This window comes from Gallinula chloropus (genome assembly GCF_964237585.1).
Source record: "Gallinula chloropus genome assembly, chromosome: 11".
Lineage (NCBI taxonomy): Eukaryota > Metazoa > Chordata > Aves > Gruiformes > Rallidae > Gallinula > Gallinula chloropus.
Genome location: NC_140096.1, coordinates 16,087,087 through 16,159,175, shown reverse-complemented (window position 1 = coordinate 16,159,175; position 72,089 = coordinate 16,087,087).

Genomic DNA, 72,089 nt, shown 5'->3' with positions numbered 1-72,089 from the left:
CACCACACCCCTCCAGCTGAGCAGGCTCATTCTGGTTCATTTGGAAGAGTAAGGACTCCTAAAAACAAGCTGTGAGGAGCTCAAAATGTTTAGCCTGGGAAGGGAGATGAGCCACAGAGGACACAGAGGACAGACACTATGAATTTAAAAAAAAAGTTAAATTTTAAAAAATACAAAAAAAAGCCAAAATGAAAGTGTCTCAACTTCAAACATCTGCTCCAGTCCTTACACCTATCATGAGTGTAACAAGGTGGGGATATTTTTAATCAAATAATTTCATTGGTCCTTTTATAGCTAGAATATGCCCTACCTTATTATGTATGTCAAAACACATTCCAAAATTTAGGAGCATCGTAAGATACAGATGTTGTGCGAAGATAGACAAAGGCTGGAGGAAAAATGAAGAGGTAAAATTACTTGTCCCTAGTAACTTAGCGACAGAGCTGACATGGGAAGTCCAATTTTCTCAGTCCACCTCTAGTGCCCCATCACTAGACTCAATATAGCAGCGCCCATTATTTCAGGTAGCTCAGGATACAATTTGATGTACCAGCCACAGTCAAAAATGGTAAAAATACGTTACATTGTACAGCACACTAGAAAGGACAGACATGTTTATTTACCAGGTGTTCAATTATTAATAAAAAGCATAAAAAGTGGCTCAAAACAAAATGATAGTTGCCAAATCATGGTGCATCTCCCTCTTTATCAGTGGGAATAATGTTGGCAAGCTTCCAGGTTAAGTACAGCATCTCTCCTTCAGAAAAATATCTCTGATACAAAAAACTGTATACCTGGGGTAGAACAAAATCTCTCAGACACCGCTGCCTCTCTACAATCTATTTATAATGTAATTACCACTTCTGACAATACCATTATTAAATCATGAACAAGTCAGTAAACTTTTGGAGCCTGTTTCTTAAATAGTTGCATGTTATATGTAAGAAATATGTCCCAGTCTACATGCTGTTATAGCAAACTATTCTTAACCATTGTTTTTCATGACTCCAACATAATCCTCTATACCTGAAAATATTTTCCATTTTGACAATACACGTGATGACACTAATCTGAATTCAAGTTAAAACACTTGGTTGTATGTAGTGCAGAACATAACAGTAATTTGGAAACCAGGTTTTGAATCCTGTTCAAACAAAACAAGCAACCTTTTAATGCCATAAACACAAACTTTCTAAGCAACAACTTTTTCTGTGGTTAGGAGAAATCATTGGAGTAAACATACATATAAAACATTGAGAAGCCACCATCCTCAGCAAAGGTAATCCAAGAAGTGCAGCCTGACAATGATAAAACACCTCACAACACATAAACAGTAAGCCAAAGATTATTTTCTTTAACTGAAAGCTTTGCATTTCAATCTTTTACACTGATTTTTACTGAGCTGCACATCTAGGATAGGAAATTGCTTTCTGCCTTTCAGAAATTTTACTCTTGCTCAAAAATTAATTCCTTCAGTTCGAGTAAAACAGAAATGTTACAAGAAATGCTAAGCCTTTGGAGGGAAGTCAAAGAATATATAAACTTGTAAATAAGAATTCTTGTTCAGACAGGCTTTACTATTCCCAGCACTTTCTGATAAAAATCCAGCAACACAGAACTCAAAGTTAAAGACTGTTTAATCATCAGCTCTCAAGGCTCTAAAGACTGTCATTCATGATATTGAAATATTTCCCTGGATATTTTCCTAAAGTTCACACTTTTGACAACTTTACACATTATGATATCTTCATAGTACAACAGGGACCACAGGAATCTACCGTATCTTCAGTTAATAATGATTTCAAACTTTTATTATAAGGAAAGCTCTTATCAAGCCGTGTTACACACCCATCATATTCCTGTTCCTGCTAAACCATATGACACTGTATAATAGCAGAGTTAAGTACTATGACTGATCTTCATCAAGTAGTGCCTGGATCTGGCAGCAGTTCAGCACTCAGACCGCAGTTCAATTTACAGTTTTGGCAACTATTTCCAGGACATTCTCCAAATTCGTGTTACTATCTTTAAGACAAAGTGCCTCTTAGCAAAGAGTCAGTGGATGGACGCTGGATGCTTCACTCCCTGAACAAAAACAAATCACAAACCACTTTCAGTCTACCAGTAATAATCACTGAAAAACAGCTTCTTCAAGGTAATGTTTTCACAAACTTCATCGACTGCACTAAAGATGTCACTCCCCTGCATAATCTATTTTGATGAACAACATAGTGAACCATTGCGGTCAGTTAGCAGCCACTTTACTGCTCCGTACGGAACAAAGCAGCCTTTTGGAAACCTGCAGGCAGTTACTTGCTGACACCTTCAGAAATATGTGGGATACCGTCCTTGACACTAAATCATCTAAGGCTTATTTTTGCTATGGTGTACAGTTTTCTCACTGTCAGGCATGTCTTCAAACGAGCTGTTAAAACTATTCAGCAATAACCTTGTTGATAAACTCGCCATCCTAGAGAAAGTTACTGAGTTCCATAGTTCAGTGTAGAAACTGGATTTGTCTTCTATCACTTGGCTTCAGCCTCTGGAGAAGCCGTAGTCAAACAAAAGAGCACAAACTGCACAAGTGCCTTTAGAGGGTTTCCTTCCCAGTATAAACATAAACCAATACCATTTTTCATTTGGATTAATTCATATGAAAATTCTTCAAATGATAAATTTATGGTCACACATTCTGATCTGGATTATAAAGTTACAAGCCCAGCCCATTCTTCAGCCACCCATAAACATATCCCATTTTCCTCCGTGAGGAGTTAATGCTCTCTCACTCTGTTCACATAGCCAAGAATGATCTCTAAACCAATTCTTTCAATTAGATCTGAATTAAAAACAGAGCAATCAAACAACAATTGCATTTAAAATAACCTGGATCACTTCTGGAGAATCAGATTTAAGGTTTCAATTACAACTATATTTCTACCTTCAGAGCTAATAGGCAGCATGGCAATAAGCGTTCTGGGTCCCTGTCATGACCAACCTAGATAGCTCAGGGAGCCATAGCAATTCCTGATTCTCTTGGTCTAAAATTAAGGGTAAATGACACCAAATGATCAGTTAAACTTTTATTTATGTATGAAGCAACCAGAATTTGAAAAGTATAATGGTAGGTGGTGTGACCTCTTGAAACTTTTATAGGAAGAAAAGGAAAGGTAGGAAAGAGGGAAAAGAGATTGCCACTCCAAGATCCTGCAGTGATGATAATGGGCTTGGCCTTTGCAATTCTCTGGTGATGAGTGCACATGTGGCTCCTTGAGTCTGTGTCTTTTATAGTCTAGTCTTCATCTCTTCATCATGCCAGTCATGTCTGTTGAGGATTTAGATGGTTCTCGTTCCAGAATATTCTTGGTCTTCTACACAGGTGTTATGTAGGATGGGTGGTCTCAAGGGCTCTTATGGGTAGTGAGGAGCACCTTACTCAAATGAACTCTGTATAACCTGTAGCTATGTGGTTTTAGTGGGCATGGTAGCGTTGGGTTGACAGTTGGACTTGATAATCATAGAAGTCTTTTCCAACCTTAAGAATTCTATGATTCTAAGTGATTTTAATATAACAAAGAATCCACTTACACCTTTAGTTTTCATGTATCTTACACTTTGCTGTGAGCTACCATGTACAGACTTTCCATTAACACATAGGCATAATACTATTAGTTTACAAGACCATAGGACTGAATTGTCTGATGTTAACTTTGAGACTGACTCCTCACTCTTTGCATGCCTATCCCTGCAGAAAACTATGAAGAAACTACCTACAAGGCTTTGATTTTCCCTTATAACTCTGGTTTTAGGTATTTCACTGCATGGTAATGTCAAGTGGTCAAGCAGATTCCATTTTCTTCACCTTTCATATTATTTTTAGCCAGGCAGACAGCTCTAGAGGTCATTCTGCTAGCTTGTAATTACTGATCTTGTATCTACTTTACCAATGGCACTGGGAGACTGTTCTTATTTGAATCCCTAATAATCCCAAATAATAATTTGAAATATCATCCTCATGATTGTTTTCCATAATATTTAGGTCCAAGAAGAGATAAATAAAAAACATTGTGTCAAAACTTGAACTATCTTTTTTTTAAAAGCATCAATTTATTTTTAAATGTTTCTTATTCAAGACATGTCTCTTGAGAAACCAGAAGATGATGTAAAATGCAGACCAGAGACAAGAAAACCTATGAATAGATGAGTGAGAAAGTAAACCAGGTAAAGGGAATCTTAGAGACATAAAATTCAGGTGATTATAGGGCTCATTACAATAATAAGAGAAAGAAATTGTAACTGCTAGATTTGAAATGAAAATATGATTAATATAACAAATTGAAAACACAAATAAAACAGTAATTCCATAACTGCAAGATACAGAAGTATAACCTTCAAAAGAGTAAGATACTGCATTTGCAGTGATTTGCAGACTTATAAAGAAGAATAGATGTAGTTATCAACTTCACCTTAAATGACTGTCAGAAAAGTAAAAATATGGGTAGGTTGACTTACAGATTAAGTTGCATAGTGCTGCTGTGCATTTTCTTTATTTATACTAGAAAGCAAACAGGAAAATCTTACCGCTTTTCCAAGTCTCTTGTGTGGTCTGATGGGTTTCTCTCCCTTAAAGTTGCTATAATTGGATACATTTTGAATGACGGTGTCTACTTGTCTTAATGCTTTTCTTGACAATTGTAGGTTTGACATATGCATTTCTTTGTCCAGCAGTTTGGTGGAGAAGATTGTGTCATAAGGATACAAGTTGAACTAAAGTTTCTACACCTACCAAAAGTGTGTTTTACTGAAAAAAACCCTCATGATATTTGGTATATGAATGTGTGTTTTGCAGGATTCACAGTCAGCATTGAGAATCTCTTTTTCTCATTTGCAGGTATCAGGAGACTATCAGGAGGTATTTGAAAGCATACAAATGCGTACATATAAATTACTAAGAAAAATGAATTGAAGTGAAACTATCTCTGACAGTATTAATGACTGTGGTACACAAAGTTTTTTAGAAGCAATAAAGATCCTGTGAAAAACTGAAGTCTTCCCCATACGAGAAACAAGTTGTATGCAAAACCACAATAGAACAACCCAACAGTTTGGACAAGGCATGAAAACCAAACATAAAACTTGCTAAAAATACATTGTTAGAAAACCTGCCAAGGGCTGCGTAGAGTGATCCAGTGATCACAATATTAAGACAAATGCCCATGAAAGACACGATTATGTTCACCATGGAGCTCTGGGAAGGTACTCGTACTGTGAATGGTAACACACTAAATGATACAGAAATATTAATGTGAAGAACTTACAGAACAAATGAGCAGTAACAAATTGCCAGAACCAGATGGTATTTACCCAGTAATCCAAAGTAACTTAACAGAAAATAAATAAACTCTAAATATAGTGTGTAGTTCAATCCCACTTAAAACTGCCACATTACCAGAGGACTGACTAGAAGATAGCTAATGTGATGGTGAATTTAAGAAATGCCACAGAGGGCCTGGCAACTATAAAAGAACAAAAGAAAAAAGAAATCCCAGAATTAAAATTAAAAAAACACCTCACCAAAAATATTACAATCACATATGTTAAACCTTGAAATGCTCTGCTGCAGAATGCTGAACAAGTTGAATTTTCACTCAACATCAAGAACAAATTGAGAAAATCGACAAAAGAAAAATCCACAGTTTCTAATGACACCTTTTTCAGGTCAGTAAGATCCAAGGCACATACAAGGGCTGAAAAAGTAGTGTGGGAGAGCATCCTTACACTTGTGCTTTTGCCTATGTATCACAAGATAATCCCAGATAATATGAGCATTCTGTACAAACTGTTAAATTAATCCTTATCTATTTATATAAGGATTTATTTTTTTAAGTAGAGACAAAACGGGTGCTGGAAAATCTACAGCAAAGCTTTTTAAACATTTTTTTCTCAAATTCCCCAATGAGACCACTAAGGCACTTCACACAAGTATGGAAAAGAGATGGATGGATGGATGGATTCAGAGGACACTGAATTAATGTAAATGTATGCTGTGTGTAACAGGCAAAGACTTTGCTGCTTACATCAACTGCAGTGGATCTATGACAGCTTAAGATCATTTTGTCTTTGCCTGCCTTCTAAACCTCTTGCTGAACCTGGAAAAAGGGACTAGGTACTTATTCATCTGATACTCCAACCTAGAATCTCCTCTTATGCTTGTCTTTAAACTATAACCCACAACCACAGGCTAACATAACTAAACATCCCAGCTGTTAGCTCAGCAGGACCTGACTGGGTCATGATGATGTATACTAGAGGATGAAAGTATATTTAACGTCATTGTGGGGATTCCTCAGAAGCTGTCTGGCAGAGGATTAGAAACCAATATTGTGCGATTTCACTCTTGTTACTGGTTGGCAACTTTGGTGTATTTCATTTTCCTTTGATGAAAGCTTTGTGCAGTAAAGATGTTTTCCTGCTGAATCATTTTTTTGTTCTTTAATAAAACATATCAACAACATGTACTTACATGTTAGAGCACATTTTAGTTTGGGGGGAGGGTAGTGTTTTACAAAAATTCCCATTTCGTTTAGTAGGTTTGCAACTGTTGGAGCCAATTATTGTCTTCCACTACTCTGTTCCATTAGATATTTCTTTCTCATATTTTTCATAGATACAAAAACAGTATGTCCTGTCCTGCTTTCCTTTCTGACAGGGGAGAAGGAAATGTACTGAACCATAGTTGCAGGAAAAAGTGGTAGTCCAGTTATGACAATACAGATTGTTCTCTTTTGACTTGTTTGGAACATGAAGAAGAAACAATGTGTGCCTGATGCAGAAAAACTCTGTGGCTTCTTCTATCATCAGATGCAGTTTCTGTTAATTTCAGTAAAACTGTGCACACTCTCTTGGCAGCAGAGCAAGTTTCAGTATCTCTGTAAAGCTCATATAACAAGGATGATAGGAATTGTATTATACTGCATATGTAATGCATGGGTGTTTTATGTATATGCATACACACATTTGCTATTATTTATCACTGCAGTTGGCAATTTTGCTTAGCCACAAATTGCTGAAGATTTCTGTAATAAGAACAAAAATGTGGAGTCTCAAAAGTTCCCCAGCATGATTTCATATGTTGTACAAAACACATGGCAAACTGTATGTATATTTTTCTGCAAGTTCTTGACTACTGCCTCAGATCCTGCATTCTCAATACAAAACTTTCCCATATCCTGAAACATCACTTTAAGGAACAGCAATTTTTTAACAACTGTCTGGCCTAACGCAAAAGCACCCTGTTTTTTTATTATGTCCCTGCTACTGGTGCCATAGATGGAAGGAGAGCAGAAGATAGTTCTGTATTGGCGTAACACCATCTTTATATTTCATAGTTATAACTTGTGCTTTGTTAAAAAATAGCTGACAGGAGAAAAAAATAAAAATCTCATTGTCATACAAGCCTCCCAAGTACATATGTCACAAGTTTGCCACAGCATTCTTAAAATGACTTATTTCTATTTCCTTTAAATGAAATTACCTTCCTATTCTTGTGATTATTCTATATACATCCCCAGGGAAATTTCCTATGTAGCAATTGATCTGTTGTTAAAGGTAAGTTGAAGTCAAGTTAATCAGAAGTAGATTCCTGAAGACCATTTAAGCCTTTGTTTGAACTCGTAACCTCTGGGAAAAAAAAAAAAAAAAAAAACCACTCATAGCCCAGAGGATGATAAAGATGAGTAAAGTGAACAACTTAAGAAAAAAGAGACAAATGTACAGCTGAAAACCTCTAGTAAAAACTCCTTCAATTAAATCAATAAATCTTCCAACAGCATGGAAGAGAACAGGAGTGCTTTAATGGTCAGGAGTTAATCTAGAAAATCTACCATCTAATCAATGTGAAGTTGCAGACTGAGAAGCAAATGCTGGTTTAAGCTGCTAAAAAAGGTCTATGTGTACTTTGGCATTTCCCAAGCCTTTGAAAAGATCCTGTTTTCCATGGAAAAGACAAGAATTAGAGTCCTCATTTCCATACCAAAACTTCTAGGAAATCAGGGAGAGAGTACAGATAAAAATGATACTACAGAGAGGGAAATAGGCTTATGTTTTTGATGGCAAAAAAGGAGTAACACACATTTTAGAATTTCAGAGACCCAACTATTTGATGGTATCTGTAAAGAGAGGACTGGAATGCAGATAAAAGAAAATTCAGTAGCAGGGTGCATACATTTTTCCTTTGGAACCAGCAAAGTGAGTTTGCATACATAGATAAATGCAAACAGATGCCAAAGTAGGCTGGTAATGACCAGTTGCATCGATATGTTAACATCAGCAGTTTGGACAAGCTGAGAAACCTTGCTGGAAGCTCTAAAGGGTAAGAACCAGAATAACTTACAAGTGGGAAACATTTTCAGAAAAATAAAGTAAGAGGAAATAAAGATTTGGACATATAAAGTACTGCAGTAAGGCAAACATCCTTGGCAGTCTTTGTATTTGGCTTTACCCAATTTTGCTTTGCTAGGCAATTATAACTTACCTTCTGGATGCAATCCTGGCAAAAAAAAAAAAAAAAAAAAAGAGAGACAATTGGACAGGTACAGATGGAGCAATACTGTGATTTTCCATGTGATATCTTCTTTCTTCTTTGACAGGAATTCTGGAGTTGGAAATACATCCACATGGTTTAGCAGATGCATGACATACCACAAACTACCTGTTGTTGAAATTGTTTTTCTCCCTACCACCAAATTTAGATTCCCTCAGGCTCTTTTTTACAATATAAATTCCCTGGCTGATGTTTTCAGATGTAGCCAGAAATGTCAAATCAAACTTACCTCTTGTGGATTTCCACTTAAGCTGCAGAATACACACTGATCAGACAGCATTACCACTCCGGAGACTAGAAATGTACCTGTGTTGCTTAGAATCTCTTTGTCAAACAGGAGAAGCAGGTACTACAACCAAGGCTGGTTGTCCATGACACATGTGCAGGAATATAGACCAAAAGAGTAAAATTGCAAGTCATAACGTGGACTCTACTCAAGCAAGGGTAGTATTCCCACATGTTTCAGTGAAAAGAAGTGTCTTCTTATCACTGCATAAAAATTAAACTACTATCCTGAACTAGACTAGAAAACTATTGCCATTTAAATAATTGACTGACTTTATTGGAGCAGAGTAAATCAACAAAGAGTATTTTAATTTATTCTTACATGAGATCCATGCAACAAATAAAACATGTATTTGGGGAAAGGGGAAGGCAAATTTGATTATTTTTCTTCCCCCGTTTTCCTACTAATTGTATTGTGTATGTATGTTAAAATTGTAAGTCTCAGAAGCACTGTGTTCTACTCTTAGACACTGTCTGGTAGTGTTACAGATTTTGGGGAAGGTTTCATTCACCTTAATGAATGGATTAGATTTATCAGTTATGATATGAAAAACATAGGGGTTATCATCCTTGATTAAGTGAATTTTTAATTGAAGGCAACAATTGGCAATCTTTATTAATATGAAACATAACTTTAGAACATATAAGAAAATATTTGTAACATATTTGCATTTCAAAAAGAGTTATAAAATATACATTTCTGTGCTATTTAGTTTTTATCTGATACTCTTTGTTCTTTTTAATTTAGATAAACAGTGGATCAAACCAAAATCAATTACAGTCATTGTTATCAAGGAAACACAAGTCTTAACAAGGTTTGCACCCTATTTAATCAGCGTGTCAGAATAACAGGAGAACTATTTACCAATATTAAAAATATTACCTTATTTTAATTACAAGAGTAGCTGTGGCATTACTTCTTTAAGCCAGTTATGCCACATAAGACTAAAAATAGAGAATTCAGACAGTTTCACTTCAAAGAAAGCTATTAGGGGCTTGTTTCAGAATATTTTGATCCTGTATATTTTATACTTGGCAAAATTGATCTGTACAGCAACTTTATCTTCAGACTGCAGTAAATAAGTGTGAACAGCTGCATCCCTACCAGCCTGCACACAATCTCGCTCTATCGTTTAACTTAAGCACTGGCAGACTTGGTATCTGGGCAACGGGCATCCTGCAGAAAGACTGATTGCAAGAGACACCAACATGCTAGTGGAAAACTATGTGAAGCCATGAGCAGCAAGAGATATATTGAGAGCAACAAAATTCTAAACATTTTTTTTTCTCAAGATTAATAAATCCAGTGAGAAAAAGGTTGACCAATAGGTTGAGCAAAAATTTGACCAAATCTCCATAAATCGTTGCTCATACCAGTTCAAGCATGTAATTCCACACTGCAAATGCAATGACTTTTTCTCTGACCATCACAGTTCTGACAAAGGTAACTGTCACACTTCTTAAACGAAAACTGGTTCATTCCTAGAGGAAAGAAGTAATCAATAAAATCTATTTTTTTAACAATTCTGTATTAAAAAATTAAAGTATCTGCAACAAAAAGGTTAATCGAGGTAGAAATCCTTCCTAAATTAATTTGTTAGAAAAAGGATCACAGAATCAGAATCATAGGGGTTGGAAGGAACCTCAAGATATCATCAGGTCCAACCACCCTACCAAAGCAGCTCCCTAGCTCATATTTCACAGATAGGCATCCAGACAAGTCTTGAATATCTCCAGAGATGGATAGAATCTCTTTCCATTTCCTTTATCCTACAGCATTAAAGGACTACAACAGCAGTCGCTTTAGGATAATAATTCTGGACTAACATAGGTCTCCATTATGATTTAATTTTATAATTGTTTGTTTATATGAGCTTTGAAATAAACTGTCATGATATTTTATGGCATGATTATGGCAGCTAATATCCTGCCTCACTACAATAACATCTGGATACTTGTTTACTTGATCATTATTCAAAGGTCTGGCTTGGGAGTTTTTTAACTTCCTTTTGGAGGTGACTTTTTCCTTTTTCTGTGAAAAAAGCTATTCTGTTAAAATGTATATTTTAGTGTGAAATTTTAATTACAGGTTTAGTAGAAGGAAAATCATGTGATAATCTCAGCTATTGACAATATGTGATTTATGAAGTAGATTAACGTAAAGAAAATCCATTCATTTCATTACTTTCTTGGAAGTGCTCTGCGAAGGTAATTCCTACTAACAAAATTATTCCAAACTTCATTTCTTGCAATAGGAAGTCATATTCTAGCATATTATAAGCAACACACATGAGGAAGAGGGGAATAAAAAGAATGGTCATCTCCATACCAAATAAGGCCATTGATCAGAACATCTTTGAAAGATGGAGGAAAATCACTGTAAGTAACAGCAATGCAGAAAAATGCTTTCGAATGAACTTTCCCTGTAGTCCTATTCAAGGATGTTTTGGCTTTGGGTCTCAGAAATAAGTAAGTTTTATCAAAGAAAAGACAAAAACTTTTACTAAATTATGTCTCTCTGTATGTGCATTTGTGTATTCACATGAATGCATAAATGTACTAAAAATAGGATGGCTCTAAAACAAACAGGTATCTCTATAAGCATCACTACCATATTTTTAGTTAATATTCATGAACATCTGTTCACAGAAGTCCAAATAATATTAAGAATATCTCAGATTGTGACCTATGATGTTTATCTATAGGTTTTAAAACTTCTCTCTCCAGAACTCTCTAACAGGGACAGAATCTTTTCTTAACTGACTTCAGAAACAATAATATTCTACATGTTATTTACTAGTTTTCATAAATTCTATACAAATGGCTGAATAAAAAGGGAAACTTCTGCCAAATACTGAGCTTTCTCTAAGGATTTAACAACTCAACACCGAAATAACAACTTCAAGATAGGGACTAAATTACCAAATAGAACAAGAATACAATCATCTACTAACGTCCATCCTTAATATCACACTTCAGCATGTGCTGCATTTTATTTTAGTACAACAGCTATTACATTATAAAGAAGATATCACATCTCACCCCCTCAGAATACTCAAGTTTTAGTCTTGCTTTTGTATTGCAATACATACTATTTTGTGCAGTCAGGATACTCTAGTGAAAAAAAGCCACTGAAAATACAGAAGTTGTACATTCTGAATCTTTCTCTATGAAAATAAAAATAGATATCTGCTGATCTAATGGGCTAGCAGATTACTATGATGATGATTAGGTTGAAATTAGATTTCTGAATATTGCATATAGAAGCCTAATAACTATGATTCAGTTAGTTAGGAAAAGAAAAAACGACAAATGCGAAAGCTGACCTTAGGCAACAGAATACTGGTTTATAATAAAATAAACCTCTAAAATTGCTCACTTGTTATAGAGATATACCATAAGCAGGCTTGTTTGACCATAATAAGCAATGACAGCTACAGCTGTTTGATGGAATTTCACAAGCATGACTGAATTAACCACTGGATCTTCCTATCAGGAGCAATACATGAAGGATTCTTTTCACACAGATATGTAATCTGGTCCTCTGTTATTATCTTAAGGTGACACATCACAGGGAAAAGCACATAGGTAAATTAACTTTGTTACTCATAAGTTTCATTAAGCATTGTAAAAAAACTGAAGGAAAATTAATACAAACTAATTTGGTTATCTGGTATAAAGAAACTGAAGTTCTCAGAGAAAGAGATTATAGCAAGCCAAAGACTTTTTTCATTATCACAGGTTTTAATAAGCTTTTCAGATCCTGAACTAAGAAGTCTTCACTTGCATTTTTTGTTGCAGGAGCATCAAAAATATTTTCAATTAAAAGTAACCATTGGTAGCAGAGTCATAGAACCAGAGTAATTTACTGGACCGTTTATTATGAGAATACAGTATTATTAGCCCAGTTGTCATGGTTTAACCCATCTGGCAGCTAACACAACCACACAGCAGTTTGCTCACTCCCGCTCCCATGGGACTGAGGAGAGGGTCAAAAGGGTAAAAAAAACCCATAAAAACAGTTTAATAGGACAGAAAAGGAAAATAATAATAATAATAACAACAATAATGATAGCCTCCTTCAACCATCCAGCTGCTCCAGCTTGAGGTCCTGAACCATTAACCTCCATGGGCTGTGGGGGGAACAGTCTGCCTCACTGTGGTCTTCTCTACAACTGCTATTACTGGTGCACTGTAACTTTTTTACCCTTTTTAAATAGAATACCCAAGAGACACTATCACCACCACTGTGGAGCTCAGCCTTGGCCACCAGCAGAGCACTGGCTCTATCAAACATATAGCTATAAAAACTCAAAACAAGTTTTTCATGTTGAATTACAGGAGACACACTATTGTAATTAGTGCCCAAGAAAAGTATGACTACATTACTAACGGCTAGTAAGTACGTATTTTGTTCAGAACCCCACCAAGTTCTACTTGGCCATTGCATATCACAAACAGGCCTCCGAAAAAATACTTTGCTGAGTACAATCTATTGCTGAGTACTTAAGAAACTAGGACAGGCTTCTGCTGTTAAACTCGCAGAGAACTGCAGTGAAAAAGACAGGAACACATAAGGCTTCATCTCCTCCATACACACACAGATTACCAGAGCTTTTTTTGGATCATCTCTACCCAACAGTCCACCCCAGAATGGTTTTTCCTAAGCACCTGGTAAATGGGATTATTTACTCATATTATTATTCCATTCCCATTTATCCTTTTATTTCTTGATTTCACTAGGTGTGTTTGGGATTTCAAAACTGTTTTTCAGGCAGCTCCTACAGTTGTCTCCTTATTTCTTCCTCTCCAACTGTATCACACACAATGACTTTCTTGCTTGGTTTCGTTTCTTTCTTTAAATCCCCAGAGAAGTTTTAGAAGAAAAGAAGAGAGACCTGTATCACCATGCTCCTCTACTTCTGGATAGTAAGTGAACCCCCTCTAAAAATGCATCAAGTTATCAAAATACTTCTTGAAAAGAAATAGCAAGCAAGAAACATCATAAAATAGCTGCTTCCAGGATTGCTTAGGGAAAGCTAAAGCTATGTTTCTTTCAGACATAATAAACAGAGTCCGTGCAAGAGATGCAGTATGAGGATTAATAACACCTTTTGCTACCGTAATAATGTGTCTGTATTACTTGTTTTTCAGAAGAGCAATTTTCTTCACACTAATAAATCTAAGTGGACAAATATGGCTTATGACACAAAAATGTATTGCAGCAGTACAGTCTTTATCACTGAGGTGAAGAAGACCTTTTATGTTTATTGCTACACTGTTTTATAAATGTATTTTAAAAACATAAGCAGTGCCATTACAGATACTCAGTCAACCCAAGTACATTATTCATGATATCTGTGATAAACCACTCATCCTATAATGCTTTATCCATGTTATGACTTGTCAGTATTGACTTTCAAACTCAAAGAAGCATAGAGTCATTAATACCGCAAAGCATGGCTTTGATTTCCTGCAAGTGGGGTGCTAAACAGGCTTATGCAGCATCTTTTCTGAGGGCTCCCCACCCATGACACTAACTGTTCTTTCCTGTAAGGGTTAATGGATCCTCTGTGTGTGGAAGAGGGTCTGAGTACAAGTAAAGACATAACTCTGCACAGACATCACATGCTGCCTTCTCAAACTCTTGCGCGACGGGTACCAAATCTACTGCAGTGTAGTTCATATGTCTGAGAGTGATGCCTGTTATTTGTAGTGACGTAAGTCAGTCATTTCTATGAGTGTTTTTAGGGCTTATGGGGAATGCAAAATAGCAAAGATGCTTTACCTTTTAGGATAATTTGTTGCCTCAGTAATTTCCATCCACTTTTCCTACTTGGAGGTCAATCCTGCTAAGTATGATAGACACTTGTTTCCAGGCCAGCAATGAATATAAATGAAAACTCTGTGAGTAAGACTATTCGATCTCACAGGAATGAAATGATTACACAGGTGCTATGATGCATATCAGTAACTTCACTATGGCTACCCAAATTCATTGTGGGAAAGATCTGAGAGCACTCACAGGCAGCATTCAACACCTACTGACTTTAGAAATGAGATCTTAATTTGAGAAGGTTTTGACTTAATTCATGTCTGTAAACAGAAATTTTATTCGTCCCATTCAAGTACCTTTTGGCACTGGCCTTGGTTCTGTGAAAGTTTCTGTTAAGTCAAATACAGAAAAATTCTGCTAGCTCAGTGGCAATCTGCTGGCACAAGATCCAGAATGCACTTGGTATGTGAGTTGCCCTTCCTGGAGGCTGGCAGTGCACTGAATATTGATATGGCAATTCATATGCCACCAGGAACTACATGACTTGTCATAGGCAGTTCCAGTTCACACTTCAGCAATCACCACTGAGAGGTCTCCAAACATCTCTGTTTACTTCTCATTCTTCCTTAACACAGTACCAATCTATTAGTAGTTTATTTGTCTTTAATGATAAAAATAATTTTGGTTTTGTGAATATTTTTAGTGAAAGGGTAGGATGACATGATACTAGAACAACAGTATTAATTATTAGTCCAACAAAACTGTAATACTTCATAAAATATAAATAAATAAACATATTCTGAAGAGACAACTGTCTGTAGCTATGGATTCAACTAGGAGACATACTCTAGCAACAGTATCAGTTGGAAGAAAAATATTAAGTGTGGAGCTCTTTAATGATTTGCAGAACAAGTCTAAATACTCTTGCAGATGTTGAATACAGTCCAGAATAACAACACGCAACGTAACAAAGAAGCTTTTTAATAATAATTTTAAATCCCTACTGTCATTAAGTGACAAAAGCTAAAAGTTATAAAGATAAATGGACATGTGCCACACAAAAGCCAGTAGACAACACTAAAGTAGCAAAGCCAAATTAAAAACAGGTGAAAATCCCAGCCCTTAAAACTGTACTAATGCCAACATGAACTGACCCTCTTTAAATATTAACACACATGCATACAAATTATGGAATTAGGCATACAAAAAGTACCTAGAATGACTTCTGGCAAGACAGAATGCTTTGCTAGGTTATTGTTATCCAAACAGCTGACAAGATATTCCATTACATATTTGAAACATCCCTGTAAATTCCCTCAATTTGTTTTGTATTTTTACTATAAAAATATGAGGAATGCATAGAAAATGTTTAAAAGGGTTCTGGCTTTTTGATTTAGGGCACTTTTTTGGTGGTGGTTAGTTGGGGTTTGCTTTCATTTTTTTACAATACCGCATTCATAAAGGACTATCAGTGAAGTTTCTTTGATTTCCTCAATAACACTTTTTAAACAATGTTTTAGCAACACAAAAATGTGTTGCCAGCACACAGTTTTATCAACTTTTAGCTCAGACCATCTAGAGAGCACTTTGCCCTTAATTACTTCATGACCATGCAGAATTCAGCCAAAGGGTAAACTCCAAGGAAAAGTGCAGATGTTATCAGAAAAATAGAAAGAATGAAATAAAGTGAAGGAAAAATTTAAAAGCAAAGCAAAAATGCTGAAAGGTATAAAAATTAAAGAAGAGAGAGATGGAAAACTGCCCATATTCACAGTTTAGCCAAGCCATCACAAAAAAGACTTCACCCAGATTCTTAAGATACTACTATATCAGCACCATAATTTCCTCTGTTCCTGCACAGGAATCTACTTCTATGTTCAAGAATCACTAGCAAGGACAACACTACTGCACCTGGAAAGAGGGACATTGGCCTAGAAGCCAGTAAGCAAAATGTAGGAAACCAGATGCTTTTTAGGACATCCCAATGTCATTTTGTTTCAAATAGAACAAGCTCCATCTAGAAATGGGGTGACCACTGAAGGGTTCTCAGAGGGTAAATTCACAGAAACCCCTTCCTGCTACTGCTGGAAAAAAGCCCCATGTTTTTTCCCTGTCCTTTCTGGCTGATACATTCTGCACCAGCATGTGTAAAAGTAAAAAAACTTTCACTTTAATTTTCCTCCAGCAAGGCAGGAAATGAGCAGTGCAACTTCATCATATACTGATCACATAAGGCCTGGCTGGATGAGCAGTAGAGTAGAAACTTCACCGTTCATTTTTCTACATAGCAACACGGGAACTGCACTGCCTGCCATCACTGAGCTGTCATATCTCAAAGTGCTGGTCCCCAAAGATGCACTCTTGCAGGATTACAAGGTAGTCATCCAGAGGAAAGAATTTCTTATTCTGGAAGTGACATTACAGATAAACTGCTCTGAAACTCATGGGAAAGCAGGTATTCTAAATGTGTATATACCAGCTGGCTTATATGCATGCAAGACTTGGACCATATTGGGTTTGCTTCCTCTGTTTATCATCAAATGAAAAGTAATTATGTATAAGAATATTTGTCTGTGAACCACTCCATAAATTACCAAGAAAGATTCTTAAAGTAATTGAGGTTGGAACCCATAATTGAATTGAAAATGTTTCTTCCAATCTGTGATTCTTTGCAAGACAAGTGTTATTATCTTTTCAACATGCTTACTGGATTCAGCACTGTGCCTCGATAGTACATTACTACATTTGGAAAAGCAGCTGGTGATGAACATGAGCACTTCTTCAGTCTAATAATATGTGTGTAGAACCTAATGATTTTGGCAAGCTTTTAACATTTGATTACTGGCAATGTATTCTGCAATACTCGTGTAACATCACTATAATAAAGAAAACAAAAATGTCTGTTGCTCGAAATGTTTACAAAAGTGAAGATGCAAAAGTTCTTTACATATCTGACAGACCTCTACCATTTACAATCTACAAGGTGTATCACATCATTAGTAACACAACTGAATATCCTGTATGGAAAAAGTCTTTTTCCACTAGGAAAAAGCCAAACCACTACAGTTTCTTTCCCACACCAGACTCTCATTTGAAGAGGCCTATGAGTTCTCCATCCTAATGGCAAAAAATAAGGGGATTCTGGAAAAGTGATGCCAACTGTCCTTTCAGATTTTATTGTTTCTTCTAAGAGACCCTTGAAGCCACGCTATAGCTAGAAGACTGATGTGAGTAGCTACTGCTGTTCTACAAATGCACTGTAAGACTTAGATCTCAATACTTCAACATCCTTCTAATGCAAGACAGTACTTCAGTTCCTTTCCTCACAATTTATGGTGATCTCAGAGAGACAGAGTTCAGGTGCTGAAGAAAGCACAGTAGCAGTAGGGACAGTGGATTAAAATATGACTTATTGTTTGGTCCTCCTTTGCTAACACTTTGTAACTCCTCCACTACCACCATTATTTCCCATGTATAAAACATATTTCCCAGGTATACAAAGCCACTGATGGACATGAATAGCATCACCATATAAAGACATAAAATTAGCAGAATTTCAAAGTTTTCTAATATGGGCTTTAATTGTTGGGGGCACATTGTGTTCTTACATTAGCAAGTGTTATATTTGTAGAAGATTTCTACATATCAAAAAGTTTTATATAAGACTCAAAATTGAGACGCTTACAATGTCTAAGCAAAACATCGCTGTGTCTGGCTCACCAACCTCCTCCACTAGACAATGCCCCATAGGCTACTGAATGTAGACACTGGAGGAGCTAAATGGCATAAGATGCATAACCAGCTATACGTATGTGTAACAGCTATATGTATGTCCTGATGCTCATAGGATATCTTTTTGATCAGTTAAGTTATTCTTTTTTCTTACCTACCTTTTCCACACATTTCTTCAACCCTTGATCAGGGAGAAGTACAGACATTGCAACATCTGCCTTAAACTCGGGCAATAATTTTTCTGTAAAATATCCTGATTAATGACTCTATATTCAAAAGAAGATAACAAGACCAGTAATAGTGGAGGGAATAGCAGTAGTTTAAAATAATTCTAAGACATGAAATTAAAGAACCATTCAAAGATTCAATACAGTATTCATCGCAAATGAACGGAGAAACAAACTAGTGATTCACTTTCTACAGAAATTCTCTCAAATTTAAATGCATGACATTCTGCTAAAGAAAAAGATAATTCAAACATCTTATTGATATCTTTTCCCCAGCAAAATCACATGAATGGTTCACAACTCCTTCATTTTGTGATTTTTACACTTTCTTTGTATCCTTTCAAAATGGCAGCATAATGAAGACTTGCTTAGTTCACAATAATGCAGAAAGCATAATGAAGCTTTGTTATGGTTACAGAGAGCTTTCAGAACCATGGAAAAGTTAAGACTAGTAGAGAATTTCTCTAAGTCACAAATTAGAGCAAAATTAATTGTCTTCTGTCATAATAGCTTGATTCTTTAGCTTCTAGTAGTGGCCTCTTTCTCTTGATTAAGTTTCTAAGCTTTTACTAATGTGAAGACAGGCTGAAAAGAGCAATGAAAAGAAAAGTCTGAAGTGATCCAGGTAGCATCAGAATGGATACAACTTTTTATTTCTGACTTTATGTGATCTCACAAAGGTATTTACCATGGGTTGTGGTGCAGGGTTTGAGGTTTTTTCGTATTAGACCCCTACTTTCCTAAGCAGGCACCATTACAGAAGTTAGATAAACACAGGTCTTGGTAGATTCCTGCAGGAATTTCTGATGGGAAAAAAAAATAATTTTTCTATAGGTGTTAAAATATGTAGGCATAACATTCTCTCTTCCTGTGAGCACTTCTTCAGCAAAAGCTGAGTCAGTGCAGGAAAACTCAGGAAGAAACACAAGGACATTTGAAATAGGCATGCCCAATATTCACACAATTATTGATGCAAAATGTTAACCCTGCTTTGGTTCTTAAGCTTAACCAATTGATGTTAATAAATAACAGTATCATTTGGGGTTGTGAAAGGCCAAAATACTGTTTTGTTACTGTTGCCACTTAATAATTTTCTATGGCTCCCAAGACTCAGCTGATTTGATTCTTGTTTTAAATATAAGTTATGACACAACATATGGTGCAAACTTTCCCATTCCTAAGCTGAATTAAGGAAGTAATTTGTTGAAAATCATCCCTTGGATATTAGGAAATTCTCTTCATAAACACATTCAGAGTCACTGGAACCAGCTGCTCAGGGAAGTGATTGAGTCACCACCCCTGGGGCTATTTAAAAGATCATATTTAAGATGTTGGTTGGACTTGATGATCCTAAAAGTCTTTTCCAACCACAATAATTGTCTATATTTTTGGACCAATTTCTGATATGCTTATTCTCTCAATGAACATTAAGGGATAAGTACAAAAATGTAGGGAAGAAAAGAGTGTCATTTATTAATTAAAGTTTTCCAATACATTTACACTAATAAGGCACAAAGGCATTTTTTTTCCTCAGAATTTTACTTCTGTAACACTAGTGAACTTGACACAGATATTTACTGCTTAAAAAAAAAACCCAAAGGAAACTTGAAAGGAACACTGAATGGGTTTGCCTTTGTTTAAACCATTCTTGCTTAACCCTGGCCTAGGCCATTTTAAAATGAAACATTTTTATTTTTCATTAATTTTTCACTTTATAAGAAAAAAACTGCACATTTTGATTTTGAAAACTATTTTAATTTTAGTTGCAATTTCATTGACTATCCTAATCCAAAACCCCCATCTAGTGCTCCTCCACCCTATTAAAATAACACCCACACACATATGGCTGCCTGCTGACTATCTCTGCATGTTTTCAGACCTCCTTCAAAGAGGATTTACTCAAATACACCAGAATCTTCCTGCAGTCACCTATGGACTGGACACTTAACTAAATATGTCCTGAAAGCTCAAGGTCCAAAATGTCTTCACTTATAAAACATTTAATAAAACACTATTGTAGACACTGAGAACAAAATTTCAGAGGGTCATAACTGAATCTAGCCAACTCATTCTTCCCAGCGTTTATGAATCAATCCCCAGCAACTTGGTTCATCAGCCATTCAAAAATCCAACCTTTTGTGAAAGCACATGAAAAAGCAGCTTACTTTGTTCCATTTTCATCATGTCCCTGAACTACTTGGTTTTACTCATCATTTCTTTACCAATTCAGAGAGAGGATCTGAAGAGCAAATAATGTGTGGAAGAGCAGTTAGAATGCAATAGGGCTGTAAGCTTAACTGCAGAATCTTGCCACTGTAAACAAATTTATAATAAAGAACTTCTACAGATCTTTTAGCCAAAGAATTGCCCTGATATTAGTGAATCTTCTCTTAGTTTAAGTAACGATGTGCCACAGCATTTTGCTGCAATCTGAGTTACCATATACAGTGCATAGATTATATTTCTTAAAATGAAATGCATAAAAATGCACATTCATGAAAAACAATTGACATTTTATGCCATCACAGTAAATTCAATTTAACTTTTAGAATTCATCCAAGTATTAAATTATATTTTATCTAATTGTCTTTTATTATTTATAAAAACTAATTCTCATTTCCTTGAACATAATCACTAAGATATTCAAGGTCAATGACTTCTGTTCCCTGATAGAATATTAACAAATTACTGCACAGCCTGGAGTGCTGTGCTCATCATCAATAAACATGTTCAGAAACACACACAATTATTATTCCTGTCAGATGGAAGGTCCCTAGCTTCCTTCCCTTTTCTTTTTTTCAATCAGAATTATACACTGTTCAAGTCAAAAAATATTTAAGAGCCTGATCATACTGGCTAGTTGGTCACAGCCCCTGGGGGATGCTTGTCCTTAACAATGATGAAAATGATCCTCTGTAACACTGAAGCGCAAGTATTGCTTCAACACATATTTGTAAGCAAGGGAGTACAGAGAGGTTCCAGACCTGGCTGGGAAACAGGGAGGCAATAGGCCTTGGAGGAAAAAAAAAAAGTAAAAAATTACAAAATCACAGAATTACTAGGTTGGGAAAGACCTTTAGGATTGAGCTGTACCTGTCTTCTACTACTAAACCATATCTCTAAGTACCTCATGTACCTGTCTTTTAAACACGTCCAGGGATGGTGACTGAACCGCCTCTCTGGGCAACCTGTTCCACATCCTAACAACTCTTTCAGTGAAGAGACCATCGCCCACCTCTCTACAACCTCTTGTCAGATAATTATTGAAAAAACACATTGCAAAGTCAAAAGGCATAGGCTCTTATGTCTTCTTTAGGCACTAGAGTAATCATTTGACTATCTCCATTTCACCATCATAAAATGTGAATAATACTGAAGAGATGAGAAAAGAATTGTCTCAGTGTTTCTGTTATGTCTTTAAAACCTACATATTTAAAATAGTTTCAAATAACTTCTCTAAAAAGAAGCAAGTTCTCCTGAAGAGTTGATGGTCTTTGCTGGTTTGTGCACACCTTGCAGGACTAGGCTTTAAACCTTTTGGGAATGTTACAGAATAGGTTCTGTTTCAGATGGCACAATCTGCAAACACTGGACACCCTATTTAGCTCCACTACTCTACAACATCCAACAGATAACAAGTGGAACACCCTTGTTCAGCTTATGTCTAAGCATTTACAAGACACAGACTCTTAGCCTGCAAAGTAATATGCTTTCAGAACAAAGAAACCTTTTTTTTAACTCATTTATCAGTTTCCTTCAGTAATAAGAGTTAACAGAACTTCTGTACATAGTCATGGTCTTTGCTTGCTGCAGTCCTACCTTTATAAATACACTGCGTTTTATACCAAATGATTACTGAATAACACTGCTTTCTCAACAGATTTGTATTTCTCAGAACAAGTTAAATATTAGTCCATGGCCTAATCTTTCCTTTTTAATTCACTTTAAGTTCAAATTTAATCTCCAATTACAGTCATTTTATAAAAAACCTTAAATTTCTGCATATCAACCACTAATATAATATAGCAAATATCCTTTTTTCCAAGTGTAATTTTCAAATTACATTACTGTATTTTGACTAATACCTGAGGAGCAAGTAAGTATTAGATGTATACATTCAGAAATGAGAAAGTGTAATTTAACTACTACTTCAGGCTTCATTCATCAGCCTTTTCTATCATCATTGAGATTCTTACCTTGTCATATTTCTTGCCCAAGAACAAGAGAGTGCTAATTCTAGGTCCCTTTTACAGGTGGTGTCTGAAAAATAGGAAGAAATAATATCTCCCAGTAGCTATGCCAATAAAGTATGTGACATTATTCCATTCTTAACTGGGGGGGGCATCAATATTTTTGGTATGCTAGGTCACTGATAGAATTTCCCAAATAAGAGGAGGATAAAACCTTCAATCTTAAATCTGCTATAGGTGTTTATATTCTATGTAAATCTCAAAGAAATGGAAGTTGTGCATCCATTAAGAAGCTTAAATACATAACTCTTCAGATGAAAACTATAAAGTTATAGCATTGTGTTCTAAATGGCCTGTAGGCAGAAAGAAATGTTTTAAGCCCATAGCTCTGAACATGATGCAAGTGTAGAACAAAACAGATACATAAACCAAGAAAGCTGAGGAAGAAAGGAAACAATATTATCTTCTGAACTACTGCACACATTACAGAAAACAAAGAAATGGATGCTCACCTTTCCAATAAACATTCTAAATATCTTTTAAGACAATGAAAATAAAGATGCAGAAAGAAGGAAGAAGGAAGTGAGTGCTTTAGCTCCCTCCTTTAGGTGTAGCAGGATTTCTCTGGGGCATTTAAAGCTATTCTAGATAACAGAAAGAAATTGTGAATGCACAAGTTCCCTAAAATGAATAGCCCTTGAGCGAAGAGGATTTTCAGGTGCCAGCTTCTAAGTAAGTTAATAATTTAACTAACACACCTTTAGCTCTTGATGGAAAACTGTTAATACCCAAAAGCTTCTCTGCTTTATCCCCCTACATTAATTGGTGTAGTAAAAGACATTGCCAATAAATCTTGTTTGCCCATAAGAGACTAGGTGTGCTGTGAGGCTTAGACTCATGTAGTGCATTGTCAAATTCAATTTCCTAGTAGTGACCTTGAAGGAAAGGATGCCCACTGGACTCACCCTCAACACAAATGACAGTATTCTGAAAAAAAATTCTTGACAAGACCAGTAAAAATAAGACACAATTAGCTTTTTTAATTTTTAACCTTTACTAGTAAATATGTTACAAACATTTCAAGTGTCTGTTTTACCTCTAAACTGCATAGGACAGAATGAAAATACCATTCTACCTCCCTTTCTACTTAGAGATCTTTTGGTAAACAAGAACAGCATGGCATTTTTAGTAAATGAAGATAGGTGTTTGAAGGATCTTACAACTGTGTGCCCTCTCATTGCCTGTAACTTCCAGTTACTGTTGATCTTGAATTGCTGAAGGATTGTTGGGTTCACTATTCACACCAGAAGTGTGATGTTAACTCCCACTTTGGACATCTAACCTCTAACTTCAGGAGTTTTGAGCCAGCACTTCAATGACACTGAGAGCGCCTGAGCACATTTAGAATGGAAGTCAATGGTATAAACAAACCACTCATTAAGAACTCAGACACACCGAGCAACAGATTTGTATCCGCAACCCAGCAAGTTAAGGTCATTTACAAAACAGCAGCCAAATATAGTGACCTAATATCTGAGCACACTAATATCCCATTTATGAAGCAATGCATAAGCCTATGAACAGAAATATTAATAGGTGCATGGCATAGTTTGATTTCTATGGGTCAAAAGGAGGCTATTGAGATTTGGCATACACACGATGAGCCTTCCCTTCTTTGCAAATATGGAATGTTTGACTTTGATGAGTTTGCCTACATAGATATGCCTCCAAGATCACAACCAAAAATAACTTCTGGCAACTGTAAGGCTTTTCCTGCACTGAGATCCACTGCTGGAACAGAAAGTCAATAGATGCATAAATGCTGAACAGCAGTGGCTGTATTATGCAAAGATGCTGCTTACCCGACATAAACGTGCTCCGTCGTCAACCTCTTTGTAAACACAAATATCCCTGTAAACTTTAGGATTCCACATTTTATTACTAATAAAACTTTCTTGGGATAGGTAATATGTGCCCCACCAATGCAGAGAAAGAATAGGACAACTTTTATAAATAAGCAGATGTTGTTTGCTTTTTATTTCTCTCCTGCCAAAAACTAGTTTACTGTAAATTCCCTCCATCTGGCAGGAAGCTAATCTGAATATGAATCAAACTATTCAAAAATAACTTCAAAATTTTTAGGCATTCATAACAGGGTTTTTTTCTGTACAATACCATTTTCCAGTCATTCTACTCAGACAAGCAAGCTTTTCAAAGCAAATCAAGCAGAAATATTTTTAGAGGATTCTGCAACTTACATTTTTCACCATTCTATCACAATAGTACCAAACTTATTTTGACTTTTCTGCAGTCCATAAACAAATATTTTCAGGGAAGCAAAGCATAAAAATTCCAAAAATTGGGGGGTAAAAGAAAAGTAATAATTGTCTATGTACAGTCTACAAAAAAGAACGTGTAATAATTTTGAAAGTCACATTTTAAATAGTGGTTTTACAGTTTTGGTCCCTCTTTTTCAAATGCTCTCTCCCATCATTAAATACATACACACGCTCACTTTAAAAAGAGTATTTCAGGAACAGCATTATTTTGTTGCATGCTACAACTAAAGTTTAGCTGACGCTTCTGTGTAAGTATAAGTTATGCTTTTTTATTCTCAGCATGAAAATCTTATATAAAGATTCTGAGAGTGATGAATAGATGCCTGTCTAATGACAAACAAGAGAAGTGAACTAGCACAACATCCTCTCCTCATTATCTGTAACAGAACTATATCTTCCTGGTCAGTTATTGAAAGTAATTAGAAAGGCAAAAGCGTTTCTTGTTGGAATGAAACTTAAAATCAAGGTAAAGCTCATCTATTTCAGAAAGCACTTAAGTACATACATGTTACAGATATATACTCAATATTTACTGAAGTGAAACTTACAAACTTTCTTACTTAGGCTTTTTACTTCCCATTAAGGAAAATGCTAAATATATCATCCATTCTGAATTGTGAAAAGCAGGTGTTTAAATTTTAATAGCATAAGTACTTATGCTTAAAGTTGAGCATCTGCTTAAGTACACTGAAGTACCAAGACTAAAGCACTCAGCATCAAATTGAGTTTTGTGGGGAGATACTTGAAGGCGAAAAAGTCTATTCCCAATGACCAAGAAGTGCATACCATTCTAGGCAGAAACCACAAAACAAGTGAGAAGGAGAAAAGAAGAAAAGGAGGGGAAAAAAAAAAAAAAGGACTTAAAAGGCAAGTAGAGATGTAGAACCCAAGTGGGCAACTAAATGAACAGCATTCCTAAAGGGTATGAACAACAGAGACACACATAAGTGACAGTGGATTTGCTGGAAAATCACCTGATCCACCTGTAGATCTGAACTGCTTTAACTAAAGCACTCTTCTGCTGTTTGAAGAGTCTAAGCCAAAAAATTCACCCATTAAGTAGTGGCAAAACAAACAGAACTCCCTCTCCCATTAGTAACTCTATGAGGTGAAAAGAAGTATACTACAAAATCCCTGATGAATTATATAAAGGAAAACACATTTTCATTTAATTGTTTTATTAGAATAATATATTGTTTATTATAAGCACTTCAGAAATCACCATACTTCACCTAGAGGTTTATGCATGGCAAAATGGATTAATTAGTTGTTGGCTTTTCATGTAAGTTAGGACACTACATAGCTTCAAATGGAAATTCAGGGATAAGTTAATTTAAATTACAAACCTTATATGTCAAGAGGCTCCTCAAAATAAGGCATAAATTCTGATTGTTCAGGTGAAAATACTGCATAAAGTTATGACCCTGACAGCCATACTGGCTGGTCCTTTTGTGAATTGATTTGCCTTAGATGATATCCTGAACAAATAAAGAATCAACTTGGATTAAACATTCAGTAGTTTGGATTGAATAGCACGTTTCACTAAAAAAAAAGTGGAAAAGTGTGAATAGAAAGCAGCTATTGGAACATTGTCTCATCACAGTAAGTCTGCAGAACAAAAATACAAATCAAATTTTAATATAAAAGTGATAGCAAAAGGATATTGGGTTTTTTAAGCTATTTTAGTATTTTTAACGAAGTAATCACAGCACCTATGATGAAACTTTATTGCCAAAATTTTAAGCTGCAAAATAATCTTTCTTTTAAAATAGAACTGGTACATTCCATCTGCTTACATACTTACTCAATTTAAAGTCTGCACTATCCAGTTGAAAATAATATCAGAATTTTAAACATCTAGATGCAGCTGCGGTCACACCAAACTACAAACACCATGAATCAGATGTGGGTTATTTATTCTAGAATGTAATTCAGCACAGAACTATACTTACATAGTACAACTCAATATCTGCATGGCTTTTTCCAACACATTTTCTCTGTATTTTCAAGGAGATTGCTAGCTGAGTTATCCTTGCTCTTCTCTTAGTCCTTGAACACCTTCAATTTTCCCAGTTGCAATATAAGACCTCTGAATTGCTGCCAAAAGTTTATGAAACACTAGAATACTAAACACTTGCTGATTTTGATTAAATTCCTCACTAGCAAGAGGTGCACAAACATGGTAATCGCATTTAAATATGTCATGTTTGAAAAACACTAAATCACTCCAAGATAACACCCCTCCCAAAGCAGCTAAAAGAAGAATTAGGCTGAAATAGTCAGCACCTGGAAAAATACACAGCAGCAGTGCACCAGGACAATGGAAGACAGAGATTTGCTCATAAGCTCTATTCCACTAGCTGCTATGTATGCTGGAGCAGTTACCTTCCCACCCTATGCCAAGACCCATCATTATCTTCATCTGGCAGAGCCACTTGTACGAGCACCACCCAACATGTACCAGTCATTGTCAGCTACACTGACATGAGCCACGCTAGCCAACATCAGGATTCACACTGCTAGGGCTAACTAAAGGCAATCTAACAGCAACTGAAATTCAGCATTTCTCTGGAATTCTGCTGAAAGGAGGAACATCACACTGGAACATTTACATCTGAAAACACTAAAATGATGTTTGGAATTAACAAATCTACTTCCTTGTGTACCTATTCTCTTTGAAAGGCCAGACTGCCTGGTAAACTATACATCTTGCCTATGGCTATTCAGATGAGGTTCTCCTCTCCCAAAGGCAGACTGTAATGTACATTGTGGTGAACAATGGACCTACAACAAAATAACTGATCAGGAGGACCCTCAAATGGCAGCTCTTCCACAAGATAAAAGCAACAATGTCAAAGGAAGCATTTCTGGTTTTCAGTGAAAGTAGATTTATATCTATCAAAACCAGAGCTACTGAAAACACTTTAAAATAGGGAGCTTTAATCACTGCTTTGAAATTTCCCTTTCAGGAAGCAAATTACATCAGCTCTTGCTAATACATCAATTGTCCTGCTTTGCTCTACAGGAAAAGGTGCACAACTTACATCTTCAGACACATCAGATGGATGGTTACACTTCATGAAACTACATCAGATTTATTCAGATTCACTGTCTGGTCCTTCCTTCCTATTTAATGCTAATTATTTCCTGGTCAGATTATGCCTCATCATTTCACAGAATGCACACACAGCCTCTTTCATGCTTTACATCTACCTTCTGCTGAATGATGCTGCAAACTCCAAATGCAAACTCTGATATACTACCATGTCTTAGGAGTTTAGGAACTAATTTAAGGTGACATATCCAGTGGGTATAGCAACAAAAAGACTAAGCAGCTAATCAAGTCAGGATAATGGTGAATGAAGCAGGTGATTACACAGACCAGTTCTGCACACAACTGAACGTCAGTATTTTTCCAGCAGAGGGCTATGAAGGTGATTAAAGGCCGGGAGCATCTCCCCTACAAGGAAAGGCTGAATGAACTGGGGCTCTTCAGCCTTGAGAAAAGAAGGCTGAGAGGGGATCTGATTAAAGTTTATAAATATCTCAAGTGTGGGACACAGGGGGAAATGGGCAGCCTCTTCTCAGTGGTCTGTGGGGACAGGACAAGGGGCGATGGCCTCAAGTTGAAGCACAGGGAGTTCCACACCAATATGCAGAACTTCCTCACGATGAGGGTGACAGAGCCCTGGGACAGGGTGCCCAGGGGGGTGTGGAGTCTCCTCCTCTGGAGAGATTCCAGCCCCCTCTGGACGCCGACCTGTGCGACCTGTTCTAGGGACCCTGCTTTGGCAGGGGGTATTGGACTTAATAAGCTCTGGAGGTCCCTTCCAATCCCCTAAAATTTTGTGAATCTGAATTTGTAAAGAGAAATTTAAACTTGGGGCTTGTTGAATTAATAAAGGCCCTAAGTCTTCATCCTGTATGATCAATTGCAAAATGTTTAATCACATACATTATTAATGATAATTGCATAGTTTTTCGTACTTTGAAGGAATCACTATCATTCAGTGTGGGTCATGAGACAATGTAATTGATTGTCCTCATCCAGGAAACCATTTCTGTATTCCTGACAACGCACTGTAAGCATGCCACAATTTTTTCAGCCTCTCTCAGTCTTTGTAACTGAAAGCTCTATCTCTTCACCTGACCCACTAAAACACATGGAAGAAATTTGAGTCCCATCAACATCTAACTAATAGATTCATCTGATTTTGAGTTATTCTGTTCTGAATATCTCAATGAGCAAGAACGTAAGTTTGCAATCAGGAAGAGACTCATGAGCTCAGAAGCTGTTCCTGAAATAAATGCCTTCTATAAGTGAGAAAATATCTACTGTTCTAGAAAAAAGCATTTCAACATCCTAGTAAGAAACAAGCAGTTCTAATGGCTGGAATTATAAGTAGTTTATACATGTAATAGTATTATTTGCAAGTACTACTATGATAAAGACATCAAATTGCCCATAGCTTTGCAAACAGACCCTGTCTTAAGTGTGAACATGTTTTCCTCAGCTTCAGTACAGATTCCTCTTTTCAGAGGCAAGTATTCTAGTGAAGCGAGCAGGATATGTATTTAAAGTAGGAAAGTTTAAGGTCAGTTTATTTAATTATGTATTTCTTCATTTGCTAAGCAGATCTCCCTTTTTATTAAAGTGTAAAAGAAATGCCGCAACACCAACAAATATGATGCATATCTAATCTGGGGCTTTTGTTTGGACAAATAAATGGCTTCATGTATAGTTAGAGCAATTTCAAAAGTTGTTTTATTTCCTGCAAAAAGGTAATTGAAAAGCCTAAAGGAATATTTTTAACACAAAAAAAAAATCCCAAAGTGAAAATGGTTGCATATTACTTTCAGTAATTTCAGGTAAACATATATCAGACACAAACCTAATGTTCACATTCACAGTGTCCTAAAGTAACAATTAGGAAGAAATGAGCTTTTAGAGCATCCAGAATCTGATCTGGGATTAGTCTCTAGCTGATTAACTGCTATATCTAGTGTTATTGAGAAAAATTCGTTGTATATAACATATTTCCACCATTAGAGCGCCTCATAGTTACACTTCACCATGGCTGCGTTGCCAGCATTCCTATTAAAACTAAGTGAAATATCTTGCAATTACGCTGTGTTTTCTTTGCAATTATGCCAAACATGCTTTGCAATACATTCAGATAGACTGCATTGCAGTTGCTCTTCAAAATACCAATGCATCCAAACTCAAGCTCCCACTGGAACAAGATGCTTGCAAAGAGGAAAAAGGTATCATGGAAATAAATTCAAGTTTCAGAAAATAATAAAGAAAACAAGATTTCTCTTGCAATACATGAAGAGACAGGAATTGCAAGTATTTTACATGCAAACGGGATAATTTTACCTTGTACTGACCTTCAATGACATAAATTGATCTGTAAAAGTGTAAGGGGGAAAAACTTGCATTCATTAGATTTAGCCTTTATAAAGGGTGACTGAATTGAACTGAAGTCATCAAGAGCTCACCATAAGTATTCACTATCTAAAACTATATTTTTTTACTCATATGCATCTACAATATAGATTAGCCCTGACAGGATTAAAATATTCTTCAGGCATACAAAGAACCTGAGGTCTCTCTAAGTCCTTCACCCAGGTCGATTTCAGAATTTGCTCCTCACGCAGAATTCAGCTATTTTTTCCTCATCAGACAGCTTTGTGGGGATTCATTAACACTTTCAGATGTGAACCTTTCACATGCAGAAAATTCAAAATATATTTTCCATTTATATACCTATCACCTCTTTATGCACTTTATGTTTGCATATATCCCTATCTTCATGTTAATCCACCAACATACAGCCCAAGTGAAACCTTGGGCAGTATTCAAACACATTTGTTAGCAATATTCTCCAAATACTGCTAAATATTACAGCTCTGCAGCTCCAGGCTTGCAATGGTAAGCTTGTCTGGGGGGCAGGGGTGGGTGGAGAGGGTAAGAAAAATCAACAAACAGTAAATATTGGAGTCTAATTATTCCCTATATGCATGCATTTAAATTGGAAATACACTCTATCATATGACTAACAAGCACATTTTTCCTGATTATAGTTTGCCCAACACTAGTGTGGGAAGATGGCTTACTTATATCAAATTTAAGTCTTCCAAATGAAGCAGTGTCCAAGAGCTTGTTGTCAGTACATCCATAGCACTGTTGAGAATAAAAATGCCCACTGTTCAGAACTGCACTGAAATAGAATATCTAATGCAGAGTTTAGAGAGAAATTGCAGGCAGGAGTCTCAGAGGAGAATGAAGAAAATGACTGGACTGTGGAAGAGCAAAACTACTAATAATGAGCAACTTTACATACATCTAGAGTTAGCCAGAGATTTATGTTCAATTGTATGGTTGTGTTATTTCTCCTGCAAGCAAGAAGAATTATGAATGCTTTATTGTTTTGCTACATAAACCATCTCTGTGACTTTCATATTCAGTGTTGAAATGTAGCATCAGTTAAATGGTCCATAGAGATAAAGCAACATATATCTGTTCCTTTCCTACTATAGAGGGAGCAACCAGAACACTCAGTGAAAAGGGGCCAATTGAATCAGTAATAGGAACAGAGAAGGCTGTGGCTCCTTAGCCAAACAGAAATTTCTAGGATTAAAAACTCACATATCACAGAGATCATAGCATGAGGCAGGAAGAGCAGTTCACAAATCTCAGTACTCTATACCCCTGCAGCCCTAGGACCAATGCACATAAATTCAAACAGCCTAAGAGATGCTTTAAATTGCTAAAACCCATGAAACTATACCTACTGAAGAATGGATGAATGACAGCCTCTTTACTTTCATCTGAGCAGACCCCAGAATGAGGGTACATGGTCTAGGAGTCTCCAGACCAGCAGGTAAACCTGTTCCACACAGGGAAGAAAATCTGCACTGATCTTCCCGTGCCAGACACACTGGTTTTTCTGCCAGACTCTGCTGGCAGTAGAGGAGCAGATGCTGCATTCTAGTAGTCTGGCAGGAACGCAGGGCTCTGCCCGCAGCATTGGGAACTGATACACAGAAAAGATACTGCTACATAGCAAATACCAGAAATATGTTCCATGCAGGCAGCTGGCATCTATGAACTCTAGAAAAGCAGGGTACCAGGGTGACTTCAGCAGTGAAATGGCTGCCATCCATTTAATTTTCATGCTCACGTTTACACATAAACTGCTGCACTTTGGCCATTTATTTTTCCATTTTGATGTCATCTCATCTACAGTGCTGAATTCCATGCCTGGTTACAAGCTTGCTGCCTTGGCTGATCAGGGCACTCAGGATGCAGTGGTCCGACTGCACAGCCAGCCAGGAATGCACATTAAGGATATTTCAACACTGCACAAGGATGTGCCATGCTGTGATATCTCAGTTAATTCTTAGATAAATCTTATTCCAGGACTGGAGACAATACTGAGGATGGCACTGCCTTGGGGCAGCACACTAGGTATAGAGCAGATATAGTATACTGTTTCCAGGATTGCAGCCAGTATCTCTGCATGAAAATGGACTTCGCTACGTAGACCTGGAAGCAATCTCAGGGTTATCTTAGGAATGAATCTAAGGGTGCACCCAGTGTAAACAACCCCAAAGCGATAGCATGTCTATCGGCATCACCAAGCTATGCTAAATCCCGGTGCTGTATCCAACAAGCACTACAAGTAGGTGAGTCCCTTTGCTGAATAGGCTCCACCCTGTCAGATAAACTCTCTGAAAGCGATAAATTCTGATAAAATTAGGTACAGTGGGTACAATAACTGACTGTGCAGTTTCATGAACCCTAGAAGTTACATCACTCTGATTTCAGGCATATTTTACTGAAATAATTTCCATTTCTTGCAAGCCTTCTACACGTACCATAGAATAATGGAACAACACACTGTTTTTACCTTAAAGTCAATGCATAAAAGGCATATAAATAAGAATCCATTTTTTTTTCATAGAATTTTGGTACTTTTATTTATTATATTGAAAAAAATGGTACCTCATTTCTCCTTGCAACTTTTACAGGTTTTCTTATCCTCTTTACATTCTTCATGAGGTATTTAACCATCTTTTAATGTAAATTATTGTTCCAAGGCTAAGGAACGCACAATTTGCTAAAACTATATTTGCCTCAAATTATTCCTCCACTGCAGAGGGTTTTTTTAAGCCCATATAAAAGTTTTCATGGACACAGGAACAGAACCTACCTTTCTGCAGACCATCCTTTCCTCTGGCCTCACCTAATGAGTTTTGCAGGGTCAACATGGGAATTCCCATAGAATCCCCCAATCAAAACCAAATTACCAAGCTTTCTCAAGACAATAAGATTGATAATCAACCATCAATTAACATTTTATTGCCACAAAGGAAGAAAAAGGTTAAGTCTGTTCTAAAAAGATGACCTTACTAAAAGAAATGAAACTGTTTACAGGTGACTAAAGCAAAATAGGTTTCCACACATATTCATTTACTGCAAAAAGGAAAGGAAATGTTCCCTGTAGTACTTGGGTTAATGGAATAAAATAATGCATTTAAATTGAAGCAAGAAGATTTATATCGAACATTAAGATAAGCCTTCCAAAGTTAAGGTTAGTAAATCACTGGCCTTAAGTGGCTGGTCACTGCAGTTTCTCCTACAGTACTTTTAAGAACAATTTCAGTGAACGTCTATCAGGAATTATTTACATACCCACTGACTCTTGCAACTGATTTTGTTTAGGAGTGGAAATTAGGCCCATTGCCTGTTATTTTTAGGTAGGAAGTCCTTGACCAACAGGGTTTATACCACAAACAAAACAAGGCCCAACATCTTTCTGAACACCTTTGTGGTTCTTGTTCTTTGTTTCAGGTTGATTGTGCTGTGGTATTTACAGGAATGCTTTCAGATTCTGGCAATACTATTTTATCCTGATACAAATCCATTTACTATAGTGCTGATTGTTTTCCCCTACTCTGACAGTAAGTAAAAGCATTCAGCCCTCGTACAGATAAAGTCCCAATAAATGAGGCTTTATTCTGATGCTAGTATGGCCCACCAGACCTACCTCAATAAGTACAGGGAAACAGAAGCATAAAATGGTTTGGGTTGGAAAAGATCTTAAAAATCATCTACTCCAAACACCCCCTGACAGAGGCAGGGACACCCTCCACTGCTAGGGAGGGGACATCCACAGCTTCTCTGGGCAACCTGTTCCAGGACCTCACCACCCTCACAGTAAAGAATTTTTTTTCTAATATCTACTCTAAATCTTGCCCTTCTTCAGCTTAAGGCCATTACCTTTTGTGCTACTATTACATGCCCTTGTAGACGGTCCCTCTCCATCTTTCCTGAAGGTCTCTTTAGGCTGCTATAATGTCTCCCCACAGCCTTCTCCAGGCTGAACAAGACCAATTTCCTCAGCCTGTCTTCAGAGGAGAGGTCCTTCAGCCCTCTGATCATCTTTGTAGCCCTCCTCTGGACCTGCTCCAACAGCTCCATGTCCTTCTTACATTGTGGGCCTCAGAATTGCTTGCAGTATTCCAGATGGAGCCTCACAAGACTGGAGAGAGGGAGAGGCCACCTCCCTTGACCTGCTAATCACACTGCTTTTAATGTAGCCTAGGACACAGTTGGTTTTCTGGGAGCATGAGTACACTCTAGTGGGTCATGTTGAGCTTTTCATCAACCAACACCCCCAAGTTCTTCTCCTCAGGGCTACTCTCACAATTGCCACCCGAATAAAACTTATGAAAACTATTATTTTATAAAAGGTAGTACAAATTCTCAGTTAAAAAGAAACAATTCTCTGATTTTTCATGCTACCTATCAGCAGTGACTGCCTGGTCTGTCAAACAGGGCACTTCTCCAGGCACGTAGTGATGCCTCACAGATGTGTAAATTAATCATCAAGTCCAGTGAGAAACAGGAATAAAGCACTATCCACCACACCTTCAGCAGTTTCCTCCTTGGCATTTTGCACAGTGTGCAGCTACAGTAAAGGAGCTGAGAAGGATGCACACCCTGGCCCACTAGCTGTTGTCATGCCCACAGCAGCCAGCCCAGCACCCCAAAACAATGTTCAAAGATGTATGTGCTTCCTTCTTGCTCTTCCTTCTGTATCTTACAGAACTGGACTGCTGCTTTACCTCACTATCATCATCACATTTGGTTTGTCCCTACTAATCCTTATTCTGCTCTGTCTGGCAGGTTCCTTCATTTTCACATTGTGCAACAGCTTGAAGGTAGGTGGGGAAGGTCCATCTTTATAGCTCAAATGAAAAAAGGACAGGACACTGTATGGTGCTGTAACCACAATGCTCTAGGGTGAAGTTGGAGAATCTCAATGAAACAAAAAGGATTCCTGATCATGGATTACACAATATCACAGCCCATTTTAGAAGTGAATAGCTGGCATTAAGAGATGATGGCTGTGAATGAATGAATGAATGAAGACTTTTCACATTTACACCATTCCACTGCAAAATTTACAAAACATAGCTTGCTGCTGCCCATGTTTTGGTGCTTTGAGTACTTGATTTATGACCTTGGGTTGGTTAGCACATTACATATTACACGCTATTTTAAGCTTTTTCTCAGCTAGTACTGTTCCAAATGTTAGTGGTGTAGGCTGCTTCGTGTCTGGGTTTAGGGACAAATAGCATGCAAAGGGAAAGAAGAGACGGTGATAGGTGAAGTTGTTTTTCACATTGACTTTACTGGGGAAAGGATTATCTTTAGCAATTAATTTTTGCTTCCAATAATGCATGCATGTCCCAGTGAGACAGAAAAAGTAGGTCAACTCATTATCCCAGCTGCACTGACTCAGCAGCACTTTAGCCATTTCCTACAACTAAAACAGGCACCGCACAGAGAAACACATACAAATTAGGGTAGAAATATCAACATTGCATAGGTCAGCAAAACCGTATGGTGTTTAGATAAAACACATGCATATTGAGAAATGGATGGTATCTACAAGCTGCACAAAGAACCTCAAAGCACAGATAACTTAGCTCTGCAGTCCTTGCTTCCTTTTTCTGTATTCTGAAGTGAACTCAGAGCTCATGAGTGATTCTGGACTGACAGCTCTGGATACCAAAGTGATCCAGCTGCAGGCAGTGGAAACTCCATCTTCTCTATGCTGTCCTGCCAGTTCTGCCTGATTTGGAAAGACCACCTGTCAGGATCAGAAGGTTTTTCAGTCTCTCATTAACCCACTGGCAACAACAGGATACTACAGTGGTAGCCTTTGAGATGGCAGCCACTGGCAAATGGAATGAGATCATTCAAATTTCCTTAGCTGGATTTCACACTAGAGTGAACAATGCTAAGGCACTAAACAATACAAATTGAAATCCCTAGAGGCCCTTCTCATATTCTTAATGGCTCCCTACATTATTTACTCAGGACTGCCATATATTAACTCTTGAATTCCTCAGTATAAAACTTCTTTGGTTTTTTGTGCTATCACTACTCTCAGTCTCAAAGGAAAGCTGGTATAAAGTCCATCAGAGTTAGGTTATTTCTTGTCACTGTGAGCTGGAAATTCTATTTCCGGTTTTGTAGCAGTCTAAGTGGTAGAAACACAAGAAAATTACCTGTATACCCATGAGCTCTTTCATTTTTCCTCTTCCCATTTCCCTTTCTTCTTCTCTTGGACAGAATACAAGACCCTCTTAACCTTTGTTAAAGTGGTAATGATGCAGTTCTGGAAAGAACTCAAGTTTTATTATAATGTGGTTAAAAAGCTCTAGCATCAGTATGTCGGAGCACTGGTATAAATTTTGGAAAACCCATGGCCCAGACCTCAATGTTGAGCTGTGAGTTAACTAAGTATTCCAAAGCAGCTTAGAGCTTCGGTACCTAAATCCCTTAAATTCCTCTGAAAACCACACCTGATCTCCCAAAGGAATCTAATAATACATTCTATAAACTACCAAACTAGAGAAAAAGAACCAACTGACAGGGAAGGAAGGTACAATACGGTGTACGTAATTTCACTGTCTCATATAAAAAAAGAATGAGAAGCTGTAACTTTTCATTGCTACATAACCACATCATCCCTCAGAGCTATTAAAAAAGACATTGTGTACTTCTCCTGCTTTTAATTTCCACTTGTTATTGTTTTACTTCTCCATCTCAGTATCTTTTAAGTACAGTGACTCACACTGGGTTTTTAGCGTTGATGAGCACAATACCATAAAACCATTTTGAAGACTGAAGAGCAGTTTTTCATGTAGAAATACCATTAGCCACCAAATGCAGGAGATAAGAGAGCAGTTATTAAAAGAGAGAAAATTTAACAAGCTAGCCCAGTGTGGTTTCACCAGAAAGACCAGCACATGACATCCAGTAACCACCTGAATGGTATGTGACAACTTTTCAATCTCTTTTTGAAGATGCAGAGGATGCACTGACAAAGTCACTGATGTCAGTGACTCTAATAGTTTATATTTCCCTCTCATGTACCTTGATTAGCATACAGCTACTAATAATGTATACTCACATATAGTAAATTGCACAGGATCATGCAGGACATGGATTGACCACATGCAAAGTCTCAGAGCTCAGTTCCCTTACTCCCACTTGCTGGGCATGGTGGGTTGACCCTGCCTGTAAGCCAGATAGACATCAGAGCTGCTTTATCACTTCCTCTCTTCAACTGGACAGTGGATAGAAAATATAATGAAAGGTTTGTGGATCGAGATAAGGACAGGGAAAGATCATTGATCAATTACTGTCACAGTAAAGCATGTCCCCCTCACCCCTCCCTTCTTCCTGGGCTTAAATGTACTCCTGATTACCCTACCTACACTCCCCCAGCAGCATGGATGGATGGACGGAGCTTGGGGGTTGTGGTCAGTTCATCTCATGTTATCTCTGTTGCTCCTGGCTCCTCAAGGGAAGGTCTCCTCACACTCACCCCATTCCAGCATGTGGTCTCTATCATGGGAGACAGTCCTTTATGAACTTCTCCAATGTGAGTCCCTCCCATGGGCTACAGTTCTTCATGAACTGCCCCAGTGTGGGTGCAGACATTCAGGGCCAGACTGCTTCAGCATGGGTCTCTTCCACAGGGTCACAAGTCCTGAAAGAAAACCTGCTCCAGTGTGGACTCTTCCCCGTGGGTCCAAAGGTCCTGCCAGGACCTTGCTCTAACACAGTATCACAGCTTCCTTCATGTGTCTCCACCTGCTCCAGCATGGGGTCCTCCAGGGGCTGCAGATGGAAACTCTGCTCCCCAGCATCTTCCATTGGCTGCAGGGGACAGCCTGCTTCACCATGGGTTTCTCCACGGGCTGCAGGGGAATCTGCTCTGGCACCTGAAGCACCTCTTCCTCCACCTTCTTCACTGACCTTGGTGTCTGCAAAGTTTCTCACACCATCACTACTGTCTGGCTGCAAAAAAGCTGTCCACAGGGTTTGCTTCTTTTCTTTCTTAAAGATGTTGCCACAGAGGCACTACCACCATCTCTGATTTGTTTGGTGTTGGGCAGCAGCAGGTCCCCCTTGGAGCTTGCTGGTGTTGGCTCTGTCAGACTTAAAGGGAAGCTTCTGGCAGCTTCTTGCAGAAGCCACCCCTGTAGCTACTCCACTACCAAAGCCTTGTCACACTAACCCAAAACCGTTGGTCCCAGCTTGCAGGGCTTTCAATAGGTATTAGCTGACCTGCCTTGACTATCATAAAATCATCCCTGCATATTTGAACTGGGCTGCCAGAGGGAAGGAAGTCTTCCTACAGCTGTTTGCATTAGCAGAATAACAAACCCAGAATTTGGAGTATTCAGAGCATCTGCCAAGGAAGTGCAACTCACAAAGTTTTGAGCTACTCACATTCATTGCAACTTAGAGTAGGGTCCCAGCAGCTGGGATCTACATCAATACACTGGACCAGTATTTTACCGCAGACTGAAGAACTCTGAGATACGACTGAAGACCCTGATATATGACTTATAGGAACAAACTGAGAAGAGTGCTTGACAAGCTGGTGACCTTGAGAAGCTGCAGTTCTCATGCTGGAGCAAAGACAAATGCAGAGTCCTGTGCTGAGGACAGAAAAATCCATCAATACAGGCTGGGGGCCAAACAGCTGTTGAGCAGTTGTGCAGAGGAGGCTTAAGGATCGTTCTGGAAAGCAAGGTGAAGACATAACTTCAGGCTGCGTGACCAGAATATATTCAGCAGGTCCAGAAGAGTGATGATTTGGCACTCATAAGAGCACATCTGGAATACAATACCCAGCTTTGGTCTTTCCAGTACAGGAAAGACATTTATTAACTTAAGGGAGTCTGGCATGTGACAAAAGATAGCCAAGAACTGAATGTCATTCCATAAATTAAAATATCTTAAGTATAACTGAACTTTTGAAAGTTCAAATCCTGGTACACTCCTTGGCGTTAGCAGTAGAAAATGGTTTGGCTTCTACTGCTTACAAAATCTACTTATCTAAAAATGGCAGAGAAACAAAAAATCTATTTATACATTATATATGGTATATCTGAGCTGTGGATAGAGTACAAAGTAAATTTGTTGCTTTGGAAAGCTGGAAGCCAACAAAGTATTTAATGAGAGAGTCTCTCCTTAAATGATCTGCTGTCCTAAAGAACCAATCCAGAAGAGCTCAAAAGCACAGAAAGAGCCAAGATGATAAATGCAGATTAAAAAAATCAAAAAGGGAAAGGTAAAAAGAAAAGCTAAAATAGCAAATCTTGAAGAAATAGAATCCGAGAACACCACAAACAACATGAAAGGCAGAGCTCTGAGTGCTGTGAGTGAAGGTGGTCCAGAGTCTAGGTGGAAGCCTGTTGCCAGTGATGTGCCCCAAGGGTCAGTGCTTGGTTCTGTCTTGTTCAACATATTCATCAATGACTTAGACAACGGGATGGAGTGTACCCTCAGCAAATGTGCTGATGACAAAACTGGGAGGAGTGTCTGACAGCAGAAAGCTGCACTGCCATCCAGTGAGATCTTGACAGCTGGGCGCTGAGGAATCAAATGAAGTTCAACAAGGCCATATGTAGGGTCCCATGCCTAGGGAGGAATAACCTTGGCCACCATCACAGGTTAGGGACTGACCTGCAAGGAAGCCGTTGTACAAAGAAAGATCTGGGAGTCCTGGTGGACAAGTTACCATGGGCCCTTGTAGCCAAGAAGGCCAATGATATCCTGGGGAGCATCCTTCTTAATGTGTGGCCAGCAGGTTGAGGGAGGTTCTCTTCCACCTCAACTCTACCCTGATGAGGCCAGATCTGGAGCACTGTGTCCAGTTCTGGGCTCTGCAGCTCAAGAAAGACAGGGTAACAGAGCACTGGAACAGGCTTGCTCGAGATGTAGTTGGAGGCTTCTTCTCTGGAGGCATTCAAGGCTTAGCCAAGCACTATCCTGTGCAACCTACTCCAGATGATCCTGCTTTAGGATGATTAGCAGGGGGGTTGGACTACATCTCCAAAGGTCCCTTCCAACACCTGCAATTCTATGAACACAAGAGCTACTTCAGAATTCCACAACTAACATTCAGCTATGCATGCATATATGTACTTCTTTCTATTACAAGATAGAAAATAGTAGCTTTCCAGGGAAAGAATTAAAATAATAATAATAACTGAAGTGCAGTTAGTGAGTATATGTTAAGTAACCATTTGTCTTATTTTGAAAAGTTTAGAAAACTATTAAGGGGGGTAGGGACCAACACAACCTTTGAAATCTGCTCTGTAGAATATTATCATTGTTAAAAATACTTGTAACATACCACCCTTTAAACAAGGCAGGGAAAATACTTCGAAAGTCTCAATTCTGTATTCTTTAAAAATTGAAATTTTGTGTTAGAGAAAAGATCCCTGTGAAGGAAATATTTTGTATGGGAGAGAACAGTGAAGAATTTTCCCAAACTCATTAGCAAACTTCTCCTTACAGACAAACACATCACTCATTTCCCAGAATCACGAGGAGACATTGTTCATGGAAATTTGGAGAATCTGCTGGAACAGTTAAGAAATATCAAAGAATAGATAACTGTGTTGGAGTTGTGCTTACTCATTCCCAGACAAGTTCAGAATTACTTTGACTGATTGGACATGTTTTTGCATGCCAAAAAACTGACTCTGAGGTACTGAACAAGATGAAACTGAGCAGCAACCACTAACTCTTTCTGACAGAACTGATGCATGTAGGATGACAATTCTAGACTAGTTCATCTTTTATCTCACGCCAACAGCAATTTACTCATTCTGCACACACTGTTGCTTCCATATTTAGATTTGTGTGTGTGTATGGAGAACAGAAGTGAAAAAGTCACATTCCAGTCCCCGAAACACTGAACTGTTGAAGTGTTTCATGAGTAAGTCAGCTGTTTCACCTGTATTCATCTTGAAAAACTTTCACATTTGTTATTCTCACTCCTGTGTCATGACCAAGTCTTTTCACAGCCTGCAGCTGTGGCATGCCAGCTCGAGACCCTGCTGAATCACACTGGCACAGGCTGCTTGCGCCTCAAGAATCTGCTTGTTTTCTAAACAAAATCTATTACTAAGAGTTCTCAGTTCCTGTTTGATGTATTGTGCCAGTCTCCTTTAAACACTCTTATTATTAGCAAATGTCTGACAGAGCTTAAATAAAGACAATAAAGACAAAAAAGAAAATCCATAACACTTAAGGAAGACTACCCTTAATTTTAAGCAATTAATGTAGGATATTTTGTTGTTGTTAGCAGGACTAAAATGAACATTGTGGGGTTTTTAACTTGGGCCTTCTTTTCCCTTTTTCTTGAGCTCCAAATAGTGACAGAGGGGAGGTATAGCCACAGAGAATTAACCTGGATTCATATTTTTGCCCAAGCACAAGCATGACAAGATTTCACTGTACAGACAGTAGGCTCCTTCAAGAGAAAGGAGAGGTAAGCAGAGCTAAACTTGACCTGCTTCTCAGTGTAACCTTCCTCTTGTATGCTAGGGAAAACTTAAGGCACCTATAACAATGTGCAGCCACTTTACCTGGTGCTATTAGTGGGAATTCCCCATACAAAAAGGTAATTCCTTGCTACATCACAAGCAAGTTGCAGGCACACTATACCTAAGTACTCAGTGCACATAAACTCATCTTTTTGGTTTTTTTAAAAAGCTCATGACAAAGTCAGGATAATCTTTAGTGCATTCTTTATCACCTTCCCTGTAGAGACGTGACATTATTAAAAAGTGCTCAAAGTGTTTGTTTTTTTTAATATGCCACTTTAAAGCATCTCTAACTTCGTTCTTTTAGAAAAATCATCCTTACAAACAGACAAAAATACATATTTTATTTTGGCAATTTCCAAATATTAGCTTTACTTTTTCTGTTTGTTTTTTTTTTCCCCTCTATAATAAAGCATTTATTAAGACTGACAAAAAATTTCCAATTAATTTATAGTTATTCACCATTTAAAAAGGAAATTGCAATATTAAATTGGCACGTGTTTGGCAGAATCCTATTCCTCCTAACAGCCAGTATCTGATGCTTCAAAGTGCGAGAAATGCTGATGTGACAGAGAGAGGTCAAACATCCTTACAAAGGGAATTTTAACCAGAGGCAATAAGAAAACTGGTCTCAATGGCAGAAAGTAGCAGATCCCTTGTATGGTGCACAAAGGTTCATGTATTTGATATTCTGTCTAGAAAATACCAGTATCTGCTTGATTTAATTAGCAAAGATGGCTTTACTACTGACCTTGATAAGACTTGGCTCATTTCCTGCTTCTTTAAGAAACCCTTCTCCTTAAGTTTAGGCACAGGAAGATTAAATTGACCATTTCAGTTAGGTTCGGGGTATGAACACTGGCAACAGCTGCTGGCTGCAGCTGACCACAGTCCTGCATCCCTCCAGCAGAAACAGTTCTCCATGACTGCTGCTTCAGCAGTTCACCACTGTCACAAGCACTTCTTTGAAGGGGCGTCTGATCATGGTGCACGCTAACATAATGAAAGTATCCATTATTTGCACCTATTCTCAAGACAAGATATTCCAGTGTTCAGAAGTCTTCTTCAGGCTCAATCTCAGGCTATCCTTTCTTGGAATACATGGCATAATTGGTACATATACAGGCATCGTCCTTGCACTGCTAAATATGATGCTAAGCAGTTCCTAGTGGACCAGAACACTACCTGCTCACTTTGACAGTTGACCTTACCATGAAGATGAAGAAAAATTGGTTGTTTCCTATTATTTCTATTAATACCTTTTTTCCTTAGCAAATAATGTCATTGAGTTCTAGCAAGAAGCACCTTCCTATTTCTGGCTTCAGGGTGGCTGTATGGTCCGAGGTGGGAGGTTCAGTGAGAAACTGCATCATGCATCACCAGTTCTGTGTATTTTGCTATTAGCCCTGTCGCTGTTATGCCTCCCTGCCTTTGCTGTCCCATTAAACTGTCCCTATCCCAACCCATGAGGTTTGCTTTGTCTTTCCTTATATTTTTTAGTTCCCTTCTCCCCCCCCAGATCCCCCACTTTTTTTTTTTACTGCAAACAAGCAGCTGCCAGCTGGGGCTAAACCACGACAAGTTACCAGGCAGAAAATCCTTTTAAGAGAAGTGATCAGTAGAAGATAAGATATGACTAAAAAAAAATTAAGTCAGAAGCTTACAATCTAGGACACAAAGATAAAGAAAAGAAACCTCACCTCCAACTCACGTAATACCTGAATCTGCACTGCAATCCAAGGGAGAGATTTCTTTCAGCAAAAGCATAAGAAGTTCCTGATACTACTCACCAGGATGTAAACAAAATTAAAAAAGAAAAACCTACTGTACTTACAGGAAACAACTCTTAAAAAACCCCTGTTCTTCATTTTATACCTATCCTTTAAACGTCTTCTTAATCCCAAATCCTGTTTATTCATGTTAAACAGGCTGGCACAAATTGGCAAACCCCCCTGACTTCAAAATACAGAAGAAAAGGAATAGAATTTCTGAAAGTCAAGACAGAGATAAACAGGAGTATTGTGGTTCAACCCCAGCTGGCAGCTGAGAACCACACAGCCACTCACTCATCCCTCCCCTCTCAAGGGGGAGAACAGAAAAAACCTGGTCAGCTGAGCTAAAGAGAGTTTAATAAGAGTGTTAATCATAACAATAATAGCAATAAAAATTATGCATCACTTGTGTGCAGTTAGTCACCATATGTAGAAAAACCCACCCCAAAACTCAATACCCAGTCTGTTTCTGAGCAGCAATTGTGCCTCCCAACTAGCTCCCCCAGTTATATCTGGAACATGATACTATAGGACAGGGAATATCCCTGTGACCAGTCTGGGTCAGCTGTCCTGGCTGTGCTCTGCCAGCTTCTTGTGCACCTGTCAGAGCAAGAGAACCTAGAGGGTCCTTGACTTACTTGTTGCTGTGTAGCTGGAATGTTTATATTAAGAACATCAGTGTGTTGTCGATATTCCAGCCCCGTCTGGACGTGTATCTGTGCAATATGAGCTGGGGAGCTGCTTTGGCAGGTGGGTTGGACCTGATGATCTCTTGATGTCACTTCCAACCTCTATGATTCTATGATTATTATCATACTAAATCCATAACACATCTACTAGACCAGGTACTAGAAATTAACTTCATCTCAGATGAAGCCAGGCAGCGAGCAATGCCAAGCATGTACAAGTTAGCCAACTCCTGTCCCAGTCAGCACTCTTCCTGCTTCCATATATTGTGCATTTATTCACTGTAAAATCATTAAAGGAATAATTATCCTTTAATCTTTTTGTTCTTTGCATTTATGATATCTCAATGTATAATTGACATAAGGGGGTGAAATTAAAAACATTTTTTGGTGCAAGAGGAAGTAAAGACTGGAGATGACAATAAAATGGAAGTATGAAAATCCTGTCAGTTTGGAGGAGGGATGGTGTTTTGATTTGTTTTTCTTTAGTCTGTGTTCTATTTACATCCTCTCATTTTCACATTAGTTGGCTCTACCTTTTTTTTCTAACCATGACTAATTAGAGGCCTAAAAATGTGTATCATAATAGCTTATCTTGGATAAATATGATAATGTAGATTTTAGTATTCTTCTTGAAATAAAAGTTCATATTTTAATATTGAAAAATTCTTAGCATTTTTTAAGAGGAAATCTACTGCTCTGACAAACTCACAAGCCACTAAGAGATGAAAGCTATGGCTAAACTTTAAAAAAATGGAAATATTATCCGCACAATTATTGTCCCATGAGCAGAACCTACCAGCTGAAGCAGCTATTTCAAATGCTAATGTTGTAAGAAGATTTATAACAAATGTAAGTCCCTGAAACAGAAGTTTATACTGAAGGAGATGAAGGAAATCAGATGATTTTGTGACTGATAAGAAAAATAAGAGTAACCAGTGGTGTGAATAAGCAAGCAGAGCCAGTAAAGCAGTTGCAGTGCCTTATCCGGATAGAGAACCCAAAACCGAAGAGCATAGACCAGTTCAGGGCTCCTCACCCACACAGTCCCACCAGCAGAGGAAGCAATGACACAGTGGAATTACTGCTGCTCTTTCGCCCATACCTGTTGGACATCTGTAGTAAACTGTCTATTTAAAAAAAAAAAACCATCAGTTTATTACAAATCCTCATGTTTCATTTTTAGTCTCAGGCTTGATATGGATATCCAGAGCAGGTATTTGATGATTCAGATCATCAAATGACATTTTAAGATTTATTTAGTCTAATCTGAAGCACTAAATGCTGTATTCTGGATTCCTTCAGTATTTAGACATGTATCTTACTTGGCATTTAGGCACACATATGTAATTATATATATATATATGGGTTTTAATTGTTTGTACAAATATTTTAAAATAGTGATTCTTAATATGATTTTTCACAACAAAATCTTTCCCCAAGAACCATTCGGCCAGATGTCAGGCATTTTCTTTAACACAGCCCTTCCTGGGTTCCATTTGAGCACACTCACGTTTGTGGTGAAATCCATACAACTGCAAACTGTGAGGCACCTGCAGCCTTGCCATTTCAGTGTCATTATTCAATTAACATACTTTAAAGCATACAACCCATGATTCAAAGCACTGATGCTGACAGCGCCACACAATCACACGTGCCATTTGCCTCTTTACAGATAGTGTTGTCTTCTGTTGTTACAAGCATATCAGACCAGGGACACAGCTATATTCTTGCAGCAGGCAGTAGATCACAAATTCATTTGTAAAACTATTTTTGGCAGAAATAGTATGTTTAGCCACCTGGCACACCTATACTTTATCTGAATTTGAACTGATGCTTCCTCAGTCCTTGTTATATAAAACTGTATTTGCAAACGAATTGTGTAAGGGGATGAATGCATGTGCTGACTTCAGATTTCCCACACATTTTAACAGACATGGTCCAGTACTGTTTGAAGGAGGTAAGGACTAAACAAAAAAGATAGTGTCTAAAAATCAAATAAATTCTTTATTCTGGATGCAGCTAGCCTTGTATTTCAATAGTCAGTAGCCATATAGAAACAGTATTTCAGCTTTGTTCCAGTGACTCAACATAAAGGCCAGCTGGTCCATTTGGTGGGTTGTTGGGTTTTTTTAAGATTCATCGATGTATAACTGAGAACAAAATTCATTCCTTTTATCAGCCTATGTAAACAGAACCAAGAAACAAGCAGTCTTGCTTTATCGCTTTGCCATTTGAAACTGTTACACTGACAACTACAACACAGTATGGATCAGGCACCACTTGGAGTCACATATTTGAAACATACATATATATAAAATTAAAAAACACACTACCAAATACAGTCGAACAGATGGATTCTGATCAAAGAATAGGAGGGGTTGAATGCAGCAAGTACTGAAGATTGATACCTACTTTAAAAGCAGCAATCTGGGCACAGTGAACAGCAGGTTGCTGGCATATTTATTAAAACATTAAGGGAGTTCCACAGTTCCATTAAGATATACAGGGCTAACTAAAAAAAATAGTATATTAGACTTCCCACACACATTGAAATCTTGAATTACAATGACTAGCCTGAACATAAAACTTAAATGAAGCCTGTTTAACATGGAATAATCCATTGTCAGCATTGCAATTCAACAGGACTTCCATTTTTAAAACGCCAGTGACGCTTACAGCTCAAAATGCCTGGCCCAGTTTTGCTTCCAATAGAAAATGAATTACAAAACTCTCATCAACTTGGAGAGAAGCAAAATCAGACACTGGTGTATCAGTTGTAATAAAGGTACAAAACTTTGACATAAATATTCACAATTTAATTGCCCTTCTGCAGCATAAACAACAGCTGAGAGGCAAAACATCTCTGCTACTTCTTTAGGAACTGTAGTGGTTTACACGCAAACACATCATTGAACAAAGTTTTAAGGTAAAGTTGAATAAGCAGTAGCTTTTAGGAGAAAAGAAAAAAAAAATGAACACCAGAAAAAACGATCAACTTCACGGCTTCAGACTATTCCATTGTATTCAGAGGTACCTTCTTGCATCATCACCAAGTGCATAGAAAAGACAGATTATGTCCCTTCAGCACATGCCTAAAATCAGATGTTTTTATTTCTACCTCCAATAGAGTTTAAGATTTTTTTTTTTGCCTCCAAATTAAGCAGCTGCTCTATTAAGTATTCTTTTCTTAAGCAAGCACCTTAATATCACTATTGTCTGCTTCCCTGCTCTTCCTCTATTAGGCTACATTATCAACCTTTACCTCTGAACTAATATTTTTGATCACAACCTGATCTTAACTTGCCCTTTCTTTTTTATTCTTAAGGTATACTAGTCTTTTAACTTTAAACAGGAGTTTGATCAAATCTTCCTTCCTTTACTTTGGCTGGTTTAGTCTTGTTTGCTGTTACACTCACTATGTTAAAATGCCTGTCATGAGTCATGTTAGTCTCTTCATTTGTGAAGAGTGTGTAAAATTTGGTGGGGAACAAAAATTTTGTACTAGGAGTGTAACTTCTCAGAATCCTTTGGATTTAATGACTATTTCCTATGCTATAATGCTGCACCAAGATCTTTTACCAGTCACTTCATTAGCAATGAAACATAAAATTGGATATATTCAAAGTTTTATCAATATAAACGTGTCATCCCCCAAGATGCATGCAAAATTTACAGCCAGTAAACCAGGTCTCAGAGTAATCTGTGTTAGAGTCCATTTTGCAGCACCTTAGAGGTTGACTTTCTCCTTAAAAATGCAGATCACATTCCCTTGAGATACTCATCTTTTCCCATGCTGCACTTGGCTGACAGAACAGCAAGCTTAGTGCACAGAAATGCCACTGGGGTTGACAAGAAAATTCCATCAGTATGCAGTGTTTACACAGTACAGTTTAGTAATAGCAGTTCACACAGTCCGTTGCCTTGGAACAGAATTATAATTAAGCCTTAAATCTTCCACATTCAGATTAATTCTTATCACACAGGTCTTATATATTTTTCTTGTGTGAGCCTGAAAATACGGTTGTCACTGAAGGAAACAGCACATAACGGTGAGCTGCCTTTGAGGGTGTTTTTTGTAAGGTGTCCAGGTACACTATTTCTAGGACAAGAACATATAGTATTTTAATTGTTTAATCATGAGGTTTAAAGATCTCACCAGAATTTTAATGTTTTTCCGAAGTCACATTTCCTTCCTCCAACACTTTAAACCCTACTATGTGTGGTATTAGCTATAGGGACTTGGGAGCTCAGTTTAGAAACATGCTCTGTGTTTTGTCAAAAAAAGTGTTTTCTAACCATTCCTGAGTTTACAGCAAATACAATCTAAATCCAAGAGCTGTATATGCTTACAAGCTTCTGAGGAATGTTTCAGAAAAGAAAACATGGAGGTAAAATGCCAGAGATATCCCTTTGAGGCTGCCACATTCAAGCAAGACCGTGCCTTTCTCACACAGATCTAAAAGACCATTTTAGCATTATCATCTAGCACAGAACAGTCCCCTTATATTGCCTTTTCTCCTCCTCTGTGTAGCCCAGCCAAAGGACCGTTTGAAAGAATTTTTCTCAAGTGTCACACGCAAGGGCAGCTGCATGGGCTAATAAGAAGGGTACAAAAGGCATCATTCTCACCAGACTTTTCCCCTTAACATATGGGAATCAATCTTCTGTCTGTCCTTCATTTCAGTATCATAATTAATATTTTTTAAGAGTTACAAAGCATGTGAGGAGAAAAAAAAAGTCACCACATAAATCTGAACCATTTTTTGAACTAATTCTCTCAAACTGCATTTTGCTAGCTCGGCAAAAGTCTCATGTTTCTTTACTACCCAAAATGTAGTACCAGAACCTCAGATCCACAATTCGTTTTCCTTCTTTTCAGCAAGTTTTGCATAAGCCTATTTATGAAGATCTGCATTTTCCATAAAACTTACATTTACTGCAAGTAAATGCATAAGACCTGATATTTCAAAAGAAGGAAAGAAAAGCAACAATCAACATTTTAGCAACCTTCCTACTGGTCTAACATTGATTAAGTCTTCACAAGTGCATTCCTCAGGTCTTACATTAAGCAAACAGCATCACAGAATCATATAATGATTAGGAAGGAATATTTACAGGACATTTACACCAATCCTTCTGCCACAGGCAGGGACACCCTTCACTAGACCAGGTTCCCCAAAGCCGCATCCAACTCGGCCTTGAACACTTCCAGTGATGGGGCATCCACAGCTTCTCTGGGAAACCTGTTCAATGCCTCACCACCCTCATCTTCCAAAAATGTCTTCAACACTCAATTTGGAACAACTCCCCATTGTCCTGTCATTGCATGCCCTCATAAAAGGTCTCTCATTCTCTCTTGTAAGTCCCCTTTGTATATTGAAAGGCTACAGTATGGTCTGCATAGAGTTTTCTCTCCATTAACTCCAAGGTCCTTTTTATAGAAAATGATTTGTACCAGTTGAAAATCACTAACTAGGTACCTACCAAACTGCTCTATCACTCCCCTCCTCAGCAGGACAGGAAGGGGAGAAAAATAAAATGGAAAAACCAACCCCAAACTTCTAGGTCATGATAAAGTCAGTTTAATACAGCAAAAGCAAAAAGCTGCATGTGGAAGCAAAGCAAAAGCAAAAGATTGTTTTCTGCTTCCCATCAGCAGGCAATGGCTGGCCACTTCCTGGGAAGCAGAGCTACAGTATGTGTAGCAGATAAACATGGTTAAAAAAAAAAGTAATAATACTACTAACTTCCCCACTTCCTCCCCCTGCCTCTCAGCTTCTTATTGCTGAACAGATGCCATGCGGTTTAGATCATGAACTGTTACCACTGACCCAAATTGTCCCCTCCCATGATTTTGCCCACCAGAAATGTTGGGGAGACAGCTTTGATGCTATGCAGCACGGCACAGTAATAGCCAAAAACACTGGTGTTAACACCTTGCTAGCTAGCAATCCACAGCACAGCACTATAAGCTCTGCTAGCAGGAAAATTCCTCTCAGCCAGACCCAGTACAGTAGGAAAAGGTCACAGATACAGTCGTGAAGGTATACAGCAAACCCTACAAGCAGAACAACCTGGTGAGCAGGGCTTTCTCTACAAGATCTGACAGTAACCATGAATTTTAAGTACAGAGGTAGTTGTGGGACAAGCAATACAGCATGATACTAACCAGTCAGGAGATTCCCAAATCCCACAGGTGCCTAGGTTGGGGGTTTTTGATACAGATGATTGTAAAAAGGAAGGTCCTATTGATATCACACCAAGGAAGAAACAGATTAAGGATGTCAAAGTAGAACGTAACTTAGCTGGCAGCGATAATAAAATAGTAATACGTTGCATCACTAAAAATGGACAGAGAAAAACATCACCACAGTAAAAACAATCTGCAGTTCAGGAAGGCAGTAATCAGTAAATGAAAACCGGAAGCAAGCTGTCCCAGGATGCCAGCAGCTCTCAAAAGAAACATTTTTAAAGGCCAAGTACAAACAATTCCATCAGAGATAGCCTTGGATATGATGTGAGCTCTTCTGAAGAAGAAAACAAAGCTATTTTTTATTTCCCCATATGAGCATGTAGGGAAAAATCCGGTCAATAAAAGTGAAATACAACTACAAGTAATTCAAATGCATTGTGACTTACAGATTTCAAAGTATGATGTTAACTGATTCTTTCCTGCACTCAGGAGGTGATCAATGGGAATACAAGCTTGAAGACCCTCTACATTACCCTCTTAATCAAAACTGAGTCAAAAATAGTCTTTATTTTGTTTTGATCAGCACTTTTAAACATCAGCATTTAAAAAAAAAAAAAGAATCATGAGTCATAAGGCTTTCTTGGCAATCTTCAAAATGAGTGAAGAAAGCATTAGTACAGAAGCACATCTGAAACTGTGAGCCCACATCTCCCCCTCTATAGCTACCCCAGTAACCTCCCCATGTCATCCCTAAGAATACTCTGGGATGTCTCGTACTGTCGTTTCCTTCATTAGGCAGCAATGCATGCACACCTCGGTCCACTTGCTGTGCCGACACAGGTATTTCCCAGTGAGGTCAAAGGGAGTTATTTAGTTCAGGCCTTTCAGATGTGACCGGAGTTCCAGAAGGAGATGTCGCCGATGAGGCAATCACCACACACCATCAGTGCCACCGTGTGGTGCACAGCTTACTAGGCTACCAAATACTTGACTTGAAAGCAGATCGGCAACGAGAAAAATCATATTAAACCCAAATGTTTTCTTTTTAAAATCAAGGGAGCACACCCTCAGCACTTCAAACCCGGCATCGCTCTGGGGGGGTCAGAATGAAACCCCAGTGAATGCATACATGGACAAGGCAGTGTCATGGTTAAAACATATTTGTGCTTTGTCTACCTATATCCACAGCTGCAACCACAGGTTTTTAAGTATTCTGAGGAATCCTACAATAATTTCCATTCCCCACTCCTCTTCTTGCAACAGCCATTAATGGATAAAAGTCTCTTCGATTTTTTTTTCCTTCTGTACATAAACAAGCAAGTGAAACCAAAATGCTGTGCAAGCCTGACTTCAGCCTACCCCTCTGCAAGAGGAAGGATGTTTCTTGACTGACATTAGCTAATCTCCTCTGATACGACTAACCTCTGACACTTCCAACCCCAGGTAGCCTGATGAACAGATCTTAGCTTGCTCCAGAGCCTTGCTTTCTGGTGATAGTGACCTGGCTTGCTGAAAGTACCTCTGCTCTCAGCTAATCTCTCTGAGTAACCCCTGCAAACCGTTTAACTCATTCCAAAACACAGACAATGCATGTTTTATGTTAGTAGACTTTTCTTAACTTTCAGGAAATTAAGATGTTATAAATTGGATTATTTGATCAAACCTAAAGAAGCCAAATATGGCACATTTGAAACTGTCTCTCTGCCCCAAACTATTAACTCTTAGCTTCCAGGTTTGATTTAAATTTCAGTCATATGTCACTGTATAAACTGACCAGTGACAAGTTAAACAACTTGTTTTGGCCCAGACTGAAAGGTTAGCTATATCTACATCCCCATTATGCAAATGAGGTATGCAGACAATTTAATGTTTCTTCCTATTGTTTTGATGTCTTACAGCAGATGGCAGAAAATGAACCATGCTGGAAGCGACCACGTGAAATTTCTGCAAGCCATTTCTTTCAATGACTTGCTACCCTCCTTCACATCACAGCCCTGACATTCAGCCTGTCCTCAGCCTATCGGGTCGCGGTGCCGCCAACCACCTCTTATCATCAGTGAGCAGAAACTACACTTTGGCCTCAATAAACTGGCAGTTCTATTTGCAGCCAGATTTTAAAAGAAGCAACTCAAAGATCCATAATTCATGGAAACAGATGAGTCTCTCCTCCTAAATAAAGATGCACGAAACTGCTGTTCCTAAAGAATTCATTAAACTCAGATAATTTTCTTTGTCATTGCAGGAAAGTGTACTATAACATGGCCTATCTGCAAAACTTAGACAAAAAATATGATATTCTTCAAATATATTACCTGTACAATAAAATTCCTGCTGGCTGTCTCCTTTTCGGGGGTTCTGCTTAACCTGATTTGCTATTGTTGGTGTTCAATCAAATACAGTATGTTATATTTGCATACTGCACAGAGGTCTTCATGAGACTATAATGTTTTACATTTAAAAACTTGTCTTAGTTTACATAGCGACATTGTAATCACAAGGAAAGTGTTGTGGGGGGTTGGTATTAACAATGGACTACTAAATAATACACAAGAAATCTGATTATTTCATATACAGCACTTTATTTTGTTGCACAAGAATATCTACATAGATAATGTCACCAACTACCTTCCACCAAAGCTCAGTAGGCCAATTCCTATTTCAATGTCCCAGCCAAAAAGGCATCCATATGAATTCCAAGCTGGTCTCCAAAGGAGGTTACTTTTACAGCAGAATATCAAAGCAATAACAATATCTTACTGCTGTGTGTGGACTTTCTGAAGTTGAAACATTGCTAACTGGTTTAATTTGAATTTTCATTTATCTACTTGACATGTAATGTCTTGGAATATGAAATATTTACTTGCCTCTATTTCCAATGCTCAGTAATCTCACCACTAGCAATAACAGGCAACACTTAAGTGTATATCTCAGAAATAGATTTCATTACTTCCTGCTCACCTAAGGAGTATATTCATCAACTTCTAAAAGCCATAAATAAAATTTTACAATCCTAACGTGGGTAAATCCGGCAATACCAGATTGCATTACTTTTCTCTTTATTGAATTTGAGTCATTCCCAATGAAATCAAGACAAACTCATCTAAATACCTTTATACAGTTCATACCTACATCCAATACTAGACATCTCCAAACAAAAAAAATAAATTTGACAGTTTATTCAGAATAATCTTTTGAACCTGTAAGAGTTCACACACTACTTGTAAAGTATCACCTAATCATCTTACATGAAAGAACATACAATTCACAAGAAAAATGAGAAACTAATCCTCAAATATCATTCTCTACCTGTATATTCCTAAAAGCCCCATAAAAGACAAGGAAAGTTTTGTCCAATTTTAATTTAGAATTAATCCAATAGAAGCATTTTGGCTTTTGTCTTTCAATGATGCATCAAGATCCTCTTATTATCCCCTAGGTATTATTATACCTAGAATTTTGCATTCTCCATGTTATTTTGTGTCTCTCCTGGCCACACTAAGGACACTGGAAACTTTTCCCCCCATAGGCAGCTTCAGTACCTATGAACCGCAGCACATATTTCTTCCCCACTAAGCCTATATGCTAAACAGAAAAGATTGTTGTAGTGTTTGTGAGGAAGAGGTGCAGTTTTGTTCGGTAATTAATGCACTGGAGGATTTCTACTACAGAAAATCTGTAGTATATGCAGAATTTGCCTTTTCTGTATCTATATGCAAGCAACCTGACATTAGATCAGCTCTACCTTTGATGGAGACATATGACAGAAGTCTTCAATAAAGCTTTGCTTTATTGAAAACTTACTCTGTCAAGTTAACTTTTTCATATTGTGATGGTGAGAAAATTTGGTTTCTGCTTTGGTATGCCAGAGTGATTTTTCCAGAAGTGGTCCAAAAAATATACTCTGGTTTTTATCAATTAATTCTGTATACAACTGTAAAATCTGAGTTTTTATTGGTGTAAGTACAAAGAGGGAATATTTACTTATTGCCAGTGATTCAGCACTCATTAAAAAAAAAGTATTATGAGAAAGGGACAAAGGTTGGCTCCAAAACAGCTAGAAGCTTGAGGAGAGTTTGAGGATAATAAAATTTAATCCATTTGGATTCAATTCTGTCAAGTTTTGGGTTAAGTCATGACCTTGAACCCATATCTCTTACATCCCACATTGAAGTCTCAACAACTAACCTTCTGGATATTTCTAGCCACTCTTCCTCTTCTTTTTTTCTCATCTTAACCCCAAACAGCCTGATCTTACTCTCATGCAACACAAGAAAACCCTAACGCCAGTTTTTTCCCAGCTCTTAAATTTGCACTTAGAGAATATGAAGTAATACTTCTACTGCTGGTGTTCAGGTAAATAAACACTGAGATAGGTAAAGTGTTTCTACCTTCCTACTGAGGGGGGGACATTGGTTACTTAGAAGTTGTGTCTGCAGTTAGTATCATAATTCCACAATATTACAAAACCTCTATGATTCAGACCTGAGCACAGGGCTAGCATTTTAGTGAAAGCATAGTTTCTGCAATTCATATATGAGTTTAATATGAATACTTAGGAAAAGCCTCAATAAGAACTTCAACATATCAGAGCTCAAGCAACACCTGCAGACCAGGGAGTCACAAACCTTCTAGCCAAATAAGATAGCATTCACAGACAGTCACTTTAAAATTCATCAATGGTAGCAAAAGGTATCTAGGGCATGAAGGAGGCAGTGAATATTTAATATATAAAGAAGAAATCTAATAACTCTATATCAGCTTCTGCAATAGAAATTCTAGTGAAATATATTGATAACTAGCAGCTATCAATACAAAGAAATATAAGGATGAAGAGGAAAACATAGTAGGGCCCATTTTATCAGCTGCTTCAGCTTCCAAAAACAAGGATGAGAAGATCTAAAAAAAAAAGGGAGGGATTTAATAACAGTCTAGAAAGTACCTGGTATGGCAATTACTTATTTTTCAAAGTATCTAAGTTCCATATAACATCTGAAAAAAATAACACAACTCTCACAAAACATTAACACAACCACATCTTAAACTTGACTGATCTAATTTTGCAGTAGAACCAAGTGAAGAAACATGTTGTTATGGTATAGAGAAATTTGAGGCTTTAAAAAGAAGCAGTTCATCAGATAAACTAGTACATTTTACTTTACAGACATATTGTCGAAAAAACTCCGTAAGTCCAAATAAATCTTTTACTTTTTCACATCAGGTTTATTTCAAAAATGCCTTATTTCCCTCTCATTCCAATTACCTTTCTCAGTAAGTTTAAGTACTCTACTCCACATGAAACACAAAAGTTCCTGCCTTCAAGAGCTTTTTGCAATCTTAACAACTACTTAGAGTTTCAAAAGCATGGACATCATTATGTTTGAGGAGGTGAGAAGACAAAAAACAAAATTTTGCCATCAGCTTACCTGATATTCATAAAAGCTTGGATCCCTAACAAAGCTGACAAAACCTCTTCTCCCTCCAGCAGTCATTTTGCTATACGTAGGCAAATTTCATAAAAGGAAAAGTAACAATATGTAGAGAGACTTGAAGACTAACTCAAACACACTTAACCCTATGAATACATGGCAGACAGCTCCATGAACTCACATGACTAATGGCTTACTTTACATTGTATTATTCTGCTCCACCTCTGCAACAAAAACTGTTGTCTGATGGACTTCCAAGCTATCAAAAGCTCCTAAAAAATCAAGAAGGCCTCGTCTAACATTTAGCAGATCTGCAACATCAACATAGATAACAATTAAACCCAGTTTTATTAAAGGGTCATACACTGGTAACTCATTTTCCCATTCCTAAGAGCTTTTATTCTCATCATTCACAGACATATGTAATCATCTGAAGATCACTGCCCCACCACATTTAAGGTGTAGATCACACTCCATCTTACCTCACTGGGTTCTAGGTTCAGGACAATAAGGCTTAGGAGATGCTGCACGCTGTCCGGTTCTGTATCTGAAGTTATTAAACAGGGAGCATGTAGAGGATTGCTTTCACTGAGTTATACCTCTCATAAGTCCCAATTGCAGACATAAGCATAAAGATAGCTCTTCCTTCAAACAAAAGCAGTAAGCCTACTCTAAAGGTAACTAAATTTTCTGAAAGCAAGAAAAGTATAAAACAGGCATTTTGCTTGAGAAACTGGCTACCACTGGCCTGGACATTCTTTACCCTTTGCTGGGTAAAAAAAACATCTGGATGGCTGGGCCCTAAGAGTTGTGGTAAATGGTGCTATGTTCAGCTGGAGGCCAGTGACAAGTGGTGTTTACCAGGGCTCAGTCTTGGGTCCGGTTCTGATCAATATCTTGATCAATGACTTGAATGAGAGGAATGAATGTTCCCTCACTAAGTTTGCAGATGACACTAAGCTGGGAGGAAGTGTCCATCTGCTTGAGGGTAGGGAGGTCCTTGAGACGAATCTGAACAGGCTGGATCAATGGGCTGAGACCAACAGGATGAGGTTCAACAAGGCCAAATGCAGTCCTGCACATGGGACATCACCCCATGCAGCAACACAGACTGGGGGAAGAGCGGCTGAAAAGCTACCTGGCAGAAAAGGACCTGGGGGTGTTGGTTGACTGCAGACTAAATATGTGCCAGAAGCGTGCCCAGGTAGCCATGAAGGCCAACGGCATCTTGGGGGGTATCAGAAATAGTGTGGCCAGCAGGTCCAGAGAAGTGATTGTGCCCCAGTACTGGGCATTCATGAGGCCACACCTCGAGTGCTGTGTTCAGTTTTGGGCTCCTCACTACTAGGAAGATATCGAGGTCCCAGAAGGTGTCTGGAGAAAGGCAACCAGGCTGGTGAAAGGGCTGAAGAGCTAACCTTAAAACAAGTGGATAAGGGACCTGGGGTTGTTCAACCTGAAGAAAAGGCTGAGGGGAGATCTTATCACCACCTACAACTACCTGAAAGGAGGTTGTAGAGGGATGAGGGTTGGTCTCTTTGCTCAAGTGACAGGTGATAGGATGAGTGGGAATGGACTCAAGCTGTGCCATGGCAGGCCCAGACTAGACACTAGGAAAAAAAATCTTCCCTAAAAGGGTTACTGGGCGCTGGAACAGGCTGCTCAGGGAGGGGGTTGAGTCACCATCCCCGGATGTCTTTAAAAGATGGGTAGATGAGGTGCTTAGGGATACGGTTTAGTAGAGAACAGGTATGGTTGGACCTGATCTCAAAGACCTTTTCCAACCTAGTGATTCTGTGAGTTGCACAGGATTCAGAGAGTGCACTGTAATTAATGTACAACCTTGACAAAAAATTTCCCCCCAGAATGAGATATTTCAACTATTTCAAAAGCAGCTATGAGTGCATCAGGTTAAACAATCACTGGCATGTTTGTCTCACCCTGACACTGTGAAGACTGTGCAGGTACTTAGGCAATTCTCTGTAAAATACTTCAGCAGATCACTGCTTAAAGGAAGAGAGAAATGCATACAGAAATACTTTTGGAAGATACAGCACTTCTTACTGAGCACGTCATGTGTTTTTAATAAAATGCCAAGTTTAATGCTAATGGCTGTTAATCAGAGCCTTCTTCAATGTAATTTAAATATATTTCATTTTCTAATTTAAAGTTTGGTACTACATGATCTTTTAGATGCAGAACCCAGGTTCATCTTGGTATGAAATATTCATTATGTGTTAACAGCATTAACTGCAATTTTTTTTTATTTCAGGGCCTCCTTGAAATATTACTAAGCTTGGAAAATAAGCAGACTGATATATTTAAAGAAGGCATTTCCCCTTGTAGCCTGGGAAAGTATGAGGTGGGTAACAAGTTACACATACTACTTGCAGGAAAAACAGAAGTCAGAAGACAGCCCAAGATTCCCCAAAGGCTGGTTTAGCATTTCATAAATGTGTGTGGAACAACAAGGAAGTGACAAGGATGCTTCAGGGAACAAAGCTTTTCCAGACAGATGCAGAGACTTGTGCATTCCAGTCAGCTGAGTAAGAACTTGCTTCCTAGATATCTGCCTATTTTATGAGCAAACTTCCTCAAAATGCATAAAATCCAACCACTGTGCCAGTGCCCTCATTGAAAAGTCCTCAAAACAGCCTGGAAACTACATTTCCTCTCTGTGCTTTATGGAGGCCGAGAACAAAAGGCAACAATGCTTCTGAAAAACAGCGCACGTGTTCATTACTGGTTGGTTTTTCCCCCACAACACAAAAGCAAGACAAAGCTCCAGTACAAAACCTGACACCATAGGAGTAATCAGGGAAGATTATGAGTTGCAAAAGGTTATGCTGGAGTCAAGAATCAGTCAAGTCTAATTCCTTTAGTGCAGGAAGGTTACTTGAAATAACAGTCAATGCATTCAGCAAAAGAAAAATCCCCAAAACCCTAAAATACGCTGAACAGTCATGGCTCAAGACTCAAAATGCAGAACCTTGAGTTCAAAAAAATAACCAAACCACACAAACCAACAAACCAAACCCAACCACTCACGTAGGTACTTGTGACACAGGTTTCCACAGTCCACCTACCTCACCAACAGCAAGTCCTCTGTCTGCATTCACAGATCTCTCTGCAGATATCTATATATGAATTAATTACCTAGATGAGACTTGCAGCAAACAAAGAGAAACAGCAATTTCTATGGCAATGTTCCTCCAAATCCACGTTGGAGATTTCTCTGAATTAAATGAGACACCACAAAAATCTACCATTCATACACCTAAACTAGGACTAACTCTTGTACACTGTCATAATGCAAGCAAGCAATCCAAAACCAGAACCAAACTTGGAATGAGGTATACTCCACTATTATTTCAGTCCTAGTTTTTATCTTGCTCAAAGGACAATATCCAAACTGAAAGAATTAGGATACACTTGTGAATTCCACTGCAACACTCACTAGAAATTTGCAGTTTCTATTACGAATGCAACTTTTCAAAGATTAAGTTCCACAAAATTTAGGAACAGTTCTTTACTAGAAGTGCTGATCAAAGGGATACTGGTCTTCTTCCAACAGCATTGGTACCAGTGGTACTGTGCAATTTTTGAGCTAAGGTTCTCAAGCCTATTAACTACATAAAAAGAGACTGAATTTGCAACTTGCAAAAGTTTCTTTGGTTTTTTTTTCGTAGGCATTAAAGCCTCCATGGGACCTTGCAGAACAAACTTAAAACATTGAATTTATTATATTAACATTTTATGCACATTAGTGTTCATGCTGTAAGACCAGAGTCACAACAGATTTCCTGAAAAAGCATTCTTGGATAGATTATCCCAGACAATATATTCCCAAAATACCACACAAAGGTCATAGACCAAGCAACTCTTATACTGTACCCTCTGTGAAGTCATCTTTACTCGCATCAGGAGTTCAGTTTAGTTAGCAAGAACACAAAAAGGGAAAATTTGGGGGGGGAAATGTGTCTGCATGGGGCGAGGGGGTAATATAAGTGGCACATAAGGACATATCTTCCTGTAGTTTGCTTACCCCAGCTTGCTGGGGACTCTGGAACACACAAATAGCATTAGTTGTGTGGCATATTTGTGTAAAACTCACCATGAATGCAGAAATATATTTCATTCCCTCTGCACGTAAAGAAAATGCAAACTACCCTTGCTACTAGTTGTTCTGATTACAAGATCACTGAAAAATATTGTCATATGGCAATTTAATGAGATTTTCATTTTAATCGCAATAACCCTTTTATTACAAGTGTAAAGAAATTCACTAGAATGAGAACTAGAAGACATGTCCGTACTGAACAGAAGACTGAAGTACAGTACTTGGCTGTGTAATACAAAATTACCTGTTACACCAGCATAAAAGGATGCAAGCATTTAAAATTCCAGCACACACACCTACTGCTTGAGATAGAAACTGTATTAACAAAGACTGACATTCTCCCATTAAAAGGAGACTTGAGAAGCTTTGCTGGGATGTTACCACTGTACAGTATCTATCAGAACATCCAAAGACACAACATGCATTGTTTTAAAGTAACTAGTGACACAAAATTATATTTCTGCTTAATGAGAAAAACAATATATGACAAAGTAAGATTAACAGCAATATTAAAAACCCCCAAACAAGCCTTAACACATCTCTCATCACCAGTTCTTTGTTTTTTAATTAAAGTTAGTAAAGTGAGAAGAAATAGAGCTATAAAGAATCATCACTGAATGAGAAATATGTCAGTCATATTTCTGAGCACAATTCAACTGAGATGGTTGAAACATTATTTTGCTTTTTATAAGATGTTAAAAGAACTTCACCATCATACACACAGATAAGGCTCAAAAAAAGGCCTTGAGAAGTTCAAATTCTTCCCAAATTACATTAATAACAGGAGTTTCTCAAATATACCAAACAGCAAATAGAACTATTAATCTCAGTGGCTGACAGCATATATTTCACCCAAGATTTAACAGTCAGAGAGACAGGCCCACCTGGACTCGCTGTTCTAAGTGACCTTGCTGCTATTCTACACTTCGCTGTATGGAAAGAGATTTTCTTTGAAATGGATCACGTTTTTTCAGGGGGAAAAAGGTTTTTTTCAATACATAATCTCATAATAACGAACAAAATAAAGCAGAGCAGCGTTAGGTGCATGACATGACTGCTGCTTCCAGAACAACGTAAAATTAATCATAAGGTGACTAAATTAGAGGTGTGGTCACCTTGACACCACCTCAGTCAATGGGATTGAACAGTTTCCCTAAACGGACTGCCTTATCACAACCAGAAGGATCTAACATAGTTAAATTACCAACATAACCCTGTGCCATTCTAGTCATACCCCTCCTGGTCATGCTGCCTTTTCCCCAAGATAGAACAAGCACCATTTCTGCTGCAGTTACTCTCATCACAGAACAACCTATGACATTATGGCCAGTGCTTAGGATAGATTTCAGCTCATCTGGTGTTACTTTTAATTACTCAGTTGTAATAGTTTCAAGCTAGCTTTTCCAACATTTTCCTATCCTTTAAGTACAAGGACTGTATTAGCAGGAGTACAAGAAGGTCAAGTAATGTTAAGCTATACAGAATGAATCAGCAATTCATTCAGAGCAAAGTAGCCAAAATGTATCCTGGTCTGCTTCAAATGTTCTACTCATTAATATCATGTTAACACTCCCTACAAAACACTACTAAGATTTCAGATGATGATACTGCATTACAGTTAAATAATATTTTCCTGTGTCTGCCAGTCATGGGCAATAAAACTTCTAGCAAGCCTCATCTTAAAAAGTAGTTTCTTCCTCCCAAACCTGCTGCCCTGAGAGCTCTACTAATTTCTAGCAGTTTCATAGCCATCAGCATCTGGACTAATATTTCATCTCTAAATTCTCTTCCATTCACTGGTACCCCTAAAGAGCTACTACATCTGCCAAGACAAAATCACCTCTTTTTGTGCTACTTTAAAAAAAAACAAAAAAAAAGTCTCCTCTCTTCTGGAAATTCCATGAACTCCATGTGCCTGTTTCATCCTTTATTTATCATTCCTCAACATGACTGACTGGAATTTACAAAGTATTCCAGATTAGATCAGTAATTTTCTGGTAATATTCAGCTGTAATTCACCTTGCACTTGAACAATGGTAATAAATTAAACCAGGAAATTTTGCAGTTTGTTCCAGCTATAGGCTGAGTAGGAATAAATTAAGAATCATAACTCACATCATGAATTGTAGCTTATTTTTATGTTTTTTACTCATGCCATAATAGCAGAATGCTACACTAAGTTTCTGTTTGCTAAAAAGATACATTTCAAAATTATTCCTACATGTAAACATTTAGAACTAGAACTGCTTGGGACACATCAAAAAAGCAAAGGTAGTTCATATATGCTGGCCAACTGATGCTAAAATAGTTCAGAGAGATTGTGTGTCCTGTATTGGAAGCATTTTAGGAAGCAAAAACTTGCAACAGCTGTGCCAGCAGCCAGGGAGGTGACAATGCCAAACTAAAATTGCCATCCCAGGTCAGTGAGCAACTGCAATGGAATACTGCCCTCATTTCAGTCGAGCAGGGAGCATAACCTGGCTTTGCCACATTGCAGACCTAATCAATAAGCCACAAACATTGACAAAAAAACCCATGTTTTCTTCCAATATGGGGTGAAATAACACCTTGAATCCTTTGTTCTGAAGGTTTGTCGTCACAGAATTATAAATTTGCAATTGCAGACTTATTGTCATGTGGGCAGCCTGAAACTTTGTGCATGACTGAGAAGTCTTTTTCTTTCTTTCCCTTTCCCTGTTAGTGGTCATGCAGACTTAAATATTACTGAAGTCTCTCATAATGTATAAGAGGGTGTTTTCTATAGATCCTCCTTTTAACTTAAGACCAGTTAACTGCATTGCAGAAATTATGGTCTGTATTATTAAAAATAACAACTGCAAAGTGAAAAAACTGATACTGTTTCTAATTTTTAAGCCTTGTAAACCATTATCTGGAAAACAATAATAAAAAGTAGTTCAAGCATAGCATAGCGTTAACAGGGATTAATTAGTAAATTAACTTTTCAATATAGAAGTCTCCTCATTATAACTGACTTCAAGATACATGAAGGATATTGAAGCAATCAGTGCTAACCACATAATCTGCTGTTTTCTAGAAAGACACAACCCATAACTTCAACTTGGCTGTGATTCAAGTAAAATAAGAAGGCCCACCTTCAGGTAAAGGTTGTCACAAGACATTTCACTGATTACATAAAAGACAAAAATTCTACTAAACAACATAGGATGACTAATACAGGAAAAGTATTGACTTTTCTGATATATATACACACGCACACATATTAGTCAAAACAGCATGAATCTTTCAAGTTCCGCTTACCTAAACTGTATATTCTTTGCTTTTGTTTGGTACACGATTGAAAGTTCTTCCTAAACAAAATCATCCTATAAACATAAATGAAGTGTTACTTAACACAACAAAGGATCTCTACAGCAAACAATGCTACCTACATATAAGGAGATACTAAAATATTCACACATCGTACAGATATCGTCTATGAAGGTATGACATTCATCCTAGCATTCACCTAGCAACCAGCATCTGAAAATTCTTCAGATCTTCAAAGATACATTGTTTATTCAAAAGGGCAATAAAGTATTCTGACACAGAAGTTTTGGAATCACTAATTCTATTGTAAATTTTAAAGGGCCCTCAGCATCAAAATCTTGGAGAAAGAAATGAGTAAAAACTACATCACCAGTTATCCACACAACTTGGATACAACTCAAGTATTAGCTCAAAATGCAGCTCAGACACAATACAAATTACAGACCTGAAAATCAACACCCATGGAATGCTTTACTGATATAAGCAATTCTAAGCAAAGTGCTTTTAAATATAAGGAAAAAAAACCCAGTCAGATGGCTGTTGAAATCCCTTTCAAAAATACAGGTATTGTACTAATAACCACAAAGTAAATAAAAGAAATGAAAGTTAATATTATCCAACTATAAAATAAAGGATCACCATGGCAATTTCCTGCATATTTGCTCTGGCTTATAAAGTAAAACCAACAGCTGCATTGAGCTGTTTAAAATGGAAGACCTCTTGCCTATGTGATGTAATATGCAACACATGCAGTGCTTGTCTCAGGATTAAAGCGTAGGTGGAGGGTCAATGTGAGGAGAAGATAAAATAAAGTCACTTTAGTAACTGAGTGCAATAGTACAGTTTAACTACATCCAAGGTACGGCGCATGGGGCTACGTTTTAAATTTCTAATTTTACTAGCTTCAGACAGAGAAAAATCACCACTAGTACAAAGGCCGTGGTTCTCATATTAATGGGGAAATTGTGCTGTTTTGGTTTTATACAAAATAATTGTAAAAGTGCTCCTGAGTATCTGCTATGGATTCTCTTTAAATAGCAATGTCAGAGAAGAGTTCAGAAATGAAGCAGGAGTAGTGACATTTCCAAGCCCTAGTATGTTTGTGGAGGGCACAGGAATAATTTTTCTAGATCACAATAAAATCAACACAAGGTTAAGTTAACAGAATTTGAGTGAATCACACACCATGAATAATTTATTTTAAATGTAGCTTTTCTCTTAATTGTCACAAATGCAGTAGCAGATTTATTTCTCTATACTATATTTGCATTTACTCTGCAAACATAATTTTGAAGCTTCATTGGTTGCCTACGACCTTTTGAAAATGTAGGTTTCCTGCCTCATTGTTACCAAACAATGTATATCACTATTTGTAAACCAATTACATACACAAAATGCTTCTTAGATAAATGTTTACATTTGAAAATTTAAGCTTTGCTGTGGCAAGCCAGTACCCAAGCAAGCAGGAAATTCACTTTTCAAAGCATTCATACTAATAAAATTCGGTACTTCAAGTAGTCATCAAAAGCAAGCAAAGAAAAAATTGAGCACAACTAAGTGATACTTGTTAAACATCTGATTATTTTGTACAATATTTTCTAAGCTCTAAATAGGAATTAAGGAACAAATTGTCAAAGGTACATTATTTATTGCAGTATTAAGCCCTAGAAAATTATGTAGGCACACATATTCCAACATTAAGAAAATTACAATTTTTATAAACCCACAAAAGATTACTTAATTTATATGATTTTGCACCCATCCAAAGGTTGCACACCAGATTAAAATTGAAAGAAACCCATTATCCAAAGACAACAACAATATTACTCTATAGCTATGTCTGAAACAAACATTCATAATCTTCTCATTTAGAACTTTAGAAAAGTCACCAGACTAGGACAAGATCAACCATCATAATACCCCTACTCTTCAACCAAGCCACATATACCGTGATAACACTGCTTTACTAGCTGTTGCTATGATTCATTTTTATTGCATTTCTGCTACTTAGTCCCACAGCCAAAACTGCCAAGCCAAACAGGGGTACTCAGTTTGTTAGGGTTCCCCTCTCTATACTCAAACAAAACACAAATTCACAGCCCTGTCTGCAGAACAAAACAACTGCATTCAAGCAAGAAAACAAAAAGGAGGGAGACCACCTCTGGTTTTAATGCAGTTCTGTGGTTTTCTAGTCATGTCAGCAGTATTGTCTAATTAGACCCACCCCAGAGAAATCAGTACTATTTTCCATCAGCTGTAGCTGCCCAGGGGTGAGTGGTAGGGGTTTTCTCTCAGCTCTGACCAACTGCCCAACAGTGTTGCCTGCCATGGAGAATGAGCAGTGGTGACCCAAGATCAGAAGAAAAGAGCTAGTCCCTACCTGGGTGCTTTCCCTGCTGTCAGAGCAGGAAGCAGGGGTTGATAGATAACCAACAGGATGCTCTTCAGGCTTGTCATGCTCCTGAGATGAAGCCAGAGATGAGAAAGTGTTTGGAGATTGTTATGGGTGGAGGGGTGGGCTGGGGAAGGAAGAGCCAGTAAAATGAGATGTGAGCTGGTTGGGAGCACCTGTGATGGTGAGTGATTGTGAGGCTTGTGAAAGTATTCTGGCTGTACCTCTGCTCTTGGTTAAATGACCAATTAACTCATGAAGCATTGAAAGGGATGCCTAGGCTGGTAGAACAGTTGTGACTGGTTCTGAGGTAATTTAGACACGGTGATTAGCTGTAATTCTGTGTTGTTCTAGAACAGTCTCATAGGAGCTGTAAACTCCTCTTATTTACCAGCAAAATGATGTGGATAAATACATCCAACAACAGCATTAAGCATATCTATATTTATTTTAACACCACATAAATATTGTTAGTCTAAGAATTGTTGCTACTAACTACTTTGCAATCACACCTGTGCAAGGAAATGCTATGTAGATACTCTTATCCATAATGTTTTGACAAAATAGGTTATGCAGGCTATATATAGTGTTGACTTAGGGCCAGGCTGATTTTGCTGATGCACTGTGGTACGTTTGACTCTCAGGTTGGGGGTGGAAAGCGTTATGATGGCGTCTGCCAAATCATTATGCTTTTCTCTCATCCTGTTTCTTTTACCCTGGGGGTGAATTATGTGTATGATTAACAGAGCCAGAATTACAGTCCCTGGTACTTTGAAAGACACCAAGGGCTGGTAAAGTTCTGATATTTTTGATATACTTGCTCTCTGGGTTTCCTCTGTTTGCACTTTAGGTCGTGCTTTTTGCAGGTTCAGTGGCTGAAATGTAGAATGTGTTATGATGAGATGTGGAAGTCCTTCGTGGGCTTTTGGACATGTAAATAGGGACAAAATTCATACCCCCCACTTGTAGACAGGCAGCTGCTAGAGTTGCATTTACAGTTTTGTCACAGAGGTTTTGATTTGGTGAATTTCTTACAATATGTTACTGGAAAATCATTTCCAGTAATTTATGGTTTTCATTGGATTTAAAAATATACATTAGTTGTGATATTCATAGAAAGTTTATTAATATATTTCTTATTGTTAGTAATAAACAATGTTGTGTGACCTATTCTCTGAGCAAGGAAAAAACTTTTTGGGAATAGAATCATCTGAAAAATGTTTTAATTTGTAATTTAAATGGAAACAAAATGTACTTTACTGCTTGAAAAAGGAGAGAATTTTTACAATTAAAAGACAACAGTGTAACATTATAAATGATTAAGTAAGGATATGATGCTTCAGCTTATCTTTGTATTAATGTGAATAATAACTATAGCATAGTAACAGTTTAGGTTATATCAGAAATTGTGTTGATGTTCACAGATATGGGTATAAAACTATCAGACCGCTGGTTCTCATTATGCTAAACTGCCTCATATCCCTCTGATGAGTGCGTGCAAATGACTGGTTTTCTGTTAAATAAATAAATAAAATTGCCTTGTAGGCTGCAATTAATGTTGCTGGAACACCACCAAGTATGCACTGAAATCTTTTGAGATAAATGGATAACTTACAAATCAATTAAAAATATTTGTCTTGATGTGTCCAATTGTTTCCCAGAATATTAATAAATCATTATTGAAATGTATTAATGCATTCACAAATGTTTTATCTTCATATTTTATCTGCTATTGGAAAAACATGGAGTTAAAATTTTTCACTGCATAATTAATTCTCTTATCTTTCTGCCTTTCCATTACAGACACAGTGTTTTTCTCCTGTTTGGTTTGTTTTGGGGGTTGTTGGGGGGTTATTTGGTGGTTTTGGTTTTGGGGGGTTTTTTCCACTCAGTAAGGAACTTTCTAGATGTTAATTTGCACTGGTGGCTGCTGTCTGTAACTGAGAGGATAACCTACAAAGCAGTTCACAATCAGAGAATCACAGAACTGTAGGGGTTGGAAGGGACCTTGAGAGATCATCGGGTCCAACCCCCCTGCCAAAGCAGCTCCCCAGCTCATATTGCACAGGTCGGCGTCCAGATGGGTCTTGAATATCTCCAGAGAAGGAGACTCCACACCCCCCTGGGCAGCCTGTCCCAGGGCTCCCTCACCCTCACTGGGAAAAATTTCTTCTGCATGTTGGTGCAGAACTTCCTGTGCTCCAACTTGCAGCCATTGCCCCTTGTCCTGTCTCCACAGACACTGAAAAGGGGCTGGCTAATTCCCCCTGCATTCCATGTTTAAGATACTTATAGACATTAACTAGATCCCCTCTTAGTCTTCTCTTCTCAAGACTGAACAGTCCCAGCTTATTAAGCCTCTCCTCATAGAGGAGATGCTCCAGGCCCTTCATCATCTTCGTAGCCCTTCTTTGGACTGTCTCCAGGAGATCCCTGTCCTTTTTATACCAGGGAGCCCAGGTAGGCCCTGACCAGGGCAGAGTAGAGGGAGAGGATCACCTCCTTTGACCTGCTGGCCACACTCCTCCTGATACACCCCAGGATCCCATTGGCTCTCTTAGCCACCAGGGCACACTGCTGGCTCATGGCCAACCTGTCATGAAAATGAATTGAAGAACTGATGAAAACAGTATTTGCCTTCTCTCCTGCTTAGCTCATGCTGCTGGGTTTAACAACATGATGAAACAGCACTCCTGACACTGGCTGTGGTAACACAAGTTATTGTTAAAACAGTTGCAACTGTTCTGTACAGAGTGGCTGCAACTACTTTGCCCCTTTTCTTAGTGATTACAGAGCATCTGTGACCTCAGACCAGCTGTTTAAACTGAAAGCGCCGCTTCCCTCCAGCTAGATGTTTTTTATCAATGAAAAAAGAGGGTTTAGGAAATTGTGTTATATCTCAAAACTGATACAATACGGTTGCAAAGGTCCTAACTGGTTCTGGATGTACATCACAAAATTACAGAATCACAAGGTTGGAAAAGTCCAACCATACCTGCCCTCTACTAAACCATGTCCCTGAGCATCTCATCTACCCATCTTTTAAACACATCCAAGAATGGTGACTCAACCCCCTCTCTGGACAGCCTGTTCCAGTGCCTGGTAAACCTTTTGGTGAAGAATTTTTTCCTAATATTTAATCTGAACCTGCCCTGGTGCAGCTTGAGGCCATTCCCCCTCATCCCATCACCTGTCACTTAGGTGAAGAGACCAACACCTCTCTCTACAACCTCCATGGAAGACCTCTGGCCTAATGCGATCCTCCTCTTCTATCAGTAGAGTCTTTCTCAAAGCATTAGTAGCTAGGATTATGCCCACACAGATTTCTTTCTCGAACTAAGCGCTTGTGTGAAAATTGGAGAAGAGGGGAAACAGGAAATCATAATGCTTATGTATTTGCCATCAAGAAAATAAAGGTAATAGACTACTTGGTATGTAAATCTCTCTACATCTAAATTGCATAGAGCATCATTCAAATCAGGAAGCAACTAGCAGTAATTTCTTGTGACACCACATCTTCTATAAGAAATAAAACTTTTTGTTTGTTTTTTTGGGTTTTGTTTTTGTTTTGTTAATCAACAACTTTGTCCAAGAATGTTCTCTTTTGGTCAGCAAGTGTTGCCATGAAGCTCTTTGTGGACTGTAGTTAGATGCCTTCTGTTTCTCTTCCTGTTGCTGTAAAAGCATCAGTCAGGACTGCATCCAGTTGAGCCAACTGCACTGTAATTTTTTTTATGGAAGGCTTAATCGAGAACTGTTTTAAATCAGCTTTACTTTGAAACGTTCCTTTTTGATAGAAGTTTAGCAAATGTTCTAATCTTGCTTTGATTGTAAGTAAGTGTCTTGTATAGTGGTGCCAGATTGCTTCTGAATGTTCTGGCTCTGCATGCTGCATAGTTTCAACCGAGATTACTAGCTTTTGTTTTACAGCACTGCACGGGCACTGTGTTCTTTCTGCACCCAAGATGCTTATTTATACCTGTTGCTGTATTCATATTGCTCGTTTCTTGCTGTGCAAGATTACAGAAATGGCATTTCCTTTTGCCTTTAGCAACAGTGATAAGTTCTAATGTAAAAGCTACTTGAAATTTATTACATGGATTTAGGGGTCCACATATTTTTTCCTTAATAATTTATTCCTAAAAGAAAAGTCCACTAGAGAACCAGTTAGAAAATGTCATGATGGGGGCTTTGTTCTGATCCCCATTGCTGTCTTCCAGCTCAGGGGACTGGCTACCCGGAGAACAACATACTGTTAAAGACCTATGCAAGAGAGCTTTAAGTACCCCAGCTTTTCCTCAGCCTTTGTCCCAATTTTTCCCCCTACATCCAATAGAAGATTTTCTCCTTAGATCTCCTTTTGTTGCTAATGTATTTATAGAAACACTTCTAATGAATTTTATGGCAGTCTTTCTTCACATAATGGAGAGTTTCATTTCAGAACATGTGGAATCTTCCCATCTTACTGCTGTCCTCTGTGCAGGGCACAAACGGGACTTAAACGGGCAATGGTTCAGTGCTAGGGTCTTCATCAGGGAGCAAACCTCTTCAAAAGACTGTGAAGAAAAGATATTCCGAGTAACAATATATGTACTGATGCAGGTGATGGAGCAAGCTCTATGGGTTTTATACATTACTGTAACGAAAAATAGACTTCCAAAAGATGCTATAATGGAACTTACATTGCTCCCTTTTTATGTATGATCAAACTCCAAAACAGTATTTTATACTTGCTAATTTTGTAAACATATTATCTACAGTTAGTTCTATATGTGATGGGTTCATTTAATATTTTTATACTTATGATCTAAAAGATGCTGGTTTGGTGGGTTTTTTTTTACTTTTGCAGATGGTTTGGGAGAAATGATACATGTAGCAGATTGCATTTTTAAAAAGAGGCAAACAAAACATGTTGGCAATCTTTTCTGAAAGAAGACTAAAGGCGTTACCATGGAAATTATTCTAATTCATGATCTATTACATCAACAAATATATCTGTGATTTTGTTTTCCCTCTCTAGATATCATTAGAATCTTGCAAAGATAGTTAAGGATACTGTGTTATGTTTTCATAGACTGTCAACAGCAGTATGTAGAGACTCTCTAAGGGAGTAAAAGGTTAGCTCTGCAGTTCAGCTTTGCACTGAGGAAGATGTGAAGCGCTTCTACATTCATCACTGTCCAAGCTGCATTTAACGAACTTCCCAATTCTGTAGCTGTCTTCAGATCTCCTTCATGGTAGTTTTCCTACATCTCCTCTGAAGGACATTTATTTTTCCTCATAGTTGTTTGGGGGTTTTTTGTAAATAAAATATAGCTAAATTTAGATTTGAACATCTCTTGTTCAAATCTAATGACCTCATTTTGAGGTCATCGATGTCACCGAACTTTAAACCTTGTTTTATTAAAAGAGGGGTTTGTGCAATGTTGAGGTGAAGCAGTGTACTTCCAGTAATATACAGACAATTTCCAGCTTTGTTGCATTACCATTTCATATAATACTGGTTTAAGAAATATAATAATATTATACAGCTAATATCTGACCCTATGCTTAAAAAACATTTGCCTATGCTCGAGAGCTCACACTGTATCCTAGAGCGACGTTTCCCATGCTGGCTGCATACGACCTTGTGTTATTCTGCTTAGGAAAAATTTGCTCAAAAATAAAGTTTCATGGCATATTATTTCCAATTAATTCATTGCAAATTGCTTTTGTTTATTCACTGTAGATATATACGTCCTGCTTTCAGCTGTAAAGATTTCCACAGGTGGCAGGATGAGTGAGCCAAGCTGGCCAAGGGAGTATTCCATGTCATGTGACATCATGCTCCCCATGAAAGGGGGCTAGTGTCACGTAAAAGGGGAGGGACAGGTCTGCATGGCTCAAGGATGGGCTGATTACAGGTCTTTAAAGGCCGGCCTTTCAAATGTTTTAGAAGTTATGTCTTCTAGAAAAAAGTAAATTGAGAATAACACTTTCAGTTGCCAGTTTTGGGGTTTAAGTAAACCAATTTTAAGCTTTCCTTGCTGGTTAAATAGAAACTTAGTATTTCCAGTAGAGTAGTCGTAATACCAGCAAGGAAAACATTTTGAGCATAGATTTAAAATAGATCAATTTCTTCCT